Genomic DNA, 60,948 nt, shown 5'->3' on the forward strand with positions numbered 1-60,948 from the left:
AAAGGATTGATTCTCTCTAAAAACAACTCTCTAAAAACACAGGCATATTCTAACATTCAAATCTACACTCATATTTCAATCCTATAAGGAAACATGAAAATGAAATGGCAGAAAAATTATCTAAAAAGACCCTCACATCCCCAAAATTCTAACAGACAATTTTGGATCTGACAGGACAAACCACATTGTGGTTGCTTCATATTGTGGAAATTTTGTGATCATCACCTCTGACTGCAAGACCATTTTAAGTTTGCAAAGACAGATTTTCAAAACAAGTCTCCTCTTCCAACTATTTCAGAGTAGGGAAAAAAAGAAAAAACACATTACTCAAAAAAGAAATCGTAATGTGCTACTGAGAAGTCAAATGGACTACAACAGCACTAAATCCCAGAAAAATCCCCTAGAGAAGACTGACTCAACATCTAATTTTTTCAATTACCATCATAAAAATTATTTCTGTATTGCAATCATTTCTCTTCCAGGGAGAGAGGTAGAACCTGCCTTCTCTCAAGCAGAACAATTAGTCCGTTAAGAAAAAACGCATAACTTCTAAGAGTAATTGGAAAGTGTTCATATCACAAGTTCGTATACTCAGACAGGAACAATTAACTGCTCCAAGCCCACAGCAGAGAACAGCTTGCTAGACAACAGTTCTCTTCGAAGAATCTGGTGGTTACATCGGATCACAGACATGAATTAAGTAATCTTATGTTTCTTTGTTTTAGTACCATACAATAAGAAAAGCAGATGTGCCATTTGTAGGCATAAATATAAGCTTAAAGATAAGTGAAGTAACGCTACTCAGCACAAGTAACACATCAGCTAAGCTACGGATTCGCATCTGGGCATGACATTTCAGGAAAAACATAGACCATATGGAAAGCATTCAGAGAAGAGAAACCAGGGATCTAAAAGAGAGATCAGGGATCTAAAAAATATCAGATATGAGGAAAGACAGACATAGGACTATTTAGCTTTAAGAGATTAAATAGAAACCTACTAGTAAGAGTCTTGCTGGATTATAAAGAGCTGCTGCAAAGAGGAAGGGATTCATTTGTTCTGCCCATCCACTGTGGACAGGACACAAGATTAAGACAGTAGTCTTAATCGCAGCAAAAAAGAGATTTGTGGTAAATATTAGGAAAAGTTTTGCATTTGTAAAGACAGTGAAGGACTGCAATAAGTTGCCTGTGAGGTTAGAAATATCTACTGCTGGTAGTCCTTCAGAACAGGTTAAACAAACACCTGTCAGGAACAGCACCAGAGTACAGGCCCAGACAGAGATGACTTCTTGTGATCCAAGAGTATTTTGTGATTCTTTGCATACTCCCTTCCTTCTCAAAGTGTTTTGTAGCATGTAACCATTACCCATATTAGCCCATCTCCACTTTCTGACCTAGGATAGTGCAAGTGTTCATTCACTCACTGAAAGCTATTCCAAGCAGAACTGCCAGGTTTGAGGACTCAAAACCAATGCCTAGTACGAGCTGAAAAAAATTTCTATTGGATAAAAATCCTATTAAAAATTACCTGAATTTGTGAGCAAAAAATGTAGTCTAAAGAATAAAGGAGTAACTTAGGAAGTACAATCCACTGTAAGACTTCTTGAGGGCTGGTAAAGGCCTGAGAATATTCTTGCTATACCAAAGCTACACGTTACTGCAGCTGAGAGCAATACATCAAAGTTGTCAACTTATCCAGTCTACTGTGCTTCATTTATTTCAAAAAATTTGAAAAGCTATGTAAATTCTAGGAAGACATCAACATCATCTCACACCTGACACATACATGCACATACTAATTGTGTTTAGGAACTGAAACAAAAGAAATTAAGAAAGAGAAATTTCAAAAGTGACAAAGCAAGAACACTGCAATATTTGCATCCCCTACCCTTCTCTGTGTTCATTTGTCAAATAAATCACAGCGCACCAAACAGATAACCTGACTCCCTTCTCAAAGCATTTAAGATTTTTTTCATCCCTTACACGTGATTTAGCAACTTTAGTATTTATTTGTGGAAGGAGGAGGTAGTAGATAAGAGGGAGTTAATGAAAAGGGTTATTAGTGGGTAGCACAGTAGCTTTAATAAGTGTGGGGGCAGATGGGGCAAATACTTTAGTAATAAATAATAGAATTATTTGAAGTGTTGCACACCAGCAAGAAGTCTCTGGCCATCTTTCTCTTTATAAAAATAGCTGTTGCACTGATTAACCTCTTAGCTTTGTTATATTCTTTATCTTCCAGTAAGAACTGACAACCAACAGGATGCCTACAGGCTGCAGTAGGATGAATGTTACAAAATTTCATGCCACTATACAGGACAAACATGGCAAGTTAATAAATATTATAGTTGGATTGCTACTTATGCTTATTTTACCTTAAGATCTTGCTACATCATAAGGGGTTTTTTTTAATATTTTAAGATATATGTGTCCAGTTGAGTGAATAGTCCCTATTATTATGAAATCTTATGGGACTATTTGTGCAATCAAGGAATTACCCAGGTTAGAAAAGACTGAAGGGTTTGACCCAAAATATTTTTTCCTCCATCCTTGAGATTAATTGTGGAGTGAGGTAACAATTCAACACAAACCAATGTCTGGAACTTCATCTACTTTTGTGAAGGACAGAGTCAAATAACATATTCATAAGGAGTAGTAATTTACACCTCAATCTCACTGAATTGAAAGGATGAGCATGCCATTAGTTTCACATGCCTACGCCAAGGCATAGAATTAAGTGAATAGCTTGTTCTACTGCTGGAGCAAATGTAGAAGCAGCACAACTGGAATCCTAGACAGGATGGCAAAACCGTGACTGTATCTCAGCCAGCCCTCCTCACAGTCCAGCACACTAGCACAAACCCACACCCTGTCATGGCTTGTGTCGATACACCAAAGCACGGACACATGCCTCATTCTCTGCTGCAGGAGAGATGGCTTTTACATCTGGCATACAGGTGGAGAAAACAGCAGATATGGTAAAAGTTACCTGCCCCCAAGACCTGGTAGCAAAGGTGACAATGCTTCTGTCACCCTACTAGAGACTCACTTGGTGACTATAGTCAGACTGGGTCAGACTGTAAGGGGCCATTTACTTCCCTCTTGCATAAGAAGGGAAGAACAGGTAGGGCACTCACTTCCCCTTTCTTAAGGAACTTCCCTAAAGGTCCATATGTATACACATTTCAATAAAACACATTTCCTCTGCTGACTATGTTTTCCCTCCATCTCCATTCCAACCTAGTTGAATGGGTTGTCAGCCACTGTTGGGCTAGCCCTGAACTGTCCTACTATGTAAATTAGACTACCCCCTCACTTAAATACCCTAGAGAGCAATTTTTCCTGCATTTAAATCATTGTACCACCCATTACATGGGCAATTAATCCAGCCCCAAGTGTTTGCCTACGCTAATGAATATATAACTAATGAAATGAAGATTAATTAAATACTAGTACAGTGACATAAGATAGGAAGTACAAAGAGAGCACTAAATTTTACTAATGATGTATTTATGAAACATGTGAACAAACTCTGAAGGTTAAAACATCTTTGAATCTAGACATCAAAAACAAATATGCAACTCACTCATTGCCAGCAAGCAATACACAATTACTATATTACATCTGTAATAATTGCTGTGGCAAGTCAGTAGTCCAAGCCGGATGCAGCCCAAGCCATAAGACATCAGGCACTGCATTCACCAGTTTACTACTAGGTAGCAGAGCAGGTGCAGCCCATTCATAAAATCCTCCACCCAATGAATAGACTTTCTGGACTGGATACCAGCCTAGACTACATCCATTTTATATGGCTGTACTGACACCGTCCTCACTACACCAAGGTTTGATTTAGATGAGCATTGACAAAAAACAAGCTTCAACTGCACCACAATTCTCTTTGCTGCCACTGATTATGGGAAGAAAACATTCAACCACGTCTGTGCTTTGCTAACGTACAGGACTGCCAAGAAGCAATTTGACTTCCATTATAACTTAGAATAGCATCAGGTTGGTTTTCAATTACATTTTAATGCAATGGTATTTAACCAGTTTTTCTGAAGTTCTGCATTGCCAACACTCAGTGGAACACTAATAATGCTTTGTTTCTTCAGCCAAAACCTCACCACCTTTTCAGCTTTCTCACACCAACTTTGGGACAATCTGTTTAAGACTGTACTATCTGAACATTCTTTTCTACCTGGAAAATTGTCATAGGTTTAATGTTCTTTCGAAGGACCCCCAAAATACATTTCTTTTGCATCGTTAATGCTATTGTCACTGAAATTCAGGCCGTGGGAGTTCCGTTTGTTTGCTGCTTTGCTGTCCTCGGAATGGAATTTAGGGAAGCTTTCTTGCCTCAGCTAAGGGTAATTATGCTGTAACTGGTATGTGTTTGTATTATTGGTCAGCAGTTATCACATTATCCGCACCAAAATGGAGGTAAACAGAGGTGTACCCTGTGCTTTTTGCAGTCATTTTCTCACATACAAGCAATGATGCAAGAGGGAACAATGTGGCCCTGAACCCAGACCTACTGTAACTGTGATGAAAAAAAGTAGAAACAATGCTGTAAAATCTGGGTGGAAGATTTATATTACCATTATCCTCTAGATAATGCCACAGTTGGATATGAAAGCCAATATATAAACTGATTTTCAGCTATCTCTTACAAAATTAATCTCAGAGAAATAGCCCAGCGGACAAATACTGAAGGTCAGATTTTTTTGGTTTAGTAAGTAGGTAGATAAATAGCATTAGACAAGCCATGTTTAGGAAGCCTAGGTCAATGGTACTTAAATAGCAGTGTGTGGGATGGACATAAACTCAGAGGCCTTAGGGGAGACATGGTTTCTTGGCATCCTGAGCCACTTGATAAGTTATAGTGGAGGGTCTTGTCCAGAGTGCAGAGCTTCTGAAAAACTCGAGCTACACAGACTCTGGGAAAAAGAATCACTGCTGCTTACAGACTGCATTGCTGGGTGGCACTAATAAAACTTGGTGATAAATCTGCTCGGCTCACCTGCCAATCCTAGAAATCCAAGTCACATTAAAAACTTCCAAATATCTTTCCCAGCATGTGCTCTTCTGGCCTGGCCTGCCCCTCCTCTCATGTTAGTGACTTCCAGCCATGCAAGGGAAAGCTAGGCTTTTGCTGTGTTCAAACAGGCGTCAATGTGAGAGTTGCAGAACAGATATGAAATTAATCCAAATATGTGTGTGGGATGATACAGCCTGATTATCTAGATCCCTGTGTGAAACTTGCTGTCAAGATCCATTTATAGCTTAAGTTTCAAAACAGACAAAGGAACTGAAAGAACTCAGAAGTACTTAAGTCTTGACTGGAAAGAGCCGTGTAGCTACCTGAGTCTGTGTGAGTGCCCACATGAATTTAAGCAGAAGGAGGGGGAGGGGTAGCTAAATCAATGTCTCTCAATCTCTCAATCAAGTTGGGGTGGTAGGCTTGCAAGGAGAAGAAGGAAAAAAAAAAAAGTCCAAAAGCATTAGTTTAGGTTTTCTGTCATGTCTGTGATGAACACGCTTCTCTCACTCTCTCTCCTCAGAGGGATTTAGAACAGCAACCTACAAACTTCCGGTCAGCAACAAAGAACCATGACAGTTCAGCTATGCTCTGACCTGGTCCCATTACCACTAGAGACATTTCTGTGCAAGTGAAAAACAGGATAGATGACAGAGAGGAAACACTAGCTACCATCACTATCATACATCTTGTTGAATTCACCTCACTAATACCAGGGCAGGTCATGTAAATTACCTGCCCAGGGCCTAGTAAGTTTGGTCCCTTGAGTTTTCAGTTTGGTATAATCACTAGGTTGATTAATCGTGTGGCAGTTCCCTAATCCCGCTCTGCTCACTCAGACGATAAGCACTGGATACTAATTTTTTCAAAGTTGGGGTTTTTTTAAAGCTTCTAGAGGCCAAAGTCCATCTTTAATGCATATTATTAGTTCATTCCTAAAAACCAAATACCTGACTGATTGGAGCAGGTTACAGATGCCCTTGAACCTTTGAATAATCACAGTATGCTCCTGATTTGGTTTATTTCCACTTCTATCAACAACAGTGAATCAACAGTTTCCATTATTAACTGAAAATACCTAGTGCCATCCTGGGATCTCAAAGGTTGGATACTCCATACTCTCTTCATATTTACTCTATAACATTTCTACAGAGTTAATAGTTCTGTATCTTCTAATTCTAAGGTACATGCCGATATTTGGTATTCCATTTAAAGTCCCAGCTTTGAGAGTCTGGTGGCTTCATGAGAAACCACGCCCCTAAATTTTATTTTATATTGTTAATTAAAGTAAGTTTAAAGAAAAACTGTGAATAAGAATCTTAACAGCTTAAAAAAAAAAACAACAGAAGCCAAGTAATTAAGAAATGAGCACTTCCTACTACTTAAAAAAAGAAAAAGAAAAAAACCAGCCTCACACCCCTCTTGATTTAAGCCAGTCTTGTGAACTGGATTGAGGGGTTCAAACTCTCAACACTAAGAACTGCCCTTTCAATGAATTCCATTGCATGGATTTGGATCCATACTTAAATGTGTAACAAAAATTCATGCCTGAACATCTAAGTGAATACAGCCACACTGTGAAGAGATAAGCTATGAATGAATAGCTTAATTGGACACTTGCAAAATTAACTTGTCAAAAGTAATTACTCTATACATGATCCAACTGGAAATATTTTATATCAACCACAATTTAAAATAGTACTTAAGCTATTCCTTGGCCTTTGAAATATATATTCACAATGTGCTGCTTATTTACTATGCTACTACCATGCATTTGCAAATCTTTTAAGCAGCCTTTGGTACAGAAAGACAACAAATTCATTTTGTGTTCCGTTCTGAAGACGTTAGCAGATACACTGACTATATTTTTCATGGAAATTTTCTCATTCTTTCTTCTCCTTAAGTTAGAGTAAAATCATCCTGACTAAATGTATGTCTTCGCTTTCTGTGTATAAAATTAACAATGGATTTTAAAATGAAACAGCTGAAGACTGGGAGACATTTAGTGATTGGGAAAGACCAAGTAACATGACCACAAGCAAGACTGTGTAATTACAGGACATCAGAATTCACACAGACACTACCATGGAAGTTCGTTTACCCCTTTTCATGGAGGGTATAAGCTACTTTGCATTACCAAACACTATATACACATAATTACAATACAGTATGTCCAGACCTGCATATTTCAGAGCGCAGCTTATTGTACTGCTCTTGTCCTTTGTGTTTTCCAATCACTGAATGCCAGTAGTAATATTTGTTTTAATTTCTGTCCATTTGTTTTCTGTGGTGTTCTTTCCAATTAATGCTTAATTCCGCACTTCAGAACATTGTAAGAAAACAACAGACATGCTTTGGGGAAGAGGACTCCAAGAGGAGGTTAAACCCTTCCCTCTCAGGACCTAAAAGAAATAGTAAGTTTTGCATGACTCATATAGCAGTAATAAAATGCTCCCTGAACTAGACAGCTCCTATCTAGTGCCATGAGATAGCAGATCATAATTGGAAAAATAAAATCTCTTGATACACAGATGTACTTCTTTCATCCATGCAGAAGGCAGCTGCATATCTATTCAAAATAGTGTCTCACTGAATTTCCATCTCAGTAACATGGGAAGCAGTAATCCAAAGCGTGCTGTGGAGGCCAGGCGCATCACATAGCCTTCCAATACACAGTCGCTACTGCATGCCTGGCCTAGCAGAAACATCCTTCTGTACATTCATTAACAACATATGAATCGTCTACTGACTGGTAGAGTATCACTCCTCCTCATACTGATACTACCGTGATGAAAAATGTCTTCCTATGCAATCACTTATGTATTGCCTTAATCTACACAGTAGCAGAAAAAGACAGAAGAGAAGAGAGATCAAAAGTATTGTTAGAACAAAAGCCAGCAATGCATTAATGTGCCGTTACCACTACTTAGGCCACTACAGTGAGCACCAGGAGAGAGAAAATACTACTAGAGTAGACAGAAAGTTGTGCTACCATACTATAAATGCTAATACTTAGAGAGGAAAGAGAAGAAGGGCATATGGCAAAGCTAGAAAGGTTGATCTCTAAAGTCCCTTAGGCAAAAGCATTATTGCAATTATCTAACACATGCTAAACTCTTTTGGTTTTGCTTTAGCAGCAGTTTTGAGATCAATCCCAAACTCTTACTGAAGTCCTTGAGAGTTTTGTTTGAATGAGGCCTGTAGAAGCAGCCTTCTGACACAGTCAAAGAATAATGTGCTGCTGCTGGCTTGTACTGAATTCCTTGCACGTGCCGCTATACTGGACAAGGCAAAGAGGAAATACAAACTTCAAAGATTATCCAATTTATTAAAACTTAATGAGCCATTGCACCAATATGTGCAAAACACACACTACCTCTTACATTAAGGCTTCAGACTGCAATTTACTAATCAGTTACTGAAGCACCTCAGTCCCAAAGCAGTTACTGATTGATAGGTTAATAAAAGTTTCTACAGAGAGAATTTCACTTCCATAACTGGAAGTTTAAGAGGCAAATCTGAGATGATGTTAAAAAGAACAAAAAGAAATGCCCCAAAAAACAGCACTTAATTATTTTTCTTACCATTAAAATAATAGTAAAAGAGGTATTCTACTATCCATTGTATACACCAGCATACAGCTTTAATACAGCCATTGTCCACAAGACTGCACAATTATTCATACTTTTTCTAAGGAATACATTGGAAAACAAATGCTCTGTGATATAATATGTACAAAACACCACTCCAAGAGTCTTCAATGGGGCCACATTATCTCACGAGCAACCAGGTCACAAGTTCAAAACAAAATTAAGAAGATTCTGGTTAGTCAGCAGCCTACGTGAAATAGGCTGCTGTCACTGGTGAGCAGCAGCTCACACCAGTCAGCATGAACTGATGGTGCCACAGAAAGCCCAAGAACAGAATAAGCTGCACAAGATGAAATACTTTATTCAACTTTGTTAGCAGTCTTTTCCATTAGGACACTACATACACAAGTGACAAAACAAGAAATACATTTGTGCTGCTTCTGTGTGTTCTGCCCTGTTTTGTACCCAAAGGCACTCCTCCAGGTTGTCCCAATATGACTGTTTACAAGCTCCCAGTTTAATGCCTGTGACTAAGACAGTAACTATCTTTACCAGGCCCATGGAGAAATCAGAACCAGGATTCAAAAGCAATGAGCCTTTCTGAGTCTGCAGACAAAAAAAAACATCAACAACAAAAACCGAACAGCATCCCTCCATCTCATCTACGAAACAGTGGTACTTACCTTCTTCTGTATTTCACTCGTCACTTTGGTATGTGAGTATTTGGTGTTTAACAGGAGTAAGTTTTATTTAAGTTGTGAGATGGATGAATAATTTTAAGGGAACTGCCATTCTCTTTTTGTTCTCAGGAGGAAGCAATGTTTACATTTTTTATTTCACTCTAAGAAAAGTTACCAAACACATAGGTATGGCATAAATACAGTACAGAGAGGAAAAAAAACAAACAAACACCATGAACATTCTTGTAACTTATTAAAAAAGCAGAACACAAATCAGATTTTGCTTCAAATGCCACAGGCACTGTGGGAAGATGAGGACAGCAGTGCAACTATATAAGTAATAAAAAAAAAAAAAAAATTATGTCCCAGAGTAAAGACATGATATCCAGCAGGATAAGGGTTTCAACCTGTGTTCTTCAATCCCACTTGGATGATGCATAACACAATGTATAGGTGTATACATTTGAAGGCAAGGAATATACAGTCTTGAAAATAAATAACCTCTTATAAATCTATCCTAAACAAGCAATACAAAAGTCTGTGTTGTTGCATAGAAAAAAGGTGAGACAGGGCTGTCTCACTTCAGGATCTGGAACCTCATTCAAAGCTTTTGAGCATTTAATCTGCAGTATTTTCCCTCTTTTCCTTCCTTTACATTTCTGCTGTGCTTTTAGTGCCATAATTAATCACAAAGTTCCATCTGGTCAACAGTTTTAGTTCACATCCTTATTGCTTCAGACAATTAAAAACAATCCTTAGTGCTAAGAACAATAAAGGCAGCCCCTAGAAGCACTGTGCTAAGGCTCTGGAATATAATTTTCTTTTAAAATATAACCTCTTCAAATTGGCTTCAACCTACAAGTAATCTCACATTTTAAAGAAATTCCTCTCTGAAAAGCAGAACCTTGACAGGATTTAACACTTGAGATTATCTTTAGATTGTTTTTGATTAAAAAATTAATTTTATACTAAACCAATGTCATTATAACTGGCTTACTCCAAGCATTATGTTGCTTGACAACTCTTTCAAACAATTCCTTCACTTTATTCATGACAGAGAAGTCAATAATAATTGAAGGTTTTGTTGATTATTAATGCCATCTCTTAGTCAGGGAAAACACTTTGATGCGTATTCCTAATTTGACTGTTCAACTAAAATTTTTCTCCTTTAACAAATTTAGCATATATCTTTGTGTCTATTTTTTCCCAGGGTGGGGCTGTCAGCTGGAATCTTATAAATGAGTATATGAAACTGAAGCTGTAAACAATTTAAAAGGATACCAGAACAGACAATCTATACCTCAAGTGCAGGTTGGAAGGTATAGTCTGTCTAAAATTAAATACTTTGACAAGCATCAAGACTATGTCAGGCTACTTTCAGAAACAAAAGATTAGGATTTAGTCTTGTACTTTGTACAATAGCATTTAGTTCCTTCTCTTATCCTGGGGTCAAGGGAGAAAAGTTCTTGTTTGAGTACTGGTTATGTGAAACCATATGCTGCTGAAATCTTATATCCCTGACTTTATATATAAAGTCATAGATAGCCTGCAACAAGAGTTGTGGCTCTTAATTTAGGAAATAACAGGCCTCAGACATAACGCAGCTCTTCGAAATTTCAGTTGAAAATTGTAAGCAGGAGAAACAGAATACACAAAAATACAATGCAAAAAGTAATAAAACACAGGAACAAATTAGTCTCACTTCTTCTACATGTTTTTTCTCTACTCCATATAGTAAAGAACAAGGAAAGATAAAGTGAAAACCAAAGGCTGGAAAGACATTTTAAAGGCTTTCTTGCAGATACCAACACAATTAGAAAGAATACACTAGTAAATTTTAGATCAGCTGAAATATTATCAATCACTTTCTTTTGCATGCTCCATCACAGACAGTACACACATGAGATTTATACAATAAATAAGTTTATGGACTCTTCTCTAATCTAGACACTTTGGCCTAGTCTCTGCCATTTCCAAATGTAGTTCCCATTGCTTGAAAAACATACTATAAAAGAAAACCACCACCACCACAACATATTCCTTATAGACTGAACTGTATCTAAATATAAACCTGACATGATTCCTGAATTACAACTCAAGCATTTAGAAAACATTGTATATCATAACAGGTCCAAACCAAAAGGAGTGATCACCCTGGAACTAAATCATACTGATTTTCAACTAAAAGAAATTAATCCCTAGGCAACTAGAAATTATACCAAAGGTAGCATAGGCTCATAATGTGAATTTTCTAATAACTTAGTCAAGACACAACACCAATATGGCAGTAATATACTAGGAAAACCTTATGCCTGTAATAGCTGAACTTCACACTGGAAAAAGAAGAGTTTGATTTATTAAACAATAGGATTAGCAGTAGTACTCGCCACAAGACAAGGTAAAGTGGTGCTGAACTCCCTCAAACACTGCATTTGTTTTTTGGGAATGGGCTGTTAAGGCTCCCCAGCTACAATAAGCCCAGTAACCGCTTTACTTCCAACTAACTCAGTGTCCTGAGGCACAATGAGCGTACAATGTACCAAAGTGCTAGTTTTCAAGATTGCCAACACCTGATTCAAATCACAGGTGCAGTCACTTGCTCATTGCAGCACTCCCGGGCAAGGCATGCCATGTGAAAACCAGTACAGAAGAGCCATAGTATAAGGGTTTTCCACGGCTGAACCAAAGATACAGGTTCTCTCCTACAACGCAGCCTCTGAGGAATAGTGACTTCACCTTCTACAGTTATATCAGTATCTGCATGTTACTTCTATATTTCCATTACTGTTTATAGAAATTGCTTGTGCATACATATTTATTGTGGTAGTTTTTTCTAGCTGAGTCTGGCCCTTATTTTCAACTCATGAGTAATAACACTTTTATGAAATAAAATAAAATGACATTACCTGTCTGTCAATAGAAATTGATGCCATTTTGTACATTAACACACTTTGATACAAGACCCCTCAAATCATGAGGCCCTTCATATTACCCAGTCTATCACTGCCTGCATGCATATGCACACGTGGTCAGCAGATCATACAAGGTAGCTCTATTAACTCCCTAAATACTGTCTCCTGTGGTCAAGAGAAATATGACCAAGAGAAATATGACCTTTTCCACTTTGCATGATCAGGTACATTTTTTTGTATTTGCCATCTCCCATTATTGGTAGATAGACAAATTGAATCAATAGTCCAGGCTGAAAATCATTGCCCTTATTAGTTGAAAGTTGCAGAAAAAGAAGACAATTTCTCTATACCTGTAGAGAAAAAAAGGCTTTCAAGGCACACAGGTGATATTAGGGGCCTAAAAGTTCGAAAACATCCCTTACCATAGTTTGTTTCCAACCTTATAATCCTCTTCATTACTCTTCCCTGTAGGGCAATGTCTGATTATTAGCCTACAGATCTACTCTTCCAAAAGCCACACCCTCTGCTTCAAAATCTAACAGAGGTTCCTGCCTGTTCCTTATTTCACATGCTGAAATAAGACACTGCAGGCAGCCTGTGAGGTATCTAACAAACACCCCAGTCTGAACACCCCATTCCCTGCTATACCAAAAGGAGATCTCATAGTCCACAAAAGGACTAAGTTAAGTATGTGTGCTAAACATGGCTTGCAAGAAAGCAGAATTTAGAGCTCAGACCCTATAAACTGAAATTCAGAGGGATCTCCTTTCAAATAAATGGGACAGACTGCATGCTTATGGCTTAAATGATATGCTGTTGGGTTTTTGTCCTCTACAAAATTCCAATTTCCTCTCAGGCATTGGTTAAATTCCTACAGTAACAAGACACTCAGACTCAGAGCAAACTGTCCCCTGGGTCTATCCTCTACCTAAGACAGAAGTCTACATAGTTAGTACTGAACTATCATTGTACAAATCTTTATGCAGTGCCGGAGATATTTTCCTATTCCAAGCCACAGCATGATCTATAAACACCCTGCAAAGTAGAGGTTGCTGCCCAGGGTACATTAGGAACAAATACATAGCCTTTCCTACCTCAAAGTAAGCTGCTGGGAAAGGCACTTATTCCCTGCTTGTCTGTGATTGATCAGCTTCCTGTATATGGATGTGTGAGCTTTCATTTATTACCCACTTGGTCACTGGCACAGGGCTGCAAAGAAAAAGGTCTTTCTAATAGGATTTTTTCTGGGAAAGGAATTAAAATAGCATTGAGACAATTTAAATCACAAACAATGGCACTTTCCAATCCTCCTCTCTATGTGAGACAACACCCATACAAGCTAAAAGTTCTAGGGGATTGTTTGGGATGCAGAAAGTGGATTTCAACCCCTCAGTGCTGTCTACTCCCTCTTAAGTAATATGCACAAAGGGCAGAAGTCTGTGCAATCAAAGCAGAATAAGGCTTTAAGTAACATGATTTTAATATTCATAAGGTTTTAACTTCTTACTGTTTATTTATTAATTCTTCTACTACATCAGGATAACAGGCTTAAAAGAAAGTAAAATAATCCAAAACTTAACATTTTTTAACCAGTAAAAACATTTTAGAGCTATATTCAGAACCTATCCTCATAGCTGGGTTGAAATGATCTGTCAATCCCTACAAAGTACCAAATAATAATTAAATCCAGAGTTCGTGGACGACAATTGTTAAAGGAATAAATCTGTTGCAGAAATAACAATCATATACTAAAGCTTCATCCTGAAATGCATTCTTTGTCACAATATATTGCATAGGCCCCCACTAAGTCCAAAGGACAATGGGGTTTTCCTCATATCAAAATTATCAAAAACTCTTACCTATTCCATTGGCTTGAAGACTGCTATACAGCCTTTACATTAGGTTATCTCACATGTGAAGATGTTCACAACAGGAGAGAAGGAAAAGGGTCACTCCGATGTTCTTTCATTCTCCACAACATGTCCAAGATGGCCTGTGGCCAGTTCTTCTTTACTAGAAAGGAAATTGTCGTGGTCACACTTTGATGTACAAGGGAGGGATAGTCCCCAAGAAAAGGAATGTGACAAACTAATTAAACTAAGCTATATTGTACAAGTAACTGTAGATCAGTATCTGCTGAAGGTATCTCTCAACTAGTTCTTCTTATAAAGAACCTCCCATTAATTTAACTCATTTAAAATATAAATATATTAGAAAATTAGTGCTATGGAACAACCATTATAAAACATTTTCTTAGTTGGATGAATTATCTTCCACATGATTCTGAACCACTCAGCATCTCATATTTGAGCTTTGGAAGACAAAAGGGTATAAAGGTTGCAAGATACTGCCAAGTGCTTATACGCACCGCTGTCCTCTGCTGGAAGAAATCAGTCTTACTCATATGTTTGTTGTGTGATTAGCTTCTATTAGCAGGAGCTGACATAGAGCAAAGATGACATAAGCAACAGCTAATGTATATTCCCATTTAAGCTCCACAGGCCTGTGGCTTAGGACAGAAGGTTGTTAATTCTATTGTCTGTGCAATGTAGCTGTGTAAACAGCATTTAAGATGTTTGCATATGCCCTGGACAGTGTTCTTTATTACCATGTATTTGTACAGCAATAACACCCCCAGGCCCTGCAGAGACTGGACCTTGCTGCTCTACATACATGGAGTTAAGATCCAAGATTGAAACTCCACAGTACTTTATCATTTGATGCCCAAGATGTGCAAAATACCATCTGTAAAATAGCAGCAGGTTTTCTACCAGTGTGACACCAAAGGAAAACCATACACAACCCCTTTGAGGACCTGAGCCTAAGACATTTTAAACAACAGCTAAAAGAAAGACACAAATGCAGTCACTGTCTCTTGCTCCAGCATTTCTAGGACAAGCGTTAATTTTCTCAGGATAGGCACAGGACCAGTAGACCCACATACCAAGGCCTCTCGAGACCCTCTCAGATTGCAGTGCAGCTGCTTCCCACACTACCGCTACCACATTTTTGGGTGCCTGGGGAAACACCTCTCCAGCAGGATGTAAGCAGGAGAGCTGTGTGTGAAGAGGACTTGCACCCGCCTGGTAACAGGGCACCATTACACTGAGCCACGAAGCCCGGAGAGGCCTATCCACAGTAAAGGTGAGGGACAAAAGCCCCACATTCACCACAAGCTGAGCGGAGCCGGTCCTTACCCAGCCCCTGGTGAAGGCGAGGAGATGTGTCCCTGTAGCTGGCTCCCCACCCCTACCCTGAGGAGCAGCAGAACCTTTCAGGGACCCTTCACCTCGTCAGAGCCTCCTGCGCCATAACTCTCGACAGCACCGCCCACCCGCCCCGACCCCCTCCTCAGGTGGCGCGCGGGGGCACGCCCCGCCCCTCCCCCGAAGTGCCGGGCTGTGCGGGGAGGGCGGAGCCGAGGCGAGGAGCTTGGCGGGAGTTGTAGTCCGTCCTCCCAACCCGCCGCTCCGCGCAGCCTTCCCCCGCGCCGGACTACATTTCCCAGGGGGCGCTGCGGGAGCCTCTCAGCAGCGAGCAAGGCAAAATGGCGGCGGCGGCGGCGGCGCGGGGGTGCGGTGGGGTCTGGCGCTGGGCGTGGCAGCGCGGCGCCGGGGGTCCCGCCCCCGCCCCCCGCGGGCAGCGGGCCGTCGCCTGTAACGCGAGAGGCGGGGCGGTGCCGGAGGGAAAGAGCGGGTACGGTGCCGGGACGGCGCGGGGAGAGGGGCCGGTGGAGGTGGTTCTCAGCCGGGGCATCCCTCCCTCAGGGCGTAGCCGCAGGGTGGGGGCTGGGCCTGGGCCCGGTTTCGGGCCGCCGGGTTGGGCACGAGAGCAACGGCTGCGGGAGCTGGGTGGCGCCGGCGTGTTGGGTCCTGGAGGTGCAGCTACTGTGTCACAAGCAGGTCGCAAGGTGGTAGCAGCAGGGCCCGCTTTAAATACCGTCTTCTGAGCGGTGTCAGGCAGATGATGGCTTGCTGTACTTGCTGATGGCTGGCAGCACCCTCTCAGCACGCATTTATCTCACGCAACCCCCAAACCCCCCCCAAAACAGTATTTGTCTTCGCAGTAGGGCTGTTGTTCCTCTGACAGTTTAGCTGTGTTAAGATTCACACAATGCAAGCAAATCAGAAAGCATTAGTATTCACATGTTCGGAGCATAAACAGCAAGGGCTGCACCAATTTTGCGAAGCCTTTTTTAAAGGGTTATTCTGCTCCAAAGGAAGCTTTCTTTTCCAGTGGAGAAACGTGAAACTTTGCCAGTGTGCGTGGAACGGAGCATTTTATTCCTGCTGCAACTGAAAGTTACAGCCTGTACAAGCTTTCACGTTCTCTGGCGAGATTCAGGTTTCTCTCTGCACAACGGAGCAGCTAAGTGAAGTTACGCGGACACCGGCAGAAGTATGCTGCTGATTCTTTAGAGGCACAGATAAACATAAACCTTAAACAAACATGGTAAGGAACTCCAGGTTTCTCATCAGTGTTGTTGGTAGGACTGGAGGACTAACTGATGCACATACCTTTTTATCTGAGTGTAAGCCAACACACTGATTAAGTGAAGCCTGATGTAATTTTTAATGCCATGATGTGACGGGGATGCATTTCTAAAGAATGCAGGAAACAATGAAATAAATTGGCCTCCAAAATTTAAAGAAACCCAACTTTTTTTTTCTAAACCTCGAGGTATTTTTATGAATAGTTGAAAATACCAAAGAAAATACTGTTTAAGTAAAAAAAAATGTATTAGCTCCTTTAAACATCTGAACCTTAATCCGTTATGATAATATTCTTCTTCATAAAGCAGCAATATAAGTGGCGTCTGCATCACTAGTTTGGTGTTTGTAGGGATGTCCTCAGCTGAGGGCAGACAGAACACTGTACTTGATATATTTGTTTGATGTTTTTCTATAGCTCACTTATCTCCTATAACTATCTGGGTACTTATACTGCTGAAGTATTCTGCCATTGAAATGTGATTTCATCACTGAAATATTATTTGTGCCACTTCATTTGTACAAGGCCAGATAATTACTTATAGAAACTGTCAAGCAATTCATACTGTAAAGGTGACCTTTTTCTCTTGTCCATAAAAAGGTTATGGATGTGAGAATTGCAATTTTTAGATGATATGGAGAAACTTTATTCTGTGGGGTATGTTCAGAGAGCAGTAGCTCTCTAGTTGAAATGATGATTTCTCTATTACCAGATTACTAATATTTATGCTAATATGCTACTAACATTGCTCTGGAGAGCCACCTTTCCCAGCATGCAAATGACTAGCTGACAAAGAATACATAATTTATTATGCCACCTGTCTGTTGGAGATTTATCAAAGTACCTGAGAAGTAATTGATATTTATGATGATTTTCTGATTTTCACGAGGTACAAAATTAGGGTTCATCCAGCATGCAAGTTTGCCTCATTAATTTCTCTCAGATTTCTCATGTAAGGAAAAGTTTAAAGTTTCAGACCATTACATTTATTTTTTATGGCATTGTTTTCTCTATATAATGAAGACACTTTGCCCTACAGTCCCCTCCGTATATATTGTCAATTAATCTCAGTTCTCCAGTATTGCACCACAACTTTTGCCATGACATTGTAGATGTATTTACAACATCATTTACAATTTTTTTACAATTACAATTTAATTTTTGTTAAAAGAATAAATGAGAAGTTCTTAATTCTTGTATTTGTACATGTTTATAGGGTTTAATGTCATCTATATTTAAATGGTATTTCCCTTCTCCACTTTCCTTTTCAGTCTTGCTCCATGGGTACCAGTTGTGGGTCTGGAAATTCATGCGCAGATCAGTTCCAACTCAAAACTTTTCTCTGGTTCCCAAGTCCAGTTTGCCGCACCTCCTAACTCTTTGGTATCTTTCTTCGATGCTTCTTTACCAGGAACTTTACCAGTAAGTTATGCTTCAACTTAATTTATGTCAGGATTAATATCAGACAGCTTTGAGTATGTTTCCAATATTTTCTTCTTCCCAGGATTTGACTATAGAACTACTTTTACATATTTTTCTATTTTCTGGTTGTTTGATAACATGAGATGCCTCGTACTGTTTCTTTTCACTTTACTCACTCCCTAGTCATCACTACAGATACTTGATATCCTCTGCAAAGGAAAAAAATAAGGAGTGTCTTTTCAACATATTGAATGAATCGTGGTATTTCTCTGAGGCCAGAGGGGGTGTATTTGGTTAGTATGCCACACAGGAAATTCCTTAAATATGAGAGATACTTAAAATCCTATGAGAGAAGAACATCTTAGATTTCCGAGTGGCCATTTGATGTTACTTTGCCATACGTTTGTTTATGTAGCTGTCATTTGCCATTTGGAATGTCTCACTATGGAGGTACTTTGCTTCCTAAGTAGAAAGTCTCTTGATTTAGGAACGTGTCAACTATTCCTATTTCTAGAGCAAAACAATTCTTTACAAAAAAAAGAAAGTAATCTGTATGAGACATTGTGGACTAGTAAGTCAGAATAGCTAGCTAGTACTTAGCAATGAGATTTATTAGTGACAACGTAATAAATTTTTGAAGTCACAGCTTAATTATAACTTTGTGATGGCTATGACAGTACTGCTGTAGAATTCTCTGGGAATCTAACAAGTTTAATATAAAAATAATAGTTAAAAAAGTATAACATAAGCTCTTACTATACAGTGAAAATAAATATTGAATAGACAGCATTGCCTCAAGCAACAAGCATGTGGAGACTATAGTGGGGTCAAATAATTTAATGCAAAACTGTTTCACTGAATATATTTATTAGAGTGGAGGTTTGAATTCCAGTTGCAGATATATTTTTTAATCTATTAGAAGCTTTTCATCACCTTAATACAGCCTTAAATAATATTCTGAAATTGAGAATTAACTTATGGCTGGATTTCTAGGGTCTCAGTATATGTTGTGTGATCCTTAAGAAGAGAAATGAGTTGATATATTCATTCTGTATTTGCAAAGGTATTGAAACCTAAGGAAGTGAAGGTTAGGTGCTGATAAAATTTGGACTTCACTCTGGTCTCAGTGGCAATTCAGGGCCGAGTTTCAGATCTAACTATATGGAAATTTTGAAAACTTTCCAGAGAGAATGGGAATCTTATGCAATCGTTTGGTTTTAGAAGAATCTAGTTAAACACGGAAAATGAGTTCCTTTCATTTGAGGGCAGGCCTAGGTTAGGGAGTTAATAGTCACAAAATTTAAAAGGGTTCAAGATTTTGGTTTTCGACCTTCTACTTAACGTTCTGTTAATACACATAAATCCTGGTAAATGGTCTAATGCTTATCTTCAGTCAAGTAGAAAAACTGTACTTGAATGCACAAAACCGACTATTTATGAAGAGTGTAATTTTTATGTATGTTACTGTTTATCTGGGTTGGGGTTTTTTTTAGCTTTTTCCTCTGTTGAAGTGCTTTACAAATGAGGCTTGGTATGACCTTTGTGAGAAAACCCCAGTACGTGTGGGCTATGGCAGAGAATATAACTGCACATGAGAAGCAAAAAGCAGGATGGTTAGGTTAATTTAAAAGTAATGATGCTATGTTAACTTCTACCAGCTGCTTTTGTCTATACAAAGAGAAGAAAGATTTTTCTCACTGTAGTACTGGTGAAAATAGAATTGAAAGTGAATGCTACAAAATACATGTTCTTGCATGTTAGAATGTGATACAAAATCCAGTCAGTAGTCATAGCTTTATTTTCCCATTGTACTTGCTGCACAGGAATTAATGTTAGAGACCAGTGTTTGTTCTGGAATCAAACAGCTGGGCTTATTTTCTTGAAATAATTACATGTGTTTGTATATGGCAATAATTTCTGAAGTAGAATTGGATTTTGAAAGATGGAAGGTGGTTTTTGAAAATTTCCAAGTATTTCTTAAAAACAAAACAATATTTTAACAAATGTTAAGATTATTGCCTAATAAATCTCTTTAGAAGGTAAATATTTGGCCTTTCCTTTTGACTCTGTTTTGTTGAGAAACAAAAAAAATAGGAACAAAGTTTTAATGCAGTAGTTGTGCTGTCTGTAGCAGAGAATAACTGCTGTTATAAACTGAGAACTATAGGGGCAGTGTTCAGTGTCACAGGGATTTAAATTTACTGTGGGACCATGAGATGTTTGTGATAGACAACCATGGTAGTATTTGCTGCTTCACAACAAGACCAGAAAGAATGATGCTCAAGGGAGCTTTTCTGGTTGCTATACATTTCTGGGTCACTAATGAGTGTGGGCATGAGCCTTTGCTATGCTCTGCCCAGGAGAGGGGAAACTAGAAGAATGTGCTTAGCCCTCCTCCATCTTCTCTCTTTGTATTTTCTTCCTGTACTGTAATACAGATTATTTTATGCTTCTGCTGCAAGTAGACCTGAGGAGGACCATCATAGTGTTAGTGTCATGGCCGTTTCACTATGCTGCTCTCATAATGTGTCACTGAGAGACAGCTGCAGGCAAGAACAGCTATGCAGGTGCACTCCTGTTTGGCACAAGACAGAAAAAATGATGTGGCAAAACTTTGATTAAAAAAGTAGATTTAGAGGTAGTGAGACTGGACGGCATATCCCATGCTCTCTGCACACTTTTTGTGTCCTGTCGTGATGGAGCCCCTCACCCCTAGACCGGATAGCATCTTACTCAAGTTACTGTAAGGATCTCCTTTCTTTGGGACTACATATGACTACATACATTGAATGTCATGTAATGAAATGTGCAGAGGCCTTTTTTTTTTCACCTGGTGAATGGACTTCACAATGATGTTAGCTTGGTGTCTTCAGAGGACCTGTTATAAAGAAAGTTTTATGCTGCACAGGATGGCATATAGTGCGTCATACCTGCAGATTGATCTAAAATTCTTCTGAGGATCCATAAAGGTGGTTGCACTCCCAGTCTGATTTATCCTCTTTGAAAATTCCGAGACTCTTTATAAAGGTTTATAAAGATAAGACTGAGCTCACAGAAGGAGAATCCACGATTATCTATTCTTGTGATTGAGGTGGCTGACTAAAGGTTAATTATAGCTCAGCCACAGAAATAAGATGGTAGATTTAGTAGCTAAAAGCTGAAACCTTTTTGTCTGTGCTTACAGTCTTTGTTGCTAATCACACAAAAAGATGCACATTTCACGTTTGTCTCCTGCATGACTAAAGTGAAAGCCTGATCCTATTTCTTTGTCGGCAGGTGTACTAAGAAATAATCTAGGATTTACATAACCAAGGTTTAAGTTAATAAGATTTGAATGAATGTTAGCCCTACAGTCTTAAGTATTTTGAAATTTTTGACACCTTCTCATGCATTTGAATTTCATTCTCTTCACAGTGTGAACAGCATCTGTTTTATCTTTTTTTAAGATAGAGTTTTCAGAAATAGTTGATAATAATCAAGCTCTCTTCTAATGAAGAAAAGATAAATACCTTCTGACCTCACAAAACAGAGTAAGATGTGTTGAACGTTGCTGTAGGATATCATGTGATATGCATGATTTTATCTGAATATACATTTTTTTCCTGCTCCACTGGACATCCTTGAGGGCTTGACAACTCACTCATTGCTGGTATCCTGTACTGAGATTTTCATATCCTCTTGTTTTAAACTCCTTTAGTTTTCCATCTGTAAATAGTGTTAGAAGGAAGCATTTGGGTCCTACTGTATCTTCTCTCAGCTGTATAATGACAGTTGGGCAACCAGATATGCCTTTTCATGGAAGAAAGCAGGGCTAGAACAGCTATAGCCCTTGTTTCTTCTGGTATTGCACCACTGGCAACTTAAACTCCAAACTTTCGCTTCTCCAAAGCTGAGGAATGTCACTGCAACACTGCACAGTACCAGAGAGCATGTGTATCATGCTGTTGCCTTCCCCACTCTGCAGTGCTGCGCTGTTGAGATGGCTGCCCAGGGACGTGACAGGGTTAATACCCAGTTTGGGGATGTAGAGGGTGCTTTAATTCTCCTTCCTATATTGACACTGCATCCATCCTTAGCAGTGACAGATACCCAGTGTTTTTCCAGGTGTTTTGGGTGATAGATTATCAGACTTTATGATGAATTTTAGATGTTATTAATATATAGAATTTACCTGATGCATTTGCTTTCAAAGGTATTGAGAGGTTTGTGTGAGATTTTAGTGGATCTGTCTGTCAGCTATACATATTGGAACAGAAACGGCATTTGAGACCAGAATTTATACTTTACAGCTTGAAACTAGACTTTTTGATATCCTGTGCCTGTTAAATCTGGTGATTGCAACAGCTGCTTTACCAACTTGTGATTTCAGTTTTGTTTTGACATTCCTGCTAGCATGCATATGAATTTACTCCCTTCTTGTACTACTTCGCTTTGAAAAAAACCTGCTTCTTAGCTTGACTTTTGATAACTACATTTTTAATTGCACGCACCTTTCTTGGGGAACTGGACAATCTTCTGATCTTTGTATGCATGTTAGTTTAGCTTCCATTATATAAACTTTCTTATTTTCTTTGAAACCACGTGATGCCTAGGTTGTTCTATCCATGAGCTCTCCTCTCAGAATAAATTAGTGGCAGTACCTGAAGAAAAAAGTGAGTTCATGCTTGTTTTAAACCATTTACTTATGTCTAGGTTCACTTTAACTGCTTGTTACTTCTTTCAGTAAAACTGTAATAATTGTACTTAGGGGAAAAAAGGAGATATTTTCTTAGAAATTGATGGTACCTTTCTGTTGCAGCCTTTTCCTGATAATATTGGGGTTTGTGACATGCATTGTATTATCAGTGGTTAACAGTCTTTTGTTGCTCACACACTCCCAGCTTGCTGGACTTGCAGTCCCACTAAGTCTCTAAAAAGAAAATCCCACATAATTTAGGAAAAAACTAGGGCAGTGAAATAGGTTTTCAAACCATTGCTCCCTGAGAATGCCTGTGCAGTTCATAGACCCTAACATTTCTGAGTGCATGATGGATTAAAGCCTGCCTACATAATTTCAAGCTGTTAATCAGTTCAATGCTGTTCTACTGGCCAGGAGAGGTCTTTGAAAGATGAGGGAGGCCTGCTTCAGGCGACTTTCAGGGCTGGGTTATGGTGGGGGTTGTTCCTCATTCTATTTCTTTATCTTTGCTAGGATCATTCACAGCCCCAGGGTTACCTGTAGAACTAGTCTCCTTCACTGGGGTCTGAGAAGTGTTATACTTCCTCAGTTACTGCAGCTGCTTAGCTCAACTTCGTTTCATACTTAAGTGTAAATGCCATTTTTCTGGAGACGCCTCTGCTTTTGTGCTTTGAAGTGTTTGGTGACATTTGTTGGTCTTCTGTCAAGCTTTGAAGGAGTCCCCTATAAGGTTTTCTCTTGCTTTTTGCTAGGTCTCATTTATTTGTGAGAAGTTCTGACACTCATTCTGGGTGTTTTAATCTTTTTGTCAAAGCTAACAATTCCTGTAGGGCTTTGTCTCCTTAGCACCTCAGTAACTTGCTACCTATTGAGCTCTCTTTCTTTTTGTTCTTGTTGGCTTTCCTGTTCATCCTTAACAGGTCCCTCTGGCTGATGTAAACTTGCCAGTTAGAACGCATTGAGTTGATAAAACATCTTGCTATCACCTGTTTCAGTAGATCCTTCAATGCATCAGTGATGTTATCTATGTATTTTCTCTTATCTGCTTTTGTGTTGTTTTTTTATTGCTTTACCTTTTGCTTTATACAGATATTTTTCTACTTCTTAGTGGGGAGCAGGAGTTTGCAGTATCTCCTTTCCTTTCTTTCACACAGTTCTGTTACTGCAGTTATTGTGCCATCTTTGATACTTTTGGACAGCACAACCATTACATGACAGCTAGACAGATCAGTGTCCCCTCTTTCTGGATTCAGTCTGAAATTGCTGCTGAAATGCACATTAGCTTTTTGCCGTAGTTTTTCTCAGTGGGCTGGGAATTTCTTTATTAAGTTCGAACCATGAGTGGATTTTTGGGACAAATTTCTATTACTTCTCTTATCAGTCACTGTATATTCTCTGGCATCCTGAAGTGTTTGATTTAATTTTCTCTCAGTATGTAGGCAAACAGTCTGGTTCCAGGTGACTCTCTTTGAGGAAATCCAAGGTAGTATATTGTATATATGTGTATGAAAGCAGCCCTCTGTTAAGCAAAAGTTTCTGTAACAACCATGGTTCTACCAATTTCTTAGCATTTTAACTTTGCAAACTGACACCTTGCTGCTTCATTGTTGTTCTTAATGTTTTTTTCTTTGAAGAGTTTTTTCATTGAAAGGTATTTAGGAAACGTCCAACAGTGATGACAGATAATTGTAGACTGGGTCTTTGTTCTCTTCATGGTTAGCTGTCTTGGGTGTAATGTTGCGTAACTGTCAGGTTTATGTATTTTGTTTGAAACTTACCTTGGTGCAATTAGGCTGCAATTGATTTCTGGGGTAAAATTAATTTCTTTCTTTGTGTTCTCTCTGATTATCAGCCATCTTGCCACCTTAAATATATTATGACTATGTATTTGATTTTGGGAGGATTACCTAAGCTTCTGCAACTGGTATTTATTAGTTACATGTGCAGATTTTGCCACTGCAACTATTGTTTTCTATACAGAAATGCTAGTTTTGCAATTTCACTGCCAAGTTCAGCCAGATTTCCCTCAAAAAATTTTAGGTTTGTAGAGGTTTTTGTGAATCTGTTAGCAAGCACATGAAGAGGAAATTGGCGATTGAGTCTCTTCTCCCCACTGAGGTCAGCTTTATTTGGGCTGCTGCTATTCAGATATTTGTGACACTTTATACTCAATTTGGGATGTTTGATGAAATGGGGAGAATATGGGGGAATCATGGAGGAGAGCGTTGCGGTCACTGCTTAGGTAAAACAAACTAGGGCAATTATTTATAGGAGATTAGTCTTCATTGGTTCTACTGTTCCAGAACAACTTTGTTAAAAACAAAGAATTTTAGTTAGCTTTCTTAATAGCTTTTTGCAAGACTTGTTGCATTATGTCACCTATTGTTTTCCTGAATTAGTATGTTCTTGTCTCTGTGTGTGATAGACCACTTCTGGTTTACTCTCAATTTGTATGTTGTGCTCTCTTAAGAGAGCACAGGTGAGCCTGGAGGGAAAGATGGCTAACTCTTTGGAGAGCAAATAAGCATGTTTCAGGAGACGGCAAATGGAGGAAAAATGGATGAGGGAGTCAGAGCAAAGGTCTGGGAGTCTTTAGTATGGGCTCTCAGACAGACAAAGATTGGAGCAGAGGGCAGATAGCCAAGACTTAGAAATTACAGCAAATGACAGTCAATGTGTGTCAAAGGTCAGAATTAGTAACAACTCAGAAAACCACAGAGCTGGCCCCCACCAAGCCTACAAGCAAAGGACCATCTGCACGGATAAACAGGGCAGGGGTTTGTTTATAAACTATTCTGTCCTAAGCACTCTGAATTTTCTCTATTTAACAAGTTAAACAATCTAGGTTATATTGAAGAAGGAAGATATTACTCATGTTTAAAAGCCTTTTTTAGCTTTTTTTTTGTGGAGCTCAGTGTAGGAAAAAAGGTCTGAGAAGGTCCACCTCAAAGCTCTGGTTGACTTTGGATTTGATCACATTCTGTAACTTAAGTTTTAGCCATTGCTCGGTCCCCTACCTCCAGAAGCAGTGAAGTGTTTTCACTGGATCTTCCTGTATTTAACTTGTCCTGGATCAGATAGCATTAGCAATGGTTTAAGTTTCAACTGGCATAATAGAGGGAGCATCCTTATGACAGGTCAAAAAAAGCCATGTGGCAGACCCAGAAGACTGCTGTCAACAGGAAGGGAATGGATGTTAGAGAGCTACTGGACTTCTTGACGGGAACACCACATAAACACAACGTTTGATTATGAATATCATGAACCATTGTATCGCCATTGCGTTGTTCTGTCTTCCCTGTGGGTTCTCCTGCTTGGAACCGGTTCTGCATGGTAGAAGTTTATTTGGCTTTAGCTGCTGCTGCTGGGATCTGAGACACGAAGATCACTGGTTTGGGGCAATGCCACTGGATTGGCTGCTTCCCTGCCACCCCAGAAAACAGATTTATTCCATTGAGACCATTGAGCGCTACCCACGCAGTAGTCCGAATGGATTTTTCCTTCTGTGTTTTTTTAGCAACCCCTGCCTCAAAGGGCCAGAAGTCGGTCAGTATTTAAATAGCTTTGTATCTGGTGATACCTTTCTGTTTTTCTTACTCCCAGGGGTCAGCATTTCTCCCTGCTGCTGCTGAATTTTTCTGGTCTTCACTGGCACTGGAAGATGCTTCCTCCAATTCTAAACCTTGTGGTATGAGCTCTCAGGCTAGCTCTTCAGCTTCCAGAGAGTGTGCCCTCTTATTCTTTGAGTACACATAAAGTAGCGTATTTGGGAGCTGGGTACTTCTTAAAATGTCAGAGTTGCCTGGTTTTAAGATATGACTTGAATGAGTGTGTGTTGCATCACCACAAGCCAACTTTGCCACCAGACAAGGTTAGGAATAATAATATGTTTTGTATAGCAGCATATATCTTCGGTACCAGACTGCAGAAAGATAACTACAAAATATATTAAGATATATTTAATGCCCTCCCCCTCCCCCTGCCTTTGCTGCTTCAGCTTCTCAGTTGCCATTTTGTTCTCTTTTCTTAAGCTGGAATCTCTTTCTATTAATCTAAGATCTTAATTTAAAATGTCTGGTGCTTCCTCCCCTACTCTCTTGCCCCTTTCCTTAGGGATAAGAACATAATGCTCATATTAGGGCAGGAAATATGCTGTGAAGTAGATGCTGGACTGAAATGCAGAAGACCCTAAACTGAAGCTGGCCTTCTTTTTAAATTTTCCCTGCAGTTAGAGACCTCAGTTTTTGGAACATGTGGGCTCTTTGCAGACCAAACAAATGACAAGACTTAGGTTGGGTTGTTTTTTAAAATTTTTACAGTATGCTTAGAGGGATAGGGTCTGATTGTAGACCTTTTGAAATAAATGGGTCATTTGGGAAATGGTTAGCTCTTCATTTTTTGTAATGTACATTCTGTACGTGCATAGCTACAAGACAGTTACGCCCTTCTGTGTGTGTGGGAGGATGCCAAGGAAGAATGCTGCATTGAAGTACTCATCTGCAGTGTCAGACTGAACAGTCACAATTACATTTGGACTAAGTAGATAAAAGAGTAGTTCATTTTGAAGTTTAACTTATGATTGCACTTCAAAGAACCATATATTGGAGCAAGTTGGTACTTTCAGCACAGAAAGAATAGTAAGACTGGATATATCCATTAGTGGAAGCAAATAAAAATCAGAGTGATATGCAATGGGAGTACTGGGAAATATGATTAGATATATCTGTTGAGGTTTCTAAAGATTACTGCCTGGTCTACAGAGAGCTGGCTAAGTACATTGCACTTCTTCCAGCTGTTATTTTGAATGAAAAGAAGCTAAAATTAAATGTTTCTTAGATAAACAGTCCTGTAGTTAATCTGATTAATGCTGATTTCTTAATGATTATAAATAGGAATGAAGGTCTTAAGATAGCCAATTAATATTAAATCTACTTTATTAAAATGTGTGACCTAGAATAAAAAACTTAAAATTTCCAAGGAATTATTTTGATTTTACTGTGTTTAATACAAGGAATACTTTGTTCCATAACTTAGGCTTCCTGGATGCCACTGTTATGGCAAAGATTACTTTTTTTTTTTTTAAAGGTAGCAAAAATAAACTTCTTCCCAGAGAGAGAGATAGATGTTTCTTCTCCCCCCCCCTCTTATCTTATATGATACTCATTAGCAAAACAAGAAGCTGCATACCTACTCTCTTTAAAATGTGAAAATGATCATTTACTAAATATAGAAACATATATCTTCACCTAAAAGGAGGCCAGCTTTCTTTAATGTATTAATATAAGGAATAAACCTGCTGTTAAAGAAAAAACTGTGTAAAGATTGCTTTTGGTGGGAATTTATGCAGTTGAAGGTATTGTGTACAGTTTTGTATAGCTATTGAAGAGTCTTGTATTTAAAACCAAGGTCTTGACTAAACTGACTTTGCAAATAAAGATTATTTTAAAATTCATAAAAGGAGTCTTTCCACTTGTGAACTAGATGTAAAGAATAGATGAGTATCAGAAAAAGAGATATCTTGGTTGGATTGTTCTTTCATTCCTTTAGCGCTCAGTTACCATGGTGCTCTAGCAGGACAGCGTAGCTACAAGGGAAATGGTGCTGGTGTTGTGATGCCATTGTAAAGGTTTTTCATGAGTTTCCAATACAAACAATTTACATTTCCTTTTGCGATAGCTCTCTAGGAATTTCTTTAAATAAATCCAGGAGAGATGCTTCCATTTTAGAAGACCAGGAATATTTAAGAAGGCTTTATAGGCTCTTGTGTTTTGTCCCTAGCTATTGCAGGAACTACATAGCTTTCTTTCAAGGCCAGCACTTTGCTAACATACCAGACTAGCAGCTTGTCAGTTCAAGCCAGTAATTTAAATCTTTGGTGCTAGTCAAAGCTGTCAACTTAATAACAGCTTACTGCATAAACAAGCTTGGGGGACTTATTCTAGGTCATTAGTATGGAAAGTTTCACATACTGAATTGATGTTTATCACTGCAGATTATTTGAAAAGCTAGGCTTGTTTGAAGGAAAAGTAGTAGTTTGCTTAAACAACTCTGCTTTATGTGCGCAGCCTTGATCACTGGAATGGGTAGTAGTAGTCACTTCAGAAATGGAGCAATATTAAACAGATAAGTTTTGATTTTTGAGGAAGTAGAGGGTCATCAGATTTTTTTTTTTTTTTAGAGTCAGACAGGGCAGAGGAAGCAGATTGGCGTGGTAGACATCTCAGTATGGCATAGTGGGAAAGATCTGCTTTGCAATGCCTTCTGTCGCCACAGAGGTCAGTAAAGAAGTAGCACAGGAAGTGGTACTAGTGAATGAGTAATGGTGCATATACAATGATTTGTCTAGTATGACCCAGTACACTGGGGACACATACACATTATAGTCATCTAAATGCTTAGTAATACTACATAGAAAATAATCAATACTTCAAATTTTTATGCCACTTTTTCCCCAGAGCCACCAAAATAGTTCATCAGCAGGAGTACAAAAGTTTCTCAGTGGTGTAAGTAGTATGTATGTGGGAATTATTTCCTTCACCTCAAAACAGTGTTATCCCACAGGGCGATGAGTAAGGTACACTCTACCTTGTTTGAAGCAAAAGTTGAAGAGCAAGTGGTCAAAGGCAGTAGTTGTAGTGTAATCATTAGCTAAACTGCACGTGTTGGAAGAATGTGCTGAGGCTCTAACTGACTGTGACTCGGGAGTTGGGTTTTGTCTTATTCTCCGATTACAGTCACAACCCCTGCACCATCAGGAAATGTAGCAAGACACCAGTTCACTACTTTGGTGCAGTAGTGTTTTGAGTCTACCTAGTCCTTATGGAGCCTTAATGGTTTCTGGTGACCAGTTGTTAAAGGGCTGACACTCATGGTCCTTCCTAATTTGTAAAGCTGAACAGGATCATGCCATAAGGCTTTAATAGGAGGAAATTTTGCCTGTGTATTTAGAAATACTATGATATTTTAAACATTGAACAATTTGACTAGCACTGTTACAAGCTTCCTTAAACAGTTAAAAAAAGTATCTGTACTGTCTGGAAGCATTTAATTGTTGAAAACAGGAGCATCTACTATACAATGAACTGCAGCTACGATACTAAAATAAATTAATATTTTGTAGTTACCAATTTTACTTTAGATTACAGTCAGGACTAATTGCATTCATTTTGCTGCGGATCAGTATTTCAAAGGGAAATTGTTCTGCCTTTTTTCTCATTTAAAATTTGCTTTATATATCTTTTAAATTTTTTACTAAATAAAATATGCCCAAACAGATGTTGTGTTCTAGTTAGCCATATATAGCTACACTAAAGATCTGAAGGTTCCCTCATTAAATGTCTTAAATGTTTAATTTCTTGTCTGTATAAGCAATTTTTAAGTTTCTGTTACATGAAGAGTTTCTCATATTTTCTCTTATTATTTTGATTTTTGAACTATTAGACGAGTAAAGCAAAGAGATTCCTTTTCCAGCTGAAGACATGGGGTGATGGGAAATGTACAGCTGCTTAATCTGTTTTCAGAAATCAGGCTGTAGAATATAAAAAGTAAATACTGTCAGAAACATGGAAGATAATATTATTGAAATCTTTTATGTTCTGGTCAATGCAGATGAAGTAATGTAGATTCTTTTACATAATGTGCCCCTTTAATGGTCCTGCTGGAAATTGACTTCTTAGCAGCTGTACAGTGCAGAATAAGATGGATAAAGTTCTGTTCCTGTTTCAAAATACTATAAGTGTGAGCATATCAGAGTTGTAGTAAGACAATTCAGTCTTTGTTTCTTTTCAGTTTTATCCATTTGATGTTAGTTAAACCAACTGTTAAATTAATGAGAGCACATTTGAAAAAAACATAACTTTGAAACATTGCTTGTTAGTACTTTTTGGAGTGGAATTTTCTTTCTCCTCTGGATATTGACCCTGCTGAGGAGATAGCAGGATGTAGCACTGAGAGTGATGGGTCCATAGTGAGAAACCGCATTTAACTCCTTCATTTCTTCATGAAGGCCTTGCTGGGTCTTCACATCATGTGGCATTCTGCAAGAACCTTAATCCCATGGGTTACCTGGGTACTGGAAATGCATGTATACTTGTAGCTATGGGATCGGTTGATGTCTCTTTGGTTCTGTTTTAGCAAAGCATGTAAGTGTGCTTAATTTCATCCTGGTTAAGCAGAGCATTGGAATCTATATGTAGATAACTCATGAGTTCACTGTGGTTCTGTGGTTACAGGTGTTCTGAAGTGTTTTACTGAAATGGCACTGCAGTCCCTAATGCAAATCCCCTGTGTTTCCAGTTCCCAGTATGAGTTGGCAGCTTGTTACAAGTCAATTATCATTTGCTATGATTTGTCTTTTGAATCTTCGAGGGTGCAAGAGTACTGGGATGTTTGCAAAAGTAGCAAGCCAGAGCAGTGCACACCTCCTTATGTGGCATGACAAAATGACTGAATGACTTGTTTTTTCATCTTAAAGCTTTGCAGATTTGTGGCTACCACAACTTTAATGATGAATAAGTACCACCCACACAAGGAAAGAGGTATAACGGTGGCTGAAGGCAAGCAAAATTGAATATATGCTCCATATAAGGCAATGTGTGGGAGACACATTTGTTACATACTGAGTATCTGAGCAAAACCACGTGTCATGTTTCCTTAGGTTCTCAACAGGAGATGTGTAGAAGCAGCAGTGATGACAGGCCTGGCACTCAACTGCAGCATAAACAAGAAGTCCTTGTTTGACAGAAAACACTATTTCTATGCAGATCTTCCAGTAAGTATGCAGTATAGCTGGTCCCTTTATGGGTATAGGAAAGGACAAGTCTGGAGTACGGATGGCAATAGGGGATGAGTGAAGAGATGCTTTTTCTGTTTTCAGTCAGTGTTCTGCTCATCCCAACAGGATGCTGCGCTGTGCCCTGATGAATAGACAGCTGTACCCTGGTGCTCACTGATTGAGTATGATTGCTCTGATTGCTGACTCCTTGCTTAGCTGCACAATTCCAGTAGCTTGATGTAATTGAATTGGGAGCTGGAGCTGCTTTGCCCCTCAAGTTCTCCATTCCTGGTGTTCAGTACTAATTGTCTGTTAGGGTAAAAGCAGTCTGATAATAGTTCTTAATTTAAAGTGAATGTATAGCAAACACAGGTTCCAGTGGTATAAACATAATAGTGTCTTTTTTATGTGTGCTTAGGGACCTAAAAATATTTTATTTCCCTTTAAAACTTTCTCAGTCAGTAGTTCCAATAAATTAAAAAAAAAAACCAAACTGAGAAACTGAGTCTTTGCAGTATGGTTTGTTGGTAGCTTTCATATTTGGTAGAAGGTGTCACTGGAAGTCAAATGCATTTTGATGCATTTGATATGGCTGTAGAAATATTGAAATAATTTAAGAACCTGACTTCTGCCATTGCAACAGGATGCAACAGTGTTTGAGCCTTTTTTTCTATTTTAATGAAATTAAACCTTTCTGATTTTAAACATATTTGGGTTTTTTCTGTCAGCTTATTCTGAATAGTCAGTTTAACACTAACCTGTCAAAGGGAGGACACTATTTTTACTTCCTCTGATTTTGGGGTGAAGATCTGATGACTGCGTTAAAAGAAAAAAATCTGTTTCTATTTTATCTGAGAAAGATCAGGCATGTTAGCTTATTCTCTCTTTAGGTGAGGTGTTCTGGACATCCAGAGGAGCAGAGTGGGAGATTTCTTTGGTCCCAAATTAATGTGTAGAGGTGCTGTATTATTAACCAAACTACTTTCTCTCCCACTCTTTTATTCGGGCATTGGAAATATTTTGAAGTTACACAAAACATATTCAAATACAATTGCTTCCCACCTTAGAAGGAGAATTATGTTATAGTTGTCCACTGGAGACCTGGATCTCAGAAAACATTTCTGTTTTCTTCTAGGGAACTTGTTGCTCTTCTGTGAAGTTGATATAATTACTGATTTGGTTTCTGGGGATAACTTTGCTAATATTTGTGAGCCATTAACAGGCCCTTTTGTTGTGAGCTACTGGGAATGCGAAACACAAACTTACCAGTTTGAATTGGCAATACTTTTTTTTTTCACTTGTAAAACTATCTGAAAGCCCATTTCCAGACCTGAAGGAGAAAAAAGTGAAATAGCAGGAAATAAACATGACTTTCAAAATTCCTTTACACATCATAAAGAAACACCAAAAACATCACAGACTTGTTTGCAAGCCAACTTTGGTGCTTCTGCTGTTAAACTGGAAACAATCTCTCATATTCTTGTGACGTCTGCTGCTATCAGTCTACTGCATAGAAGCTATATGGAGGAATGTTGTCATAGGAAAGAAACTGCAACCATGTGTTTAGAGGAGAAGAAGTGGAAGAAGGTGTGTACAGCACCAAGTGGGCTGCCGTTATCTGCAGACATGAGTTACAGGATCCTCTGGTCAAATAAGCATGCAAATTTGGTCAAGGAGATGCTGACACATTTTATTAGCCTGAAACATGTAATTCTACCTTTCTACTGGCTGACTTCTGCAGTTTAAGCACTGGTAATAAACTGCCCGAGCTGCATTTCATAGTGAAATGGTCTAGTCGGGAACCCTGTAATAAGATGCAGAGTTTAGGCTAATGAGCTGTATAGAACAGATAAAATAAATCCAGCTCCTAGGGTCGTTTGACAATGGGATTATTGTTACTCCTGAAAATGGGGCTTTGGATGGGAAATGGGATTCATGTTATTTATTGTCACTCACTATTTAAGGCTTTAAAAAAATCATTTTAATGAGAAGTTTTAGGAGATGGGAAGAGCTGTGTGATCAGCATAGGATGCACAGAGTCAGTTATTTTATTTTTCTTACAATGATTATGGCTAGAAGGTCATGCACTTCATTGCATGTATAAATTGAGCTGTTCACAGGGCCAGACCATTGTTCTCCATTCCAGTGCACTGTCACCATCTCTGCATTTCAGATTAAGCTTGTCCTCCCTGCGAAATATGCAAATGGTCCTCCCAGTTCATTAAAATCTGCCAGGCTTTTTTTTTTAATTCTCACCAGTGGGGGCATGAGCAGGCTAGAAAGGAGGAAGAGATGGGGACCCTACCTCAACAGAGTGATTGATTCACTTCTATATTTTTACATCATTGCAGTTATTCCAGTACCTTGTCACTGGCAGCCCCTTTTCTGGCTAGCAGTTTCCCCTTTGAGTGGAGTCCCAGGCATGAGGTGGCATTTATCAGCTCTGTGCCTTATGTGAGGTTGCAGCGTCTAGCTTTTAAATTGCTACATTAATGAAATTGAGCTTTCTCATTTTCTTGATTTCCACTCCCCCCCCTTCCCTCTTCCGCTCCTCCCGTCTAATGAGTAAAGTTCCGAACAGGCAGAGAGGGTTATTCAGCCTGATGGGAGGATGAGTGATAGTCCCAGCTTGGGGATGGAGGTACGGTAACTGGCTTCAGACAAGATTTAACATGATCACGGAACCACAGGCGTGGAAGAACCTCTTCTTGTCCATTTCCTGCCCCAAGGCAGTATCAGTGAAATTTATGTCATCCTTGGCAAGTGGTTGTGCAGTTGATTATTGATTATTTCTGCATTAGTATAGTATCTTATACTTGCCTGTATTGAGGAGTGCTCTTATTTTTTCCAGCCCTTCAGCTTCTCACAGTTATGTTGAATTCTAGACCCATCTTCTAGCTTGCTTTCTTTCCAGCTAAGCAAAATAACTTTTGAATTTACATGTGCATGTGTTCTATCCTCTTATATAGGTCATTATGGAAGATGTTGCATTTTCTGTTTTGTTCTTAGTCTACAATATTTGCACTTGGCCATGCTGCTGCTTTCTGAAAAGTAAATGTTTTGTTTGAGTATAAATCTAATTTTGTTGACAGGCTGGCTATCAAATCACTCAGCAAAGAGTTCCTATTGCAGTGAATGGAAGTCTGTCATACAGTCTCTGCATAGACAACAAAATGAGCCAGATGGTGACCAAAACTGTGAGGATTAAACAAATTCAGTTGGAGCAAGACAGTGGAAAGAGTCTCCATGATGACACAAGGAGCCAGACTCTCGTTGACTTGAATAGGGCTGGTAGGCTTGGATTATTTTCCTATTTTTCTCCTTTCTGTGTCAGATGAGTCTTTAAAGGTAAATGAGTGACAGGGAACAGGTGAAAAATAAAAACAGCCTGATGTCTCTCTCCTAGAAAATAAAAATTCATCAAAATGACCATTACACTTGAAGCAGGGGAATACTTGAATTTTTTAATGGCCAGTGTACCCTTCCCATTGCTGTTGGTTGATGGCAATTGGCAATAGCAATCTGTTGGCTCCAGTTTGCTCAAAACTGTATGTGTCAGTCACACACAGCCGCTCAGCTATTTAAGCTCTTGCCACTGTATGTGTATTAAAAAAAATCAAATATCACAGACCTAGTGAATCAAGTTTGTGTATAGAAGGAGCAGTTGGAATTTGTCAGTGCATGAGTCAGACATTTCTTTTAACTATTAGCTTTGAAAAAATGTGGATTTTCTCTTTAAACTTTGAAATTTTAAATGGAGTGAACCAAATTAGCACACAACAGCAACCTGGGCAGCAACCTGGATGGCCTAGCCTAACTGGAACACAGTGCTCCAGTGTCCATTGAAGTTAAGGGCTATGGCTGCTCATATTCTTTGAAAGCTGGATCCTGAAGCTAAAAACTAGGCTACATCTGTTTACAGTTCTGTCTGTTCCAAAATTAGTTTGAGATAAATAAATTTGAATCTGGAATTGAGTTGGCTTTAAATGGGAGTTCTCCTAGAGAAAGGCAGGAGAGGAATGTGTCCTTCTGATCTGCATGTTATCAAAGGGTGCAGGATTGTCTGTGGCTTGTCTGTTCCTTTAAAAAAATAGGAGGAAAAGTTTTTATGGCAATCTGCAGCCAGGCCCATAGTGACAGTTACTAAATAATACATGGGGTTTTTTTTTTTTTTTTTCAAAAAAAGCCCAAGTGCTTTCATGTGTTTAGCCAGTTGCACTCTAATATGCCAAGATCAAAAGCTATTGTTGAAAATTTCCTGTCTCTTTCCCTGATAGGAGTCGGCCTCATGGAGGTTGTCATGGAGCCTGATATGTGCTGTGGGGAAGAAGCAGCTGCAGCAGTCAGAGAGCTTCAGCTTATTCTTCAAACACTTGGGAGCAGCCAGGCAGTCATGGCAGGTACAGAAGGGGGAAGGGCACGTTCCCTTGTCACTAGTAATTCTCTGCATTTGCAGGAGTTTTGCAGCTTCTGGTTATTTTGCTCTGTAGTTGCTTATAACACATAGCCTTTTCTAGCTGTTGTTTTTACAATCCTCAGAGCCTGTCCTAATGTCTGCTGTGCTTCAGGTGTTCTTATGGGCCTGCCTTCATCTGCAGAGCTTTGCAGTGCTAGATTTTATATTGCCTCACACAATAATTTTACAGGATAAACCTAGGCAGGAAGGAATGTCCCCAGGGCTCTTGTGGTGTTTCTCCCTGTCTGTCCTCATCTTGCTTGGCACAGCACCGCAGCACAGAAGATCTGTAGTAAGGATTAGTTGTAGAATATGGAAGTTACGGGACAAAGTAGTTGTGCTGGTTTTGGCTAGGATACAGTTAATTTTCTTCATAGTAGCTAATATGGGGCTATGTTTTGGATTTGTGCTGGAAACAGTGTTGATAATACAGGGATGTTTTAGTTACTGCTGAGCAGTGCTTACACAGAGTCAAGGCCTTTTCTGCTCCTCATGCCACCCTACCAGTGAGTAGGCTGGGGGGGCACAAGAAGCTAGGAGGGGACATGGCTGGGACAGCTGACCCCAACTGACCAAAGGGATATCCCGCACCATATGGTGTCATGCTCAGCATATAGAGCTGGGGGAAGAAGAAGGAAGGGGGGGACGTTAGGAGTGATGGCGTTTGTCTTCCCCAGTAACTGTTACGCGTGATGGAGCCCTGCTTTCCTGGAGATGGCTGAACACCTGCCTGCCGATGGCAAGTAGTGAATGAATTCCTTGTTTTGCTTTGCTTGCGTGTGTGGCTTTTGCTTTACCTGTTAAACTGTCTTTACCTCAACCCACGAGTTTTCTCACTTTTACCCTTCTGATTCTCTCCCCCATCCCACTGGGAGGGAGTGAGCAAGCAGCTGTGTGGGGCTTAGTTGCTGGCTGGGGTTAAACCATGACAGTCCTTTTTGGTGCCCAACGTGTGGCCTCTTCAGCACATGTCACCTCCTCCTCCGGTGATATTCCAAAATCTTTGCCTTCTGGCCAGTCCATAATAACTTCCAAGATCCCTGGGCAACTGGGGTTTCCTGTTCGGGCTCGTTGTGTAATCGGTGCAACCCACTTATTCCACGTAGCATCAGCTGCATGATGTGTAGAGTGGACCCTCCCTTTGAACATCCAGCCCAGCACTGGCAGTTGGGGTGCCAAGAGGAGCTGTGCTTCAGTGCCAACCACTTCCGAAGCAGCTCAAACCCCTTCACATGCTGCCAATATCTCTTTTTCAGTTGGAGTATAGTGGGCCTTGGATCCTCTCTATCCCCGACTCCAAAACCCTAGAGGTCGACCTCGAGTGTCCCCTGGTGCTTTCTGCCAGAGACTCCAGGTAGGGCCATTCTCCCCAGCTGTGGTGTAGAGCACATTTTTTACATCTTGTCCTGCCCAGAATGGCCCAAGGGCTACTGCATGAACTATTTCCCATTTAATTTGTTCAAAGGCTTGTCCTTGCTCAGGGCCTCATTTGAAATCGTTCTTCTTCTGAGTCACTTGACAGAGAGGGCTTACAATCAGGCTGTAATTTGGAATATGCATTCTCCAAAACCCACAACACCTAAGAAAGCTTGTGTTTCCTTTTTGCTAGTTGGTGGAGATATAGCTGCTATCTTGTTGATGACATCTGTTGGAATCTGATGACATCCATCTCACCATTTTATTCCTAAAAACTGGATCTCCTGTGCAGGTCCCTTGACCTTACTTTGTTTTATGGCAAAACTGGCTTTCAGAGGGATTTGGACTATTTTCTCCCTTTCTCAAAAACTACTTCTGCTGTGTTGCCCCACACGATGATGTCATCAATGTATTGCAGGTGTTCTGGAGCTTCACCCTGTTCCAGTGCCGTCTGGATCAGTCCATGGCAAATGGTAGGGCTGTGTTTCCACCCCGGGGGGAGTCGGTTCCAGGTGTACTGGACGCCCCTCCAAGTGAAAGCAAACTGTGGTCCGCAGTCTTCTGCCAAAGGGGTTGAGAAGAACGCATTAGCGATATCAGTTGTGGCATACCACTTGGCTGCCTTTGACTCCAGTTTGTATTGAAGTTCTAGCATGTCCGGCACGGCAGCACTCAGCAGCAATGCCCTGGCCATCTGCCAGCCCAGGCGCATCTCCATTGCTGTTATCAAAATGTTCCCAGGCACGGTAGAGTCAGATGATCAGCGGTACAGCAAGCAGCAAAAGCAAAATAGAGCCATTAATGAGCACTAGGCTCTAATATACAGTAAGGCAAGCAAGCCCCATGGCAAGCACAGGAGCCTGTCAATAGCTAAAAAACAGTAACAGCTATAAATTTGATGTAGCACATTCCAATCAAGTCTGTCGTTATCTTCAACCCTTTGAGCCCCATGTTAGGCACCAAAAAGGACTGTTGTGGTTTAACCCCAGTCGGCAACTAAGCCCCACACAGCCACTTGCTCACTCCCCCCCCAGTGCAAAGGGGGAAAGAATTGGAAGGGTAAAAGTGAGGAAACTCGTGGGTTTAATAGGTAAAGCAAAAGCCACGCAAGCAAAGCAAAACAAGGAATTCATTCACTCCTTCCTATCAGCAGGCAGGTGTTCAGCCATCTCCAGAAAAGCAGGACTCCATCATGCTGCATGGATCATCTTGTAAGTTGTGTGTCAGGTCTCAGCTAGTCATAAAATGGATGTAGCCAGTAAATTTGTGCTAGTGTCATGGGTGAGATGGAGTAAACAACAGCGCATAGCAGATATGTTTGCCAGGGTTAATTTAAGAACCAATGAGATTGTGGCTTTTACCCTACTTGAATATTTCACACACTCACTCTGTCCCTCCCTCCCCTCCAGCATTATCTTCACTAGGTCTCAACTTCTCTTCCCACTAGGGAGATCACTGCTGGTCTGGGGAGGTGGGCCAGAAAATTGTGTTGGTTCATGCTGTGCAGCAGGCTTGCAGACAGCAGTCTCAGGTGTTAGAGGCCAAGGTCCCTAGGCATCCCCTGGCATTTGGCTCCATGCATGTCTCTGATCTTTGGGGTCCTCCCCCACCTTCAGGATCTCCCTAGCCAAGATCACTACTATCTTTCTGAGACCACTTGCTCTTTTGGGAACCCCTGCTTTTGGCACCAGTTCTTCTTTCTGGAACCCTAAGGCCCCAATTTTTGCAAGAGGTGATGTGCAGAAACACAGTGTGCGATCAGCCTCCTAACTGGTGATTCTGTCTCATGTCTCTCTATTAATTGGAGGATTCAGGTCATGCCATTTTTGCTCAGTCCTAATGTTATCAAAATTTACAACCAGCCCATGGTTACAGCTGGCAAATAGCAGGCTTCTGCTTGAGACTTTAAAAGTAAAGTTTTGGGCATTCATCCCCTCCACACATACACCATATTATCAGCTGCCTATTAGTGTTCACAACGTAAGCTATATTTTTGCTGGTGGCAGTTGGCCTCACTGTTCTGGCAACAAATTCAGGCCATAGTATAATGGATGCATCTCCTAGAGAACTGAGTCGAAGTGGTGCATGTATCACCCAGTAAATGGGATCCAATAAATGTTGGCTAGTGATGCAAATCTAATTTAATGTAGGGGGAAATAATAATTGCTAAACATTACATATGTCTCTGAATCTTTTCTCACACTAGTGTTACACACGTCAAATGGGGAACAGTTGTTAATATTAAGCAGCCAGTTGCATGCTTCTTCAAAGGCCTTCGTGGACACACATATATACCATCATTTATCACTACTGAATTTGGCCCTAATATTGCCATTGGAATTGTACTATGATATCTTTTATTGCAGTGAGATTTCTGACTTTAGAGGAGAATTCCAGTGCTGGGAATATTTTTCCTCCAGTATGGTTGGCTTTAAAAGTATTTGGATTTTTTCTTCAAGGTGGTGTTTTTAAGGGCTTTCTACTGTGGTTTTCCCTCATCGTAATTACTTGCTTTCAAATAAAGGCTTTACATTCTCATATTTTACCTTCATTCTACTTGTGCATTCAGCGCAGACAAGTGCCCAGTTTTATCAGGTGTTATTTCATTAACAACAAACAGATGAAAATATGATTTCGTTGCAAAGTGAAAGAAAAAGAAGCTGGCCTTAAAGCTGGCTTACAGGAAAAAAGCTTTTTTAAGAACATTTGGGGCCTGGCTTTCCTTTCACTTATGCCTGATTAACTTCATTGTCTTGTCACATTGACACCTGCATCCAAGTAGAAGCTGGTCATGTCTCAAAATGAAGCAAGGGCAGGACAAGACTATTCCTCCTTTGGAACAAGTACTCATTTCATGCCAGAGAGGGAGCACATGCAAAACACTTCTCTTGAAAGAGATGTTGGGTCATTCCAGCACCTTTGTCCTTCATTTGCATGTCTGGCAAGACTCTATGAAGACAGAGGAAATTAGTGCGCTATCATTCAGCCTACTTTTACGAAGTGTACCAAGGCCTCTCTAGTCAATTTACATCTATTGACCGGAATGGATTCTGAAGCTTTAGACGTCTTCATAGGTTTAACTCTGAGCTATTTTGCGCTCTCTTTAATAATGCTACTGTATCTAAACAGTAAGTGTTTGTTTCTTTTTATCTGTATTTGAAATAAAAAAAAAAACAAAGAGGAAGGCTACAGGTGTTCACTGTGCAATATCGGAAAAATGATGTTTCTTTTTAATACAACCTCTCCTGTTTATTTTTTCCCACCAGTTGAATAACTGTGGCAAACCTTTTCTTCTCAGAAGGGATGTCTTTAGAGGGACAAAACTTAGAAAGATACAATTACGAGTTACTTGTGGTTTAGTCATTAAAGGTCTCTAAGGACATTATTCCATTTTGGACTAAAAGTGCAGGATGCTTTTAAATAGAACTTTGTATTCAGTTTCAGTTTTTGGCAGCCAGGGAAATTTGGGGCAGGGAGGAGATTGCAGTTTCTTGAAGGAGAGGAAGAAAATTACAAAAAAAATCACTACTACTCACATTTTGTCCTTGAGCTGTAAATTTCCAAGAACACCTTAGTAAATCTGTTCAACATAACTGTAAGTTCTTGTGTTCCATGCTAGGGTAGTATATATCCATCAAATTGTAATTCCAAAAGGTATTTTTATGCTGTTTTTAGAGGAGTGGAAGCTCACAATCCACCATTTTAAATTGCTTGTCTAATTCTGCCCTTTATTTAAGAGCTGTGAATCAGAAGCTTTTTTCACTATATGGCTTAGAGGATCTGTGCTGCACTGTACCATGCAGTTTTCTTGTGAGAGGAATTATGAGCAAGAATTTTTTTAAAAAAGTAGTATTCTCAGAAAATTTTGAATGATTGGAGGCAGTCTTGAGGTGGAATCACAAACAGAACACTATGATGAGGTGGTTGTTACTCCTTTCTGAACATATGGAAGTCTGCTGTTAATGCGCTGCACATAACATGCAGTTTATTAATGCATGCCAAGGTTTTTACTCTAGTTTACAGGGCAGACTATTCTGTTGATGAAGTTTCCTTTTACAGAGGGTCAGCTGAGAGTGGATGCCAATGTTTCTGTGCATCACCCTGGAGAGCCTTATGGAGTGAGGACTGAAGTGAAGAATATCAATAGCATACGATTCCTGGCAAAAGCAGTAGGTAAATGGTGGTTGCTTCATTACAGGAGCATTGTAGATATTTTATGTGGTCTGACATGAAATATGTCAGGCTCCTGAGTCCACTAATTGGCCTTAAATGCCCTGACTAGCTTCATCTGGGTGTTCCATCCATGCACCTTGCCCACGGGTCCGGAAGTCCCGTTTAAGCTCAGACTGGGGCCTTCAGACTTTGCCTGAGCTACATCACAGGTGTGCCATTTTTCAGTCCTGGCTCCTGATGGACCTTGGAACTGTTCTGTAGTCTTGTTCCCAATCCTGTCTCTGGACATACCTCCTGCTGCTTCTGACTGAACTCCCTGGATGGATCCTGGACCCAGTTCATCCCCCCACCTTCACTGAGACTGTCAGTGGACCCTGTTAGTAGCACATGCCTCTGCCTGTGCTGTTCAGACCAGTGGGACTGCACCAGACAGTGAGGGCACTGCCTATGCTGGTCACCCTCCGCTCCTGGCTTATCGCTCCTTGTGGAGCAGCCGTGCTCTTGCTGCTCCCTGACAGAATAAATCTTAGTATGGGATACTGTGGGGATAGCAGCCGTGTTAGTCTGCAGTTTTCTTGCAGAGGTAACCCTCTGCCTGCAAGAAGAATAAGGCAGATGATTCAATGCCTAGCATGCTTAGCGCTGAAATATGTTAGCAGTAGCTCTGTGTCCTCCAATGTAGATGACTGCTTTCCACTGAGTATGGTAGGTAGTGTGTATGAAGTTCAGATGCAGCTTGGGTATGAGCAAGAAAGGATGATTATTACATCTCCAAAAGAAAACTCAACTGGGTGATTGGAAGGTCACTAGGAAGAATGTATGGCTTGGCTGCAGTGCCTGGGAGAAAATGTTTTCTATTTAAGGGGAATGAAAGAAGATGAGGAAAACACGCAAAGAAAGAAACAGTGCTGGAGAGAGAGACAGTGACTGATACTTCTGCCTGTAACTACTGCTGTTGATTTCATTAAGGTTAAAACAACAAACTATTCCATTATTGCATAGCAGTGAAAAATGAAATAGTGGAGTGTACAAAAGCTAATAGTGCAGTGTAACAAGCTTACTCTTTTTTCTTTTGTTTCTGTCAGACTATGAAATACAGAGGCAAATTGAAGAACTTGAAAACGGAGGAACAATTCTCAATGAAACAAGAGCCTTTGATTCCAAGCTTGGGTGAGTTTTTATTTTGGAGGAACATCAAGAATAGCAGCTTTAGAGTGACATGGATACCTAGTGACATGATCAGGAGAAGTAATGTAGTATTGCTCAACTTCTGTCTTCTAAAGCTAATGTTCACAAGCATAGTCTCCTCACAGGTAATAATGTATTCTTAAAGTTGAGGCTTTTTCACAAGATTGTGTGCTACATCAAGCTGTGTTTGTGTGAAAATGACTGCCCTCTTACACACACACATTCTTTGAAGTGGCTTTAGGAAGCTCTCCTGCTCTTCATGAGGCAAGGTTTTTGTTTTGTGTTTTTGCCATAAAACTAATTCTGTGGTGTACCTCTTACCACATCTTACTTGTTTTGCTTTTATTTTAGGTGCACTGTACCAATGAGAGACAAAGAAGGAAAACAGGATTATCGGTATTTTTTTTTTAATAAAGTTAACATTTCAAGAACTTAGAATTTATTTAGTTTCTTAAGTGTAATGGACATGTAAGTCAGTACTTTGGGCATGTAAACTTAGTCAGTATAGTGAGTATGTATTGGAAGTTTACCTTCCACTGGAAGGGGAAGAGACCTAGCAAAATCAGCGCTACTGTGAGTAGTTCAAATCTAGAACTGTGTCTCATCTCTGCTAAAACCCACAGACCTTTCCCAAAAACTAAGCTGGAGTACCTTGGCTCAAAGTGGGTAAGTTGAAGGTTTACTTTGTGGCCAGTACAAGTGTATTCTTAAGAATGCCTGACATAAAATGTAAGAATATTCTGAGTTAAGCATTGTTCCCGCTTTAAGTGAATACTGAGGGAAATGATTTTCAGATAGCAGGCCCTGCCTCTCCATGCTTAAATCTACATATATTCTACCACTGATCTTACTAGAGCAGAGCAAGGATTTTGAAAACATCCCACAAACTTTAAATTTAAATCTGCTTTTTAAATTGTTATTGGTAGAAATGCAGCAGAAAAGGCAGTGATCATTTTATGAATTCCTTATTATGGTAGGGGCTGGCACAAGGCTTATTTAACAAGACTAATCAAACAAATGCAAAAGAAAATTAATGAAAACCTAGGCAAAATTGGTGAGTCTAAGATATTTCAAACAAAGACCATAAAGATTATTACTAGTACTAAGATTATGATTAGTATTAAATGGTGTCTTTCAGATTTTTTGTAACTTACTGCTACACATTGTACATTAAACTTAAAATCTATGTTTAGGCAGATTTGAAATAGAAATTATTATAGTATAAGTAAAGGGCGCCCAATGTCCTTCATTCTGATATTTTTGAACCCCTCATTTGATCATGTAAGAGTGAGGTTTCTGCTTCAATTGCAGTTATTTGAGTTATTGGAATGGTTTGAATTGGCCTTCTCTTTAAGGGAGCCTTTTGTTCTGTGATGGCATCCTGCTGAGCACGGTAACTTTGCTTTTAGCACAGCATGAGATTTCATCAAGATTTTCAAAGTTAGTCTGGAAAAGGTTGCAACCTGCCCAGATCACTCCTGGCAGTTGGCTGTCAAATCTGTGTTTTTCTCTGCCAGTTCACTCCCATTTTGTCCAGATCCACAATTCATGCTTGATGCCAAAAGGAATGGGTTGTTTCTGTATCTATTATTATTATTTTTATTTTTTATTACTATTTTGGGTGCAGAACTGTTTTAATTACCCCTTTTCTATCATCAACTCTTTGAAAATCAGTGGCAAATACTCAAAGAAAGAAAATAGGAGCTTTACAGCAGTTCGGGGGCTGATCTCTTATTACTTAACAGTGATACACCAAGTCATGAATTTTTGATATTATGGTCACTATTAAATGGTTGAAATAGCAATACAACTTCCAGGTAAGCATAAACTTGTGATATAAATTTTATTTGTTGTTGTTTAGCTTCTGACTGAAAAGAATCATTTTCACTAGGTTCATGCCAGAGCCAAACCTTCCTCCATTGATTCTGTACGATGCTAAATCTTTGCCAGCTAATCTGAACCATCAGCAAGTGGTAAATATTGATTGGATTCATGAGAGACTTCCTGACCTCCCCAGTGTGAAGAGAGCAAAGCTTGTTGAACAGTATGGGATTCTTCCTGAACACAGCTTCACCTTATTGGTAGGTCTATTGATCAAGTGCTAAAATAAGCCTAAAAACTTCAAAGTTGCACATTTTTTGAAAAGATTTACAAATGTCATATTAACCAGCTGTCAGTTCTCATGGATGTTTTTTAGTTGGAAGTATGTCCAATGCATACTTTGTCCCTTGGAGCCATATACACAGCAGGGTGGGAAAAAGAAACCAAACACAGTGTGCCTAGAAGAAGCATTTCTCATGCAAGCTGCAGTCAAATAACTATTATTTAATATTGATCTTGTCTGTCTACACATGGATGCACCCGTGACTGACTGCAACAAATGTACAACTTCCTGCTGACAAATTCTTGTCTGCAAGTGCCTGCTCTTCTTGTCTTTGGGTCTGGTACAAGGCTGGGCACATTGTCAGTATTTAACAAATTAATAGACATGTTTTCCTGACTGCAGAAGCAAAACCCAAAGTTTAAGCCTTTCAGCTTCACATGTCCCAGTTGATGTGGCTTCCACATTATTTTGGAAAAAAACACTTATTCTTAGATAAATACACAAAACAGCTGTACAACATCAACTTTGATCTTCACCATGCAATTTACCAGGGTTACATTCAGAAGAGGGGATGAGAAAGAAAAGGATGTGGCAAATACGGATATAAATAAGGAAGTGACAGCAAAATCTCATAACTTCCAAAATTATTCTAAAGGACTTTGAGCTTCTTAAATACAAGCTGCATCATCTCTGTTTGCCCATGATAACTCGGGGGGGGAATTAGTATACCCACCCAAGATCAGCCATTTCACATAGCCAGTTAAGCTAGGACAGTGTCCTGCTTTGGTTACCTCTGTGATTAGTGGAGACAGAAAGAAAAGGACTTTAGAGAAAGATTCAGAGCAAAACCGTAAGTACTTTTAAATTGTCCTCTGGAGGAGTTCCTTTCCTTTGACTGTAAATGGAGGGAGAGCAGTGCACCTAACTTAACTACCTAATATGCTTCCTTTGTGTGTCTGTAATTTAATACACTTGTACAGAAGCTGGTTCTACAGAAAAAAAAGGTTTATTCTTCTGAAGAAAGCTGTTAGGAAAACTGCTCTTGTGGTGGTGTGCCATTTTAGTGAGTTGCAGATCTTTTACTGTTTGGTGGGCAGGTGAGTCATAAGTCTCATCAAGGTCATGAGGCTGCAGTGATAGCATCAAGAAGTGTCAGCAGTATCTTACCTTTCTATTTCATTGTATAAGCTGGAAAATGTGATGTCACAGTCGGTATTCCTGTCCATGCATGCATTTTTTCACATCAACATATTTCTCACATATTAAAATAAACAGAGCTCAGAAGGGCAGAGAGGTCCTGAACTCTTTTTCTGACTTCTTTTATTTTTCTCCTCTTTGGTGGTGGGTTGACCCCCGCCAGCTGCTAAGCACCACAGCTGCTCGCTCATTCCCGCCACCAGGGGGGACAGGGGAGAGCATAGGAAGAGCAAAAGTGAGAAAACTTGTGGTTTGAGATAAAGACAGTTAAATAAGTTAAGGAAAGAGGAAGGGAAAAACCCGAAAGTGATGCAAATGCAGTCATTCACCACCTTCCACAAATAGGCTGATGTGCAGCTAGTCTCCAACCAGTGACTACCTCCCCAAAAATCCCCTTCCCTCAGTTTTTCTTGTTGGGCACGGTGTTATTTGGCATGGAATATCCCCTTGGTCAATTTGGGTTAGCTGTCCAGGTTGTGTCCCTGCCCAACTTCGTGCCCACCCTCAGCCTACTTGCTGTGGGGGGCAGAGTGGGAAAAAGAGAAAGCCTTGACGCTGTGCAAGTACTGCTCAGCAGTAGCCAAAACACTGATGTGTGGTCAGCACTGCTTTATTCACACATCCAAAACACAGCACCCTACGGGCTGCTCTTAAGGAAATGAACTCCATCCCAGCCAGACCCAGTACACTCACTCCTTTCACGTGGCATCAACCCACTTCTTGCGCATTTCGGTTTTGCTAGTAGTGATGGCTTCTGCTGTGTAGTTTCTGTGGTCTCTATCAACTAGCCCTATATATTTGCCTCATCAACTGCCCTTTCTTTCCAGCTGTTCTCTGAAATCCACTATTGCCTTTGCTTTTTCCCTTTTAACTTTTTTTCCTTTTTGCAACATATAAGACAATTAATGAGCTCCAAGCTGAAATTTGGGATTCAGCTTGCAATAAGATAATGCATCCATTTGAATGCATGAAGTGAACACGTTCTTCATTGCGGGTCTTTTATTGTGCATTAGAATGTCAGCATGTATACTCTCCATAAAAGTTGCTTGCCTGTTCACTGGGAGACTAGTTAACCTTAATTCATCTGAAAATGGTATGTCCATCGCTGTGTTAAGCTTACATCAGAAGTTGCAGAAGATTGCTGATAGGGCCAGATGCACAAATCTAATGAGCATTCTTTCAGGTTAGAGCACCCAGGAGTGCTCATTAAATAAATGGCAGTGGTAGAGGGATGACTCTAAAATGCAAAATCTCTGTTCTGCGCCAACTTGTTAGATAAAACATTATGCGCCAAAGTTATAATAAAACAATACCATACTTCAGCATGCACGTTCGTTTCCAAGCTTACTTCATGAGCTTTATTCTCATATACAATAGCTACCTGGACGTACTGCAGTACTGAGAATCTGAGACTCCTGCTTTGTGTAATTACAAGACGTACTGAAATGGAAGGAGAGCATTACCTATTAATATCTTTATATCTGAAATTTCTTAAGTGTAAACTGCTACATTTTTGACAGTTTTGTATAAATTGCAAAAATAAATGAAGTTTCTGGTTTTATTTATGCAGAACCCTTCTTATTTGTAAAGATATAATTCTTTGAGCCACATAGACTCCATGGTATTTGGGTACTCAATTTCTGCATGCAATTCTACTTTGCTGTGTAAACTGGTAGGCTGGCAAATACTTCAGTCAAGAAGGATCTCTGACAACTTTGCCAGTTATGGTATTATAATATTTTTGTCTTGCTTCCTATTGAGTCAAAAAAATACGATGTATTGGCATAGACATGAATGTGACGTTTTGTTTTCAAAAAGCATGCTGAAGTCCGGGGAGGTCCAACCAAAAAATAGATCAGTTGTCACAGTACAGCATTAGAAAAAAACAGTCTGATCACTTCCTTTCTCATCTGAATTCCAAGTCTTCCTGTACATTTACTGTTCCCCTGCTTACTCAGATAAAAGTGGCAGTTCTACTTGGGCTTTGGCTTATTGCTTTGGTGGAACAATTACATTGGTGAATCCTTTGAACAGTCAAAAGTGGGAAGCTGTAGAAGTTGGTTTTGACCATTTTGTTTATGACATGATGTGCTCATACATGTTGTGTAGGTGACTTTATGCTTATTTTTAGAACTTAAATCATTTTATAAGAAGCTGTAGGAAAAAGTTTGAACTTTCTTTGACTGCTCTGCTTGTCTGCTTTAATAAGCTAGATTTTCTGTTTTTTTCCCTGAAAATCTTGCACATTTTTGCAGCAGTTGTTACCTCACAGTTGGTTATTGTGGGAACTGTGATGGTGAAAATGGGAATAAGAAAGCAGAAAATGACATTTTATTTGTTAACATTGATGTAGTTTTCTTCTTCAGTTCTTTGGGAAACATTGGTCTTTAAAAACCTAAGTTTGCATTACAGACCCAATGTCCCTAAAAGATTGTACCCATCATATTTTGTAAAATAACGTATTGTTTTAAACTTGTTTAAAAAACATCTAGAATCACTCTACCACTAGTTTTTTTGACATCTCAGTACTATTAAATGATCTTTTTAAACCATGTTTAAGAAAGAAATTTGCATCTGGTTGAAATACTAGTATGTCAGATTTCATGCTAGTGAGACTAATGAGTAAGTTACAGCATATTTGCTGTGTAGTGGGAGCACCAAGTGGGCCTGGATCACAAACACGGTGCTGCAATTCCAGATTTCTGCTTTTCCTTCTAGGAAGATTAAAATGTGTTATTCAGAATTAAGTGAGAACAGTCAGTTAGCGTTCCTGTAAACCAGCACATTAGTGTGTGCAGTGGTTTTCAGGTCAGATCTATCGCAAGGGACGGGTATGTGTGTGTGTTGGTAGTTGGAGTGAATTTGGCATGAAGAAAGTTGATCAAAATGCAGAACAAATTAAAGTCAACTTCAAGTAGTACAGTACCTAGAAATTGAAGCTAATCAAGTTATGCTTGCATTTTTCTAATATGGCAAGAAAATAAGGAAAATGTTTCATTTCTGTCAGTCATTTTGATGTTTTGACATTCTGCCGTATTCATTTCAGTCTAGCATTGCTGGGTTTTCCTACTCTTTGGCTACAGAAAATGACAGTCACTTTAAAGAACCTAAAACAAAATGCAAAGGAATTTGGGGGAATATGTCTGGTTTTATGTGCATGAGTAGTGAGTATGGGGTTCGGTACCTGGTAGCATACATAAGTCTGTCTGTCTGAGTATTCCTGGGCGTTTCTTCTCTTGCTGCCTGGAATCATCTGATTAAAATGTGAAGGCTGGGTATGTTTGTCCTTGATTTTCAAAGGACTGGCAGCAGGGTCAGAGCTGTAGCTCCAGCCAGGTTGTCGGTATCCAGAAATCTGAATGTGCCCACTGCTAGAGATGCGCTCTCCAGCCTATACATGATGAAAGTGTTGGACATGCTGTGTCTGAGTTGTGTAGCCTGCATTCAGACATGTGGCATCTGCAGACATTGTTTTCATGTGCATAATGTTGCAGCTAGACCTACTCTGCCTGCAGTGTTTGTAAAACCTTCTGCAGCATGTATAAAGAAACCAGCATTTGTATGTGCTCACTTTTTCCTACCTAAATTGGACAGGTGTGTTTGTGGAAGGGAACCTGCTGTTTAAATAATCAGTATTTGTTTGTGCTAATGAATCCTAAGGTGAATTAGAAAGAGTACAGTATTTAGTAATGCATCATTTTAGTAAGTCCACTTAACACACATTGCAGTTTTTAATCACGTTTACTGTACTTTGGTAATCACGTCATTCCTTTACTGGTTTTTTTAAGCCAAATTTGTTCCTCTAGTCTATTTAGCCTTAGATTTTACGTTATTTGATCACAAATTACAATTAACCATTAGTTAAATTTGTAAGAACACTGGAAAAGAAGGGAATTATGTCTGTGTGTATTAGATAGAGAAATAGGGGGAGTTACAAGATTTACTTTGGTTTACAAAAGACCTCGGTGGCTTTCCTAGGCCAAGAACTTGGTTTCTTTGCTCACAGTCTCAAGGTAAAGGGGACGGGTCTGATTTTTGTCACACCTGTGTTACAGCACATCAACCATTAATCTAAGTACATTTTGTTCTCTTTCACAGAACAGAGAGCAGTAGTCTGCAGTCTTCTCAAAAGCCATACATCATTACCAATGAAAAATGTGGTATCTACAGCTGTTGGAAGTTTGTGTTGTGAAAGTTTTGAGGAAGAAAGTCTAAAATTCTGTATTGCTATGGTGATAAATTGCCTTTAAAAACAAGGGCAAGTGAGACTGTTTTGATGGGATGTGTTTGAGTGGAAAAGTCAGGCTTTGGTTTAGTGTGTACCTGCACTCTTTTTGCTCAGAACTGTTCAGAGAGATCTGGCTGCAGTCAGTACGTGCTTGGAAAATGTTTTTGCTGTGATGATAGTATACTTAGAATAGCTCCTTGGCTGTCTCTAAACTGTTACCTCTCACAACTTCTGAGAGCTGGCTTGTCCTCTGTGTGTTTATGCCACACACTGCAGAAGTCCAGTGGCATGCTGGATTTGGATTCCTCCTTGAAAAGGTAGGAGCTGCCACTTAATATCTCTTCAGCCTTCAGTAGACCTACTGAGTTCTGTGCTACAGTTAAAGATCCATCAATACCTTGATGACAAACGGCACAGCATTCAACAGGCTGTGCAGTATCTGTTCTTCTAAAAACAATCTCAGATTTCACTTAGGCTATAAATTGAATCCCCTACTGTCATACCTTCTGAGCATTTAGGGTGCTGTGGAAAAGCTTGCATAGCTTCTCTGAAAAAACTAGAAAAATAAAACCTTGCTTCTTACAGTGTGACCTTTCCATATTATTGAAGGGTGAATGCAAGCTAAACTTATTCCTTCAATCCAAAATAAGTAGAAGTGATTGCAAGATCAAGAGTGAAATATCTATAGACAGTTTCAAGAAAAATCTCTTCTTGGTAAAAGGTAGCATGACAGCCTGTTAGATGGCAGCATTATATTTTCTAGCATTATACATATTTAGAACACATGAGGAGATGAGAAAGCTTCTCCCCAAATGCTAATTTTAGGGAGGAGTTAAGCAAAAAAGATCAGTCCTTTATTGGAAGTTCCATTGAAACAGACAGGCCAGCAGATAAGCTGTAGGTACCTATTCTAGACGTAACATAGTTTGTTTGCTGTTATGTTAATAAAATTACTCCAAAGTCTTGTGACTTCACAGTGAATTCACAAAACCAAGTTTACTTTAGGACTGAGTATTTATACTCCAAATGTAATTATATAATGAAACATGTTTGCACTCTGGTATCTTTTTGATGCATTTAACTTTTCTTAAACAGAATGAAGATGGATTAACAGAATTCTTTGAAAATGTGGTAAAACAGACCCAGATGAAGCCAAAGAAAGTGATCGGCTGGATTCTAAAAGACCTGCTCAGTTATTTGAAACAACATTCCCTTACAGTAAAGGAAAGGTCAGGCTTCTTGATTACTACAGGGGTGAAACAAAAGTGATCCTTTTCTCATGTACCATGAATAGTATCGTGTCACTCCGTTGCTCGCTTCTGCTTTAGTTATTTATTATCTGTGAAGTTTGTTATGCTAGACAGTACTACATAGGCCTTGATGCTGTCATGCTGAATGAAGTTAATCAAATACCTTGCAGAGAAGAGGACCATGTAGTTAAGAGTAGTAATCAGAGTCTTCCTTCTTTGGAATACGACAATGGTAAGGCATAATCAGGCAATCAATACCAAAGTTGAATATAGTGTATCATGAGGAAAAATACTAGCTTGTCATGCTAAACTGTGATCTTTAGGCAAGCAACAGTAGCCTAGATATATTACTTCACCTTATTCTCTGAGGTAACTTCTGCCCCCTTTTTCCCTAGCCCAGTCAGTTCTTTTCTCCTGGCTGACCTTCTGAACCTCCTAGAAAAAAAAGAAATTTCTTCTACAGCAGCAAAGCAGGTAAGTACCTTTTTGATTTTACTGTCCTTTGAATCTGTGGCTGCTTACTCCATTCGTGTAGCAATTTCATAGTCAATCAGTGTGTACCAGTACATCAGTTGCTTTAAAAGGAAATTATTTGGAGTGTTGATGAAAGATACATTTTGTATCTACTATATACACATAATAGATGAAAATGCCTTGCATGTGTATAATCTTACACATACATCTGCGTATTCAGTGTTAGAAGGGGGCACAAGCCAAATAGTAGGTTTAAGCCATGTGAACTGAAGTCAAATAAATAAATCCTGTTTCTGAACAGACTGGACACTAGATCTCAGTTTCACAGTTCAAGTCAGACCTGAGTGAAAGGTCAGTGGGAGTTAGTCCATGACTTGCAGTTAAGCTGAGAGTATCTACTCAGTACTAAGGGACAGTAAGGTCTACGTTCCCAAGCATTAGCATGTAGAAAAGGATATAATTCACCTGAGTGTAGTCACAAAAAGAGTTCTGCTTTGGTGTACCCCTGAGTCAAATAGTGGAGAGGTCTGGCCTTTCTTTTATCCTTGCTTCTTTGAGCAAGTGCTATCATGGATCTCTCAAGCAAGTACTGACAGTAAAGCTAGTTTTCCCCTCTGATTAAATATCATCTTGCTTAGGACAGTCTGAAAAATCAGCTCCTGATGATCTGTACCTAAAATTGTGAACTGCTTACGATGGGTACGGTGACTGCTGTGTCTATAGACAAAATTTGGAGTTTCTTTGTGATAGGGAATAATCTCTCATTCACCTTAAATTTTTGCCAGCTCATTTATGTGGAATGCATTGTCTTTTCAATTAATTATTATCCTCTAGACAAGTACATTAGATAACTGCCTCTTCTCAGGTGTTCATCAGTGAAACTGTTAATGAAGATATTTAACTTGCCTTGTCTGCTTTCAAGCTTTTAACACTGAAATACACAGGGCGGGTTTCCCTCTTTCTAGCACATATTGATTTAATCCAAGTACAACTTCGGAATAGTGTTGAAGTCAGTTCACTGGTTTTTGCATGATTATAACCAAGTGTAACTGTTGCAAATGTGGCTCTTTACCCTGCTTGGAGACACTTAAACTTCCTGGTTAGTTTTCTTTTTTGGAGATGCTTGTGGTTCTTAAGTAACCTTGTGTTGGTCTGCTTCTGTGAATAGCCAGCTACATATGACAGGTGTCATAAATAAGGATTTAAGTGCCTGACTTCAGGCATGTGCATTTGGAAATTTTGGATTGGAAAAGTAAAAGCTTCAAAAAGGAGATAAAGTATTAATAGGAAAAGCGTTGGAATGCAGAGTGGTTCTGTGCCTGCGGGGTTAGGGCACACCCATCAGTTTTGTGTCTGCATTCAAAAGGGAAGCTTCAGAACTCCAGTCTTAACTCTTGGCTTCCTGGTGGAGGTAGAGACAGGGTACTAATGCCCTTCTATGGGAATTTCTTGCCTTGTGATTTATTTGTGTGCCAGCACTTCTGACAGGTTATGAAATGTCAAGAATTTCAGAGATGCTTTTCTTGTTTAATTACCAACTCCTTGTAACGTGCATGTTGTCCTCGGTGTTCTGAAACTGGACACAGAGAAATAACAATACTGTTTGCCATCACTGAGTGATGCTATCAAACTGCAGAAACCTTGCCACATTTAGAAAACTATTTTGGTTGCCTGGATGTCGGAAGAATAACAAATGTTTATAACAATTCTCAGCAGTAGGCAGAGATACTGGATGGCCCGAGGGCAGAAAGGGCTATATATACACAACGGCAGATGAATTGCAGCACTTGGGGTGGGGGAGAATGAACTGCAGTGGTAGAGACAGATCCAACGAGAAAGGATGGAAAGGTTTGCTGGGGTGAGTGCGCAGACATGCATACACATACATGCTCACTGCAGGAAGCTGTTAACAGTTTAAATTTTTTAAGAGGTTTTGTGTTTGGTCGCTGCTGTATAAGGCACTAAAACACAGGCAGATAAAAGCTGTGAGCACTGATTATAGACACAGAACATTGTATGGTAGGATGCATATGCCAAGGAAAGGGCACTGTGTGCTTACATAATTACCACTTAGGTAATTACAGAGCTCACGCCCAACTTGCCATCAAATATAGCGTCCTACTCCAGGGGTCTCCGAAGCAGTTTCAGGCTGGTGTGCCTGTGCAAAGGGGAGCAGCTTCCAGCTCTGCCGGTGTGCAGGGCTGTGGGGTGAGCGTGTCCTGCATCAGGGGACCTGCACAGGCACATGCTGTGGCCCACCCCAGAGGCACCGCTTTGAAGCCGACGGTAGGAGGTGCTGGTGCTGCTCACCCAGGGCTGAAACCAGCCTGATGGGGAGTATGCCCGAGATGGGGCCACGGTCCTTGTTTGCAGGGCTGGCAGTGAGTACATCTCTGGCATAAGGGGCCTGCCTTTGAGTTACGGCGTTGTGGGAGGAGGCTGGTTCCTGGGGCAGGGAAGCAGAAACTTGCCCCTGCTGCTGAGAGCCATGCTGGAGCAACTCTGCATGGACACCATTTTGTCACATGTTCATCGGGGATCTGTAGCAGGGTGTGGAGCAGAGCAGACCCCAGGTCTTGTTTGCTTCTGCAGTTGCATAGGTCACCCACATAGGAATAACTTCAACAGACCCACTTGGCACCCCTGCTTTAAAGTAGATAGCAGGGAAATGAGTGCAGTACACAAACCTAAACAGAACCATCTGCTTTGACAATTACGGCTATACCATCTGGAGGACTGGACCCAGCCTGCCCCTCACTTTTGTCAGAGGCTGAGGGACAACTGCCAGACATCGAGGCTTCCATCACTGGAAAGGAGAGATGCCCACAGGACTGACTCGAGTGGTACTGCCTGCTGCTTCCCTCCCACCCTTGGCAGCAAATCACTGCAGATAGGGTTTCCAGTTGGAGTGTTCTCAGGCACAGCAGTCAGCTGGCACGTTTACCAGTTGCAAAATGTTTGATATGATGCCCGTGGCAGCCAGACGTGCAAGTCCTGATTAATTCATCTTGACCAATGGTTTGCTGCTATGCCTGTGTAGGTAGAGACCGCAGAACATCATTAAAATCTAATCACACTCAGGCAAGAATCAATAGTAGAAACTACTGAGATTTCAGTAATGGAAATGAGGCCTGAGATTCTCGTTTTGGCTCTGGAGACTTCATAATTTGATCCTCCTGTTCTGGTGCAGGCAGTTTGTGTAAATGAGTTGAAATCATTTTTTTACTCTGCTTTCTTTAGATTCGTACTCCTTGCCAAGTGGAGAAACACATTTTTAAAAGTGCATCTTTGACAGGTCTTGGCCACATCTCTTTCTGCTTTCCCACATACCTGTAAACAAGCAAGGGCCTTGATAACATAGTTGCTCTACTAGCTAAGTGGAAATGCTTGTTACCAAATTGAAAAGTACACATGATGCAGATGTCACAGGGAAAATCTGGTGCCTTCAAGGTTTTCAATGGGCAAGCTTTTCTCAGTGCCAGGAGACATTTGGCATAGGAATAGCAGGGAATCAGAGCTGGATCTCTGACTGTCAAGCTGTCCTGCCCCTGATCTAAGTCAGCCTGATGTATGAGTTGCTCCTGGGTAACTCTGCCATGGTCGGCTGTATAGATTTTGTTTGTTGTAGATTTTCCCCTCCTGCAGCCCATGGCATCCTGCTTGAATACATACCAGTCCTAAAAGTCACATCTGCCTTTTTCCACGAGAGCGATATGGCTTATTCATTGTCCAGCCCCTGATTTGCGCAGCACTTGAGGCTCTCCAGGGTGTTTTGCTATGGGCTGTGCTGTGCGAAGCGGACAGGGCTCCGTCGGAGGGGTGATGTACCGTCCCGGTGCCTCGGGAGGCCTTGAGGACAGAAAGCTTCCTGCTGGGTCCCTCAGGGAAGGAGCGGGAGGGGGCTGCCTGGGGTAGCAATGGAGTGCAAGAAAAAAAAGGCAAGCAGCTGCAGACAGGTTGAATCTCTGTTGGATGTATTTCTTTTCTAGGTGTATTCCAGGTAGCAGTGGCAGGATGATTTTTAAGTACTGCACTAGAAGGAAGATCTTGTAGAAGACATCACATACTGCACTAATTTATTTAGATATAAACAGCTGAAAGCTTTACTTATACTGGTTGTAACTCTGCCTGCTTATCAGTAACTTTAATATTGTGATCTGCCTTTAACCTTCTTACTGGGAAAAAACAAGATGTAGCTGCCACAATACAGCTGCATGTCATTTCCCTCTCTCAAGGTCTCCAACAGAGTGATAAGATCCCATAAAAAGCTTTGGGGTACTGCTGGCAAACTAATCTCCTCCTGCAGGAATTGTGTCAATGCGTGGTTCTTAAATACCTGTTGTGGCTACAGAATTGTTTAACTGAAGGTCTTTTGTACCAGAAAATTCTTCATGCTGAAGAAAATTGCGAGGGTAGTTAAGATACCATCCCACATGCTTCATTTTTCCTAAGTTGTCTTGCTGCCCTGCTAATTATTTAACATGCAGTTTGAATGCCCCTTCTCGTCTCCCCATCCCAGCCTCTTCATCCTACAGTGAGTATTTAACGCTGAAATTTTGACATGACATCCATTTCCATATTGGTACACAGCAACGGCCCAAACATACAATTATATCTTCAGCTCAGGATGGAGCACAAGCAGCTGTTTTAATAAGGGTTGTCTTTGTCTCCTCCCACAGCTCTGAAGTAAGAGCAAAGGGAATACAGAAAATGACTGCCCAAGGAAATTGGTTTTTTATAAATGTTCTCTTCTCTCAAGTTTATTCCAGGATGATAGCCCTGCTACAGCGTAGGAAAACACACTAGCATTAACGAGTGATTATTCCGGAGGCCTGGGTTCGCCCAGCATTCCAGTACTTGGAGGTGATGCATAGGTGGGCTGGAGCTGCTGCATTCATTCTGCTCGGCACTATTTTTCTTCTGCTTTGTCATACGTATCCTCATTACAGCTTACTGATGAGGACTGGTAATGGGATGAGTTACCTGGGACTGGACTTGGTACGATAGTCAGCTAATCGTCAGTTCCCGGGCAGAGACATTTCTCACGGAAATGCATTTTCTTACCGCTCTCAGGCAGTTCTGGTGAATAATACGAGATGAGCGCGAGTACTGCCTGAGGAACAGCCTTGCAGTCAGTGACGGTCTCTGCCGTGGTGCCCCCCTCTCCCAGGGAGGGAGCGGTGGCTCAGTGCAGCAAGGTAGACAGGGGCTGCGCTTGGCAAACTTCTCTGAACAGGTCCCATCCCTGGTAGTAGCGGGCAGCTCCCAGTACTGCCTGCGGTAGGCTGCAGAGCACCAGTTGCGAACCATTAACCTGCACGCATGCAGTGAGTGAAAATGCTTTCTCTTATTTCAGGATGCAGAAGAGGAGGGAGGGTACAAGAGCTCTTTCAGTGAGGCACAGGATTAAATCTCGGGTTTGTTCATGTTTAGACAATCTGCTCTTGCTTTAACTAAAATCTGGCTTCTTGGATCAGTAACTGAAATACTGCATGTAAACAACATTGATACGTCAAGACACTGACCTCCACTACTCACTGTGATTTTCAGGTGCTTGCGGAACTGTGGAAGGGAGAAGGCAAGACTCCTCTTGAAATTGTTAAAGAACAGAAACTTGAACTGATACAGGATCAAAAAGAGCTTGAACAGATCTGCCAGGCGGTGATTGATGGACAAGAAAATGAGGTGATTACGATGGTGCAGGGAAGCTTGTGCGCTATGGCATTCTGTGGCACTAAAAAGGGGGTTAAAATGGCCTTTTTTTTTTTTCTCCTTTTGATTGGCATTTGAGTTCTAGAGCCAGTATAGGAGCATTAAAGCTGCTGCTCAGATATTATCAGGCTTTTCTTCTCCTTCCTTATTTTACTAAGTGGTTTTTTTGGAAATGGAAGCATACACAAAATGATCAGCAGAAGAAATTACCAGTCTGGCTAATGCGCTAAGTCATTCTGAGAGACCATAAAATTTTAATGCAGGAAAGCAAAACTGTGGGGCTCTTTCCCTCTTCAGCTATACTGCCATTAACCTGACCTGGCCACCCGGCCACATAACTCTGATTTTTATGTCATCTGTTGTGATATTAGGGTAACACTGTCAAACGGTTCTGAAGCTGGAGATTGAAGTTACCTCCAGCAAGGCATATATTAATTATGGAATTAGAGACTGTATCAGGGGCTGGCAAGGCAAAAATTTTACTTGCATCTGTCTCTTCGCCATGTCCCTGTCTCCCTCCACTGCCAAAGCGATGAGTCTAGCTGGCTCTCCTGCCTGACAATGTCTGTGGGGTGGGGAGGAGCCGGACCCCTGTGGCAGCGGCATCGGTGGCTCCAGAGCTGCTGTCCCCTCTGCTGTTCTGTTGCTGGGCTGTGGCAGCAGCGCAGATACTGCAGTATGAAAGATGGGGGTTTGGCTCTTCCCCATCTCCTTGGAAGGACACGCAGCAGCCTGCCTGGCTCATCGGTCTAACAAGGTCTGAGCCGGGAAAAAAAACCTTGTTGATCATGAAGGGGAGGAGTGGGAAGGCATCGTGACAGAGTCTAAAATCTGCTTTATAAAAAGCAAAATTAAAACAAGCGCTTATATGTTCTCTGGAGCGAAAATGTAAAAGCAGAAGTGAATAGCTTACTTCTAACATAAACATTGTCTAGATACATTTGCCATTTGGGAACAAACATTAACATCTTTTGAGAACAATACCACCCACCCCAGATCTCATTGGGGGATGCTAACAGCTCTGCAAGAGCTTTTGATAAAGAAAATGAGCTTCCAGGAGGTCGGCGTGACCTCCATCAGACTGACTCATTTGCAGAGGCTGGTAAAAGTGCTGCTGTATTTTCAGATGGGTAGAGAAGCACAAGTGTGGATAGAAAGAACATTAGAACTGATTGGGAAGTGCAGAAGCCAAAGGTCCGTAACTACACTCCCATTTCAGTAATAATGCTGTCTCCGAAAATGTAATTCCTCTCTGTTTTCCACTGTTTTAGTCAAGCCAAATGCAGTAGAATGGCCTCACTTCCCTACTTTTTCCAGGTGATCTTTCACCAAGGCAAAAGCTGCCTTGAAGACCTGTAATTCATTGCTTTAAATTGCTGTGAGAGCTTACCTTACAAAATAGAGTTAGTTGAGCACTTGACAGGGAAAAAAAGAAAGGATGCCTTGCTTTTTGATAGGAACTTTCTTTAAAATGAACTAACTTGCAAACAGTTGCTCAAGCCAGCGCTGAGCACTTTATGAAAATGCAGTGTCTGGATTGTACTGTATTCTGCCCCACGTAGGTCATTTCTAGCAGATCAGGAGTAATGAGTCCTTGCCACGTTGTGACATTAACAGAGAAGATTTTAGACTGCCAATAATTCAGATACCGTAATGAGTAGCGATATTTGCATTTGTGCTTGGTGTTGGCACAGTGGGTGGTTCATATGTTCGCCATCCTTCCCTTAATATCTGTAAATATGACATCCTGTTTAATTGAAGCTATCGTGTTTTGCCCAGTAACTCTGACAATGTAGAGAATGTCCTCCCTGCCACACAAACAATATGAAGGCCAGAAGCTTGTCTTTCAGCAGTAGCATCTCCTTTAGCGATGCCTGCAAGTGAAGTTTCCAGTGCTTTTTTCAGTGTCTTTACTTAGCTTTTAAGTATGGCCCTTGCTATTTTGCAGGTGATTGTACATCAAACACTAGCTGTCTGATAGGAGGTTGTATTTCTGATCGGTTAATTAATTGCTATGTTGCAAAGGATTCCTTGCTTAAAGGACCTCACAAATACTATCAAATAGATTGTGATTCAATGCAAATTACTTGTTATAACCGAACAGTATATTGAGTAAAAAGGTAGATCCTGTCAGCAAAAAGAAGTCAGTCTCATTTTTCTGGCTCTTTTCCAGGAAATTGCTGCTCAAGTTGCAGACACTGTTAAAATCCAAAAGTGTTTTCTGACTTTTTCAATAAGAGGAGATCTTTCTATTAGTTGTAAGGCCCTGCTGCTGTAGGGACTTGCTGTTGTCTCATGGGAGCAGAGCAGGAGCTTATTGCAAAGCTGATGGCAGTTTTTATAAATAACATCTTAGCCCAAAATATAGTATTCTGCCACAGTGATCCAAAGGACAAAAATACTCACACCTTGGCTGTGAACGAGTGAAAATGTCTGGGTTTACTGTAATACTGGTGTCTGTTCATTTTTTTTCTTTAAAGGTTATGGCGATAAAAGCAGGAAATCGAAAAGTTCTAAATAAGTTAATTGGCCTGGTACAAAGAGAAACACAAGGACGATCCAATCCTGTTCTGGTGAAGCAATTATTAGAGAAGAAGCTGTCAGAGTAGCCACAAGAGAAAACCCACCAAGTGTCTACAGAAGACGTGCTGCGTTCTGTCTGGTTCACTGCAAATGAACTTTGGTGCCTCCTTGTGTGTATCATCAGGATTGTTGGTTATACTTCGAGCGGCATTATGTCCTAGCCTTCCCCAGATACATCGGCCAAAGGCAGATGAGCAAAAGAATAGCAGGAGATGATAGAGTCATTTGCGTCTCCCTCACTTCACTGTGGCATTCGGAAGTGTGATTTCCACACAGCCACGGGAAACAAGTTCCCAGAGGTGTCTGTGAGTGTGCAGAGAGCTGAAGCTGTATTGGTTAGTTCTGTAATAAAGCAAGTGTAAACTCAGCTTTTCTAGCTGCCTTTTTGTGAGAAGGGAAATTCACAGATCTTGAATGCAAGATCTGGTGGTGCACACTAATAACTCACTGCAAATTAGTGTGAGCACGCTAGTAACAATGATTAAAACACCTAGTGGTAATTAAGACCACCACGTGTGCCTCCATGCCTGGCAGAAGGGAAAAAAATGTCCACTGCTATCATTCTTCTGGTTTCTGAGGGA

General features: G+C 40.2%; 1 protein-coding gene across 3 annotated transcripts; it reads left to right on the plus strand.

Moving 5' to 3' along the window:
- The first annotated feature begins 15,688 nt into the window (after positions 1-15,688).
- Positions 15,689-60,734, plus strand: GATB (glutamyl-tRNA amidotransferase subunit B). 3 transcript variants are annotated; one of them, XR_012042686.1, is made up of 13 exons: positions 15,689-15,918; positions 17,985-18,135; positions 31,470-31,583; positions 34,679-34,877; positions 35,864-35,986; positions 41,518-41,631; positions 42,717-42,801; positions 43,171-43,215; positions 44,711-44,900; positions 51,444-51,577; positions 51,994-52,072; positions 56,832-56,946; positions 57,623-57,743. XR_012042686.1 is itself a non-coding variant. In XM_072862645.1 (13 exons), the coding sequence occupies exons 1-13, from the start codon at positions 15,770-15,772 to the stop codon at positions 60,391-60,393; spliced, it is 1,647 nt and encodes a 548-aa protein (XP_072718746.1). In that variant the 5' UTR covers positions 15,693-15,769; the 3' UTR covers positions 60,394-60,734. The 3 variants fall into 3 exon arrangements, 2 of the variants coding, with proteins under 2 accessions (XP_072718747.1, XP_072718746.1); XM_072862645.1 differs by lacking the exon at positions 56,832-56,946 and adding an exon at positions 60,265-60,734 and having other exon boundaries at positions 15,693-15,918; positions 57,623-57,757; XM_072862646.1 differs by lacking the exons at positions 41,518-41,631; positions 56,832-56,946 and adding an exon at positions 60,265-60,734 and having other exon boundaries at positions 15,690-15,918; positions 57,623-57,757.
- Positions 60,735-60,948: the final 214 nt, after the last annotated feature.

Source organism: Ciconia boyciana, chromosome 5, assembly GCF_034638445.1.
Source record: "Ciconia boyciana chromosome 5, ASM3463844v1, whole genome shotgun sequence".
Classification (NCBI taxonomy): domain Eukaryota; kingdom Metazoa; phylum Chordata; class Aves; order Ciconiiformes; family Ciconiidae; genus Ciconia; species Ciconia boyciana.

What these genes read in the sequence shown, in the direction of transcription:
- GATB (XM_072862645.1), top strand. Translation starts at nt 15,770, where the DNA reads ATGGCGGCGGCGGCGGCGGCGCGGGGGTGCGGTGGGGTCTGGCGCTGG. An exon ending in GTGCCGGAGGGAAAGAGCGG is followed by an intron (nt 15,919 to 17,984) that starts GTACGGTGCCGG and finishes TTTCCTTTTCAG; the next exon opens with TCTTGCTCCATGGGTACCAG. An exon ending in TCCCTTACAGTAAAGGAAAG is followed by an intron (nt 51,578 to 51,993) that starts GTCAGGCTTCTT and finishes CTTTTTCCCTAG; the next exon opens with CCCAGTCAGTTCTTTTCTCC.